This window comes from Ascidiella aspersa, chromosome 4 (genome assembly GCF_963924565.1).
Source record: "Ascidiella aspersa chromosome 4, kaAscAspe10.2, whole genome shotgun sequence".
NCBI lineage: Eukaryota > Metazoa > Chordata > Ascidiacea > Phlebobranchia > Ascidiidae > Ascidiella > Ascidiella aspersa.
The window spans coordinates 4261375-4322322 of NC_139450.1; the positions used below are offsets into that span (position 1 = coordinate 4261375).

Genomic DNA, 60948 nt, shown 5'->3' on the forward strand with positions numbered 1-60948 from the left:
CATTAAAATTTTTTACTATTTTTTCTTTCTATGGCATTATAAGGTTTGTAGAAATGTCTTGATAAAATTTCGTTCACTTGCACTTTAAATTGGGCAAGTGACGGGCGTTTAAAAATTACCGCGATCGCTTATGAATTTTAGGATCGGTTATCGACGATAAAAGCGTATGGCCTCAACTTTTACCGAGTCATGTGTGGCATCGTTGGAAAGGTATTATCAAGCGCTATGCGATTTTGTTGGTCTCTAGTTGCGTAAATTGATTTTTGGGTCTTTTTTGGTCGGATGTTGGTGGGATGAAAAAACTCGATATTACGCATAACAAATGCTAAATTTGAAATATTTTCAACATTGAAATTTTTTACTATTTTTTCTTTCTATGGCATTATAAGGTTTGTAGAAATGTCTTGATAAAATTTCGTTCACTTGCACTTTAAATTGGGCAAGTGACGGGCGTTTAAAAATTACCGCGATCGCTTATGAATTTTAGGATCGGTTATCGACGATAAAAGCGTATGGCCTCAACTTTTACCGAGTCATGTGTGGCATCGTTGGAAAGGTATTATCAAGCGCTATGCGATTTTGTTGGTCTCTAGTTGCGTAAATTGATTTTTGGGTCTTTTTTGGTCGGATGTTGGTGGGATGAAAAAACTCGATATTACGCATAACAAATGCTAAATTTGAAATATTTTCAACATTAAAATTTTTTACTATTTTTTCTTTCTATGGCATTATAAGGTTTGTAGAAATGTCTTGATAAAATTTCGTTCACTTGCACTTTAAATTGGGCAAGTGACGGGCGTTTAAAAATTACCGCGATCGCTTATGAATTTTAGGATCGGTTATCGACGATAAAAGCGTATGGCCTCAACTTTTACCGAGTCATGTGTGGCATCGTTGGAAAGGTATTATCAAGCGCTATGCGATTTTGTTGGTCTCTAGTTGCGTAAATTATTTTTTATTAAAAATTGTTGCGAATATTAATTTTGAATATTAATATTTTTTTTAATTTTTAATTTTTTAATTTTTATTTTGTAAATATAGATCATTCTTATTGTTGTGGTAAAATTTTTTTTCTAAAAAAATGAGGCTAAATATGTTTTTTTTGCCTTTGAAATTTCTTCGTTTAGCTAGTGTGTTGGCTAGCTTTTGGTGAAATCAAGTTGCCTTAACACAGTGGTTATCAAACTGTTTTTCTTTGGAACAAGTCAACGCCTTTGGAATAACAATCTGTTGGATTTGATTGTCACCAACAATGGTCTTTTTGTGCAAACAAAGCCCATTTTACAACAAAGCCCATTTTATTTATTGTTTTTAAAAATTATAATCAACTGCTGCAGATTTTTGGAGCAATAATTTCAAATACAGATATCATGGAATAATAATATCTGCAAGGATTTTATTACCACAATAGAGTTTAAAACGAATTAATTGTGTGACGCCCTGTGTAAGTTCACTGTAGTGAGCCCTTTTTTAGCATTATATCCTGTTTGTCTTGTGCATTGTCTGTACTGAAGTTAACATTAATATTTTAATGTGTCGCAACACGTCAGCACATCAAATTAATTCTTTGTTTTATCGCCTTAATGTTGCGTCATGAAAGTTTTTGTTTAAATTCGATTGCCGATATCTCTTGCTAGAGTTTGCAACGAATGCCTTGTTACACCAATTTTTATGCGTCAGAGCTGTATGTGATGTTACGTATATCCGTTTAATGTGAGCGCTTTGTTTTGAAATTCGCCTTATTGTCAACAATCCATTATTTTTAGATCGAAGCGCTTTTGTTCAAGCCATATTTGGACAAAAATATTATTTCCGTCTATAAGAGTCGAGAGAAAAAGGTTTAGACCACGCCTTGTTATCACGTGATATTTTGTTAAGTATTATAAGAATTAATGACGTAAATCTTTCTTTATCGCAGAAATTTTCTTAACTGATTCTCGTCTATAAATAGCGTGTTCAATCAATATAAACAAGAAGAGAGAGAGGGAGAGAGAGATGAGGTTTTTATAGCTTCTACTCAGACAGCAAACTTGAGTGCTTTTGTGACTGAACCAGAAGAGAGGCTTTTTCAGCTTTGACTGAAGACAGCAAAATTGACTGTTCATGTATCTGAACTAAAAGAAAGAATTGGACCTGTCTGGCCTCACGAAGACAGGCCATCTCAAATCTTGTAGGAGTGTGGTCGATTCATCTTGGCAATTATATAAATGAAGACTCATTAATCTGCCATACCCCCACAAATGTAATTCTTAGAACAGAAATTTAACTCTCTATTATAAGCTCTATGGCCTCTATAATTCCCTTTTGTACCTCTTTGCAATATATATCATGACAGACAACCAGAAGAGATTAATATTGTGACACAAATTTCTCCATACGAGTTACAAAATCCCCCCTCCCCCCTTTATATTTTATATCAGTTTACAGTAAACTTGCTTTATTTCAAACCAAGGCCAGTTTTCAAAAATTGCTTTTGGCTAACTAATATTGGAGATGGAACAAAATGTAATTTCGTAGCTTTATCCCCTCAAATTGAAAAATGGCTCCGGCTCCGGCTCCAGCTCCACATAAAATAATAAAACTGGCTCCGGCTCCGGCTCCAGCTCCACAAAAATAATAAAAATGGCTCCAGCTCCAGCTCCGGCTCCAGAGAAAATGCTTAGCTCCGGGCTCCAGCTCCGGCTCCGGCTCCCCAGCCCTGATTTTAAGGTGTGTTTATATTTATATAAATCCATAATCTTTTGCTTACTTTTTGTAGTGGAATTTGACAAACAAAAAGAAATACCAGAAGATGAAAATAATGGTCAGTAGAAATATAAAATTTAAGTTTTTACAATTTTTTTTAACCATGATAGGTTGACTTTTTTAAGAATTGGGTACCATAAAATAAGATGTATGATAATGAAGGATTGGAACCAATATTCTATGCCAAATCATAGTAGTATTGGTGGTACTTGTCCGATACCAAATTAAAATAGGCATTTAGCGATGCCCCTATGCAGCCATTTAACTTGAATAACTTTGACAGTAAAAAAAACTATTTTTAATTGTGTTGACCATCGGCATTTGCACTCTTATCTTTTATTTTTTCATAACATGGCCAGTGATCATTATTTTTTTTAAGTCTCTACTTGTAAATTTATTTCATAAAAATATGTAAATTTATTTCATAAAAATATGTGGAAACCCCAGAGTAATAATTCAATTTGTAACCAGATCTTAGACCGCTGTACCTTTTATCCAAAATTTATGCATTGGTATGGCATTGAAATAACACGAATACAACAGATCTGTCTGCTAGAAGTGTTTCTATATCCAAAAACTGTGTGCCAATTTGGCCTTTCACTCCTGCATCAATTTTTCCATGTTGGTTTTCTTGATATTTAAATTAGGTTGAATGTTTTTGCACTCTGGATTAAAAATTTTTCATGTTATTTTCTAATGTTAAATTGCTAATTTAGAGTTATTTTAAATCAGAAATGGATGATAGTTGTGCGTCACAACAAAAGGCAACTACTCAAGAGGAAAGACTAAATGGTAAATTTATTGTTTGTATAACACTTTTAAGGAAAATGTAATTTTTTATACAGCTTAGTGCAGTGGTTACAAACCTTTTTCTCCTGTGCACCATTTTAGTCGATATTCAAATATAATTCCCCCTTACAAATTAAGTTTGCTAAAATATTGTTTACATTAATATTTTAATGTAATTCTTACAACAGAAATTAAACTCTTGATTATATCTCTAGATATGATGTCACAAATCATCAAGTGACCTAGACTTGCAAATTAATAATTCGTAAACAAGTGCAAAGCTTTATCTTTTTTCTTTTCTCGAAATTTCTTTGAGTATCCACTTTAAATCAATTATACAAGAACTTTCATTTTTTTAGCTCATATATAGCGAATGCAGCAATAACACATAACACAAATTCCCCCCTAGTGATTCAGTCCATTGTTGCAAATTGCAGTTATATATTAAGCTGTAAGTGCTTAGATACACACCTTAAAATGTAATTCTGTTATTATTTCCTTGACAAAAACATAGAAATTGGGAAGAATTACTAAGCGCGTCCATGCCACCCAACAACTTAAGAAATGGTCTCCTTTTAAATTTCTGTAAACTTATATTCTTTTATGGGATGAACCCTTTTCAAGTTGTCATTCTAGAAAAAAATATACGTTGGGTAACTGTTTTCTCCTTTTACAGTCAAAATTGATCTTCTTCTGGAAATGCAAAAAGAACTGGACAAGCAAGTTAGAAGAGCTTTAGTAAATATTTTCAAAACAGACCAACCTCTAGAATTTGATTTACTTGAAGAGCCGATGGATAGCATGTCACAATTGAATCAATTAGAAGAAAGTATAAAAGAAAACAAAACTCTTCGTCAAAACATGGTGAGCACAGGGTGTTATCAGCAGTTTAAAAATTATGATACTATATAAATTACACCGAAAGATTTTGCAGATTACAGAATTGGTCGATCAATGATGCAAGCAAGGCAGGCTAGAGAAACAACTAGCCGGCAGTGAGGTTCGAACTCACGACCTCCGGCCATACCAGGACCGCTCTAATAGCAACTGAGCTTCACAGGCTTAAAAGGGAGCGAGTTCGAACCTCACGACAGGCTAATTTTTTTCTAGCTTGTTTTGCTTGCATCATTGATCGACAGATTCCGTTAGTCTGCGATGACTTTCGGTGTACTAGTACGTAAGCCGTAATCGTTGGTCAAAGATATCTTTCATAAGGGCTAAATCACAGTAGTTACACACATATATGTGTGTGTAAACCAACTTAAATTGATCCATAGTAAAAGTACGTTTTTATTTTGATGTTTGCAGGTAAGGTTTTTAACAGGAATCGGTGGAGGAACATTAGGCGACACCGTGCGAAGAATAATGAAATCTATTGGCACAGCTGGACTTTGGTCAAATTTTAGCTACAGGGGAAGACAGCACTCTGTCAGTATACATTGTGCAAAGTTATTTTAAGTAGGTTTTTGTTAATACTTTTTACCTACAAAGTTAAAGCTTGTGTGGTAATTTTGGTGATTAAAAAGAACCTTGTTGTTTTAGGAGGCTGTCATGCTCAGAACAAGGCAAATACTGTAATGGCCATTGAAAAGGAAGTGCAAGAATTTTTAAAGCATGCGCCATACAAGCCTGGCGGATCCTGTTACAAGGTTAAAAATTTTAATTTTTGAAGTCCGACTATTAAAATTTAATTTTTTCAAATTTGATACTGTTAGTTGTAATACAGTTTTAAATATACTATTGCTTGATTTTGCAGAAAACTAAGTCTGCTTCGTCATCCAACAGTTCGTTTGAAACGGAAACATATCTCTCATCCTCTTCGGATTAGGGTATGTATAATCGCTGCGTATAATTTGCATTACCTTGAACTATAGTTTTGTTGAATATTGAATACGTGACTTCAAACGGTGCTGCCTATACTGTATAGCAGTGGTTCCCAAACTGTGGTACGCGAGAGGCTTTTAGGTGGTACGCGACTAACTTCAGCATACGTATAAATTTGCGAAAACTTACAACTTTTAAAACTTTAAGATTGGGTAATTTGTAATGTTGCGTTTTGGTTACCTTTAATTTGAGGTTTTACACGTTTATGACGTAACACTTATCTTGTTCAAGATAATAAAACCCTAATTGTTAGCTGGTTTAGTATGCATGAACTGATAGCAGCAGTATAGTATTGTCGCTCGTATGCATTGACCAGCTGTTTAATTTATGGCTTTTATGTCTATCTGGAATGACGTTTGTTAAACTTTAATACAGCTACATGCTCATTTTCTTATCTGTATGCTAAAATAGTTATATTTTGAAATATTCTAGTCGGATGTTACTTAGGTGGTACATGGACACTGTACAAAAGCTCAAAATGGTACGCGAGAAAAAAAGTTTGGGAAACACTGCTGTATAGGATGCCCAAAATAATGTGTTTTGTTTAGCTGTAATGTGCTGTGAAATTAATGGTGCTGCTTTAGTTATATTCAAATAATTTATGTTTTTTCATACAGACCTTCTTCGAAAGTGAAGCAGATTTCATTTTATGATTAATGTGCATTTGTTGATTGAAATAAAAAGAAGTTGGAACAAATCCAAAATTTTGTTTTGTAGTCGCCTTTTTTAACAGCGTCGGCAACTTAACTAGAGACAATTTTGAGACTTCTTGATTCACCCAAGGAAAGTTTATGACGGACTGTAGTAGCAGACACCCGTTTGCTTTTCCAATAGGCAACATAAGAAATCAACGTTCAACGAACCTTCTTTTCAAATGTTACTTCTAAACGTTTATACAACCTATATTCGTTACGTTTGAAACTACGTATTAAAGTCGTAACTGGTTGTTCACAAAATCACGTCCGTACAACCTTTTAGCAAAACGTTAGGTAGCATAAGAAATCAACGTTTATACAACCTAAATTTATAACGTTTGAATCTACGTTTTAAAGTCGTAGCTGGTTGTTCACAAAATCACGTCCGTACAACCTTTTAACAAAACGTTTAGGTAGCATTAGAAATCAACGTTTATACAACCTAAATTTATAACGTTTGAATCTACGTTTTAAAGTCGTAGCTGGTTGTTCACAAAATCACGTCCGTACAACCTTTTAGCAAAACGTTTAGGTAGCATAAGAAATCAACGTTTATACAACCTAAATTTATAACGTTTGAATCTACGTTTTAAAGTCGTAGCTGGTTGTTCACAAAATCACGTCCGCACAACCTTATGTTTAAACGTTTAGGCAACCTAGAAGTCCAACGTTCAACGAACCTACTTTTCAAATGTTACATCTGAACGTTTATACAACGTGTATTTCTAACGTTTTAATCTACGTTTTAAAGTCGTAGCTGGTTGTTCACAAAATCACGTCCGCACAACCTCATCTTTGAACGTTTTTGGTAGTTAGAAAAGTCTTAAAAAAAACGTTTAATAAACGTAATTTTGTTTGCTGGGTAATTGATGCTAAAGTTATCGCGTACGTATTCCACGCAGACACAAACAGTCATTTGTAACATTTTTGCAAACAGGTCATTACTTATATCGATTTAAAACTATTATTTCGATCAAATAGAAACTGCGCAAGAGAACTCTTGGAGGTGATGTAAAGTGATCACACTTAAAGTGTTAAATATTTCACCTAGATACTCATTTCCTTTCGTGGCCGTTCTGGCAAATTCAGCCGACATTTCGACTCTGCTAATCTCCATCGCAGTCGCTCTTGTGCTATATAGTGTCACGCTGCTGTTGGATAAAACACTACAGTCAACAGATGCATGCATTACTTGCGATACGTGTTTTTACTGCGCTGTAAGCTCTTTTATTGAAAGCGAACTATGCTGAATTATGTTACTTAAGGGTGTCGTTAGGTGTTAGGTAAAATGTCGCATTTGTAGCAACAAATAAATAAACAGTAAACAGTAAGAAATACGGCATCGTAAAGCCTCAAAAAGCAAAAAATCCCTTGGTAAGTTGTTGTGCGCAAAATTTTCACGTATTTCCACCGTCCGCTGTTGGGTTAAACCAATTGGTTAAACAGGCGTGGTTGCCTGACACTGACTTGTAGAAACCGGCTGGGCAGGCTGAAATGAAAGAAAGTAGAGTTAGATACTCTGGTTAGACACGGAAAAGTTTATTTTTTTGTTCTTAGAGTTCGGTAAGACCAAAAAAAATAAAAAATTAAAACTAAAATAAATTAAAAAAAATCGTTTTTTTTTTGCCAACAAGATGTAAGATTTGGATTTTTAGCATTTTTAACTTCAGCAACATACAAAATTTATGTTTAACTGTTTTTAAGGCTATGCCATTGCATAGACAAAATGTAGACTTAGGTTTTTCGTTTGGGCGTAAAAAAATAAAAAAAAAAAGATTTATTTTTTGTTGTCTAATTATACTGAACGGATACAGATCAGATCCATTAGGACAGGTTTCCTCTTAAACTAAAGTATTTTTAAATCTCGAGGTGTCGCCGCAAACTGCTTGTATCTACGGGCGAGGCGATTTGACTAGCCCGGGATGTAACCACAAGTAGCTCGTTTCACATCCCTAATCCACTTCTGGCGGTTTCGACATATGCCATTTCGTCGAAAACAGCATAAGTTACAAAACGTAGACATATTTAGCCTGTTATGAATGAATACAACTTCCAGACACTCTTAAATCGGCCGGTGTTGGTTTTTAAAGGTTTAGGGCAAACAACGGGAAAGTTAGATCCTGTTCAGGTCGTCCAATCCCATTCCACATGGCTTACAGTTGTCGGTACACCCGCTAAGCCTTTCTGGTTTAAGTTGGAATTTCAAAGGCGCTGTCGTTTTCGCCTTGCTTTACATACGGTTTATTAGGAAGGATGTAATAACAGTAAAACACGTAGATTTAATTCGTTAAAAATACACATAGTAAAAACCCAGTCTCAGCAAGGGTATATGACGTCACAATGACCGTTGTTGTGATTAGGTTCTAGAGTTGCGAAACAATCAGCAGGCATTTTGCAAACTTGTACCAATTTGTAAGCCACACGGCGTAAAAAAACATAGCAACGTATACCATAGCAGTGTACGACTGTACTGTACGCCTACGCACATAACCTTTTAGTAACTGTTTGGAAATGCGCAGGTTGTTTTATTGCGGCCACCCAACAAGTTAAGAGAACGGCTCCAGGTTAAAATCCCAAACGTAGACGTGACTTGACTGGCAACAATCGAACAGCCGGTCACGTTTTCTTTCTTAAACGGAGCCGGAAGACTTTTAGGGATGGTGCTAAATTAAACTAAATTAAAGAGTAGATCCCTGGCGAAATGGCTTTGTGTGTGTTTCAATGGCCGCGAGATATATTGGTGACAATTTGAGCTTTCTTATGTTGAAGGTGATGACAAATCTGACGAGTCGAATTATTGCGAAATACTAGTCTATGAAGTCAGCACGTTGGCATGTTTAACGCAATAGTTATGGCTTATGACATTGCTAAAATCACGATCATTGCAAAGAAAAGCATATCCTGTTAAACCTTAAATCAAGTAAAAAGAGTAAAAAAAAGAAAATAATTCAATTGAAAAAGGGCCATCTACGCACAAAATTAAGGGGCAAATTAAGGGTAAAAATCAAGTCGAAAATCCGCAAATTAATTTAAAAATCGCCCAATCAGACTGAAAATTGCCAAATCCTTCTAAAAAACTGCCAAAAATAGCCAAATCGGGCAAAAACAGGCCTCCAAATCTAGCTGGCGCCACAAAACCACGCAAGAGCCACTCCAATAGTACGAGGCGACGAATCTAATCAAATCCCGTTTACTTTCCCCAAGGGAACTGCGCTATTGCGGCTACTCGAAAACCGAGCGGGCAATTTGAGGAACTACAACCCCCTTTGAAGCCCCCGACCCTAGAAACAGCCCCAAGGGCCATTGGCGCGATCTCAAAACGCGACAGCGGCATTTTAGCGATGGCGCAATCGCGATTTTCGAGTCGTAACGCGATTCGAGTCTTGTCGCGTCATTTTTGAAGGGCGCTTGAAATTCCGAAAGGCGCCTTCCTTATGACACTGTTTCACATTTACTTCGGGAGAACCGCTGGCACTTCAGAGTTGCGCTAATGGCAAAATTGATTTGATTGAGCGGTTATAAATAGAGTAACTTGTAAATTAAAAATCATAAGTTGGAGAGGACACATTCACAATTTTTGTTTAATGTTTTTGCGAATCTTTGCTAAAAATGAACCGTTTACGACCGTGAGATTATTTACAGTAAAATTAATGGAATTAATCCGCAATCAACGGATTTAAATAAAAAAATGCTCTAACTTTAACCTGTTTCTCGGTTTGCGCTAATACGGCAAATTAACAATTATTACGAATGTATTAGGTTAATATTAAACATAGTTTTGGTCTATTTAAAACATTTAGGTTTAAACCACCTTCTGCCTTTTTCAAGTAACATGACAGGAATGTTACTTTCAAAGTATCAAGTTTGCAACATCGATTTTAAGAGGAAACGAGAGCGGTTTTCTTCGCGGGTTCAAATTTCACCAAACTTCGCGCGTTTTGCTACTTCAAGGACCACTAACACCTGCGTGCTGGGTACCGCATGTAACACCGTGTGCTTTTCAAAGTCATACAAACACGTAGAAAGATGCAAAACTGTTGCAGCCAGTTGTTGGTTTCACGCATGGCGCGAAATACCGGTTTAAACCGGATTTAAGCAGCGGAAAGCGGTTTGGTGTCGAAACAAGTTTCATCCTGTCACGACCCAATGAAATACCACTTGTGTGTTCGCATGTAGATTGCAAGGCAGTCGAACATTAGATATCGTTTACAAGGGAGCTAAGAAACGCTGATATTTTATTGAAATGGCTTTGTCTGAGGTGTTTGCCTGCCCTGAACCGGCTAAGGTAAATAAAATAACGTGAGTTTTGGCATTTTGGTGGTTTGGTATGACATTCAACAAAGGTGTTAACGCCACTAGTATGTTTTTCATAACTTTGGCAAATTTTTGCCGAAACTGCCTAGATTCGTTCCAATCACCGGTTTAGGGATATCCAAAAACAAAAACATCTAAAAATTGGATATCTAAAGAAATATTTCGTCTTTATCTTACAGTTTGAAGTTTACTTTCTTTCTTTTTAATAACCTAGGCGAATTGTGCCACAATTAACTATCTAGCATGACGTTTACCTATAAATTTAATCAGGCGTTTTTTTCAAGGCTGTGTGGTAAAATTCTGTCGCAAGTTCGACTCGATTTACAGCGAAATCAAATTGCAGCTTTTCACGCGACGTAATGAGCGCTCCAAACCGGTCATTTTCACACCGTTTCGCAAGTAAACGCCAGTTTACCAGAAAACTTGCCCGAAATTCGCGACAAACCTCGCCGCGGGCTGTCATTAGTTGTTAATCTGAAAGCGAAGCGACGAAAAGCCGTAAATTTCCCACAACTATATAGGGCTATACTGAATCACACACAAAACGATTGGGCAGAGATTTTTCACGAACTGTCAAAGTTTTATACGCGTTCCTTAGTTATTACCATTTAAATCGTGACAAAAAATCGCGCTGTTTTAACATATAAAACTTTTTTAAACCAATATTTTGCAGCCTTGTCATAAATTGCATCACAAATTTAGATGGTAATTAAAAAGCCGTGATTGCATTTAAAATGGTTTATTTTCCCGAATTAACGAAGTTTCGATCAAATTTATAAAACATTTATAAAAAAATGTGTTGGTATCCATTTGATTTAGTTTAAAAAATCACATTTTATCGATTCGTTATAACCAGGATAGGAATATTTTCGCCTGACACATAAATCGCTTTAGTGGTGTGGTCGATTTTTTTTGCGCCGTCATAGAAAAGCCGTGAAACGTATTTAAGGGCGCAGCATAATAATCGATTTTCACCGGCGATGAAGCGAGATTGGAAAGGCATATGCGCATTGGTCAGTTTGCATAGCGATATAAGCCCCCCATGACGCACATATTGGATCGATAAGACAATTAAAACGCTTGTGGCAAAATCACGCCTTCTGCTCATATAGAACGAAAGGCTTAAGGCGTGAATGATTTTCTGGTGCGCTTTTCATTTAAAACCGTCTCCCGTGTTTTTTAATAAAGCTGGCGGTGGTTTGAAAATAGCCGATTTTTGATATGGCTAATTATTAGAAGCATGATTGAATACCTAATGCAACTTCAAGTCAAAAATGATTTGAATTTCATAAAATACTGGTCTTGTAATTTGTTTTTTTATGGATGCCGATTAGAAGAGCGTAGTAAGGTTGGAAAAAACAAATTTTGGCCGTTAATTCGCAATTATATAGGAGCGTGATTCTATTTCTAGCACTCTTTCAAATCAAAAACGTCCAGCGTAAATTCTAACAAGGTGGTGGTTATAAAATTGTCTTTTTTGGCCGTTAAGGCTATTTATAGTTTTCAAATTTGTCCAACGTGAATTCTGAACGCAATGTCGATTTAAAAATTTTTTGGGCCTTTTTTCGCGGTGGCCAATTAACCGGCAGGTGGTCGTCCACACAACACCGTCTTGTTAAGACCGCATTTAAATACGTGGATTACACAACAAACGTGTGGGGGGAGGTTCTTTGTGCGCTTTAAGGGGATTTCACAATTACGCGTTTGGTTTGGTTCCTTTGGGGACGATGTTTGAAGGGGCGAAATATTTTGGGCGATTAGAAAATTGGCTGCGACGGATTCTTTTTAAACACGTGTTTTTTTTTGCCAAATTGGTGACAATTTTTATTAACATTTTTTTATCCAAAAGCAAATAAGGTTTCGAATATCAAGATCGCTTATACCTAATGAGGTTCTAAACAAAAAGTTAATTAAAATGGCGCCTTTTTAAAATATATAAAAAGCAAATCTATTTTCTTTTTATCTGTTGTCTCTTACTTTACTCAGCTGTGAAGCAAAAGAGAACCCTAAAATTTGCACGCTATTTTTACCAAACCAAAAATGCAGCAGTATCTCGTTCTGAACGAAATTAACACAGGCTACCTTGCCTTATATTGCAATGCGATTTAACTATATAGCAAGGCAGAAAGAAACCAGCAATTTGGCAAATTCCTCAGATAACTGTTTGCCGTCCTCATAAAACGCACTGCGCGCGTTCGGTTTTATGAGAAAGTCAAACAGTTATCTGAGCAATTAGGAGCATTAAATTATGCGCACAATAAGCAACGTTAAGGCGCAAAAGTTATTTTCGGCTCAAAGTGTGTGTAATGGACTCCCAGCAATGCCTAGAAAGTGCCAATCAACGTGCTTGCCAGATGTGGCGAGATTGATTCGCAAAAATTCGACCGGTTTTGGCTGAAATGCAATTAAATCCGGTTTCAAGTCGCACAACGTGCAAAAAGAGACCAAAATCGGTTTCTAAATTAGCCGAGAAAGACAAAACGGTGCCTTCGGGCGCCAAAATGTCAATTTTGCCATCTTAGTGAAAGTCTGAGCATGTATTAAGCAGCATTTGGCTCAAAATCGCAAGTCAATTCGGTTTAAGGTCACACAAAGTGCAGAGCAATTTAATCCGCTCGTAGCTAAATCAACACAGCGGCCAAATCGTCACGTTTCGACAAAAAAATCCGAGGTTTCCCAAACCGGATGAAAGCGGTTTAAGGTCAAATTAGACAGGTTTTTATACGAGGCAATCTTTAAACTATTTGTGACCCCATCACTAAAACAAAGCGAGAAAATTTGAGTTCAGATGAAAAAAAGACAAATTAACATTGTTTGTGGTAGGTTTTTGGTAAAATTGAATGCATTATTATCAGATTTTATACTTTATATAGGCAGTAAAAAGTATTTTTTAAACTGGGTGTTTTAAAAAAAGCAAAACAGTGCTTTAAAATTTGCGTTCAGCAAAATATAAGAAGATTTCTAGAAGGCTGCAAAGCACTAACATCACTTTAAACGCATAATTTTTTAACTCTTGGCTCGAATAACTTGACAGAAATAAAAACTTAACGCAAATCACGGTTATCGCAGCCCAAACAATAACACAGGGCCCTAATCTTCGCACTTAACCTTTACAAAAAGGGCGGCCAAGTTGCCTGAGGTCTACGGTTATATCAGGACAGAGCTCACATGCAGAGTGCGATAATTAACACCAGCAATAATCCGCTCCTGTTTACTTCGCATCCCGAGCGTCCTACATCACTGTCAGAGGCCCGAGCTCTGTTATTTAATGTCACTCGTTCTACCGTCATTGCGCGGGCCAATTAGCCGCCCTTCTTAAGCTTGGCAGGCGGCTTGCGTTACGTCACAATGCCTTCGTTGGGGCACCTCAATGTGACGTCACAGCGGAATTCGCGCCGCGAAAAGAGCTCCCCTTAAAAGCGTGTTTTTTGTGTCCAAGAATTTGTGGCTTGTATTTTTAATGGCTTAAAAAAACATATGGACTGTCCTTATGATAGCAAACCCTATAGGGAATGAACATGAGCAACTGCAATTTGAATTTTGAAATTAAAGATCTGTAGTGGAATTTTTTTAATTGTAAAAGTATCTGTATTGGGCATTTTCAAACTAAAGAAAATCATCCCAGTTTGGCCTTTTTTTAAGTAAATTGAGCAGTTGCAATTTGAATTAGTCAAAACAAATAAAGAGCTACTGGATTTGGTATTTTCGACGCTTACTGAAAACGCTGACAGTTGCAAGTTTCAGAATCTAATCCGTTCGACATTTACAGCCAAGGTTTCCTGCAACTTTATCCTGGCGACACAATAAACAACTACCGTTTGACGCAAATCAATCAAGGCTTATACAATTGACCGGGTCGCCTGCAAACCGCAAAAAGACACAGAAAGCAGTGATTTAACTACAGACTGAACATATGTGAGACAAGGAAACTAGAAGGTTTCCAAGAAAAACGATAAAAAGGTGTTAAAACTTAAAATCTTGTTGTAAGTAAAAGGACACAGTAAGAATATCAAAGCCCAAATAGAAGTATGTAGCATTTTGAAAGTTTCATATATCTTTTTATTTATTTTCAATATCATTTTGAACGTCGTTCACAAAATACTACCTAATACAAGCAAAGAGAAGATTTATAACCCGAATCATGATTTTCTAAATAGTCCCAGTTGAAAAAAACAGCACCGTAAAATATATCGCCATGAAAAGTACCCCTTTGAAAAACTTCCCACACTATAAATCCGACCCCGTTAAACTCTCGTCGTCATATTTTGCGATAAAATCTCTATTTGCCCATGCGTACAATGAAATTCTTGCGTCGAACGACAAAGCAGGATATAAAACGAGCTTACGCACACCTAAGCGTGTCTAAAACGTCCATCAAAACTGGTGAGGCAAATATGAATCTGGGACAACCAAATTTGCCAAGCTGGGATAGCCCAGTCAAAAAGGGTACAATAGGATGCTATAACCTATGAGTGTTATGTAATGGCAAAGTTTGCTTCAGTGGACAGTGTCTAAATATTAAAATTAAATTCAAAACTGGCTTTTTTTATTGTTAGTATTTTTATTATTAGCAAGTTATAACCGAATACTGGTTAGATATCCTAAATAACGTTTAATACAGTAAAAATTAAATTACAGCACAACAAAGCTGTATTCTAAAACCATTGTTTCGTTCCACAATTAATACAATGATTTTCATTTGTTTGTATAATAAAGAAAAACACATTTAAACCCTGATAGCTGTCCTTATTTGATACTCAAAAAAATGTCGCAATATGTATAAGACTGTGGGCAAGCCTATACGTTCGCTACACCCTGTATGCGAAGACGGCGTTATTGGCGCATTTCGAACGTCAATATTTGCCCTTGGCTATCGTAATTGCAAATTGGAAAGCAATATGTGGGCCGCCAAAGCCACTAATCGGCTAGATTGCAAAGCCAGTTTGAAAGCGCAAGCCTCCATTTTATCAAAGCCTTTACCACCAGGTTTTGATGGCAGATTAAATGTAGACAACTTTTTCAGTAAATTTTTGAAACTCTGTGATACCCGGTTATTAACCTTTGTACGCTTTATAAGTTTATCCAGATCGAATGGCTGCCTTAAAAGCAGATCCTTTTTAACCTTGTTTACATTCCACATTTTTGAGCGATACCAAATGAAAAACACGATCCCCAAAACACAAGTCGGATTCTACAAAGTGGCCATGTAAATTGACCAACTGAGCGGATAAAAGAGCGATTTAAAAGGCTTATTTTGGGAAAGTAATGAGCCTTATCTAATTGCGTGTGAAGCAGCTCAGAGCAATAACCACCGTTGTTTGCTGAAGATAACGTTAGTAGGAACCGACAGTGACTAGCACCGCCTATGTGTGTACTGTACACCTGTCCTACACCTTTATGACAAGGGTGTGTAATGTACAAATGGTTCCCATCTCGCGCCCTGTATTGAAAACTATTTTTACCCTGTATTTGAAAACTATTTTCGAACCCTGCGGCGTGACCTTGCGCTTTTGTGCTGAAATTTAATTGCATTTGAGAGTTCTTCCGATTTCACATTGTGTAAAATGTAAGCTGTAAATCTTCTGCCAAAAATGTATTTTATGGGACCTAACAGCTCAATAACTTTGAAATCGGCAAATATGAAATTTATTAAGTCAAGAAATCGGCTACTACTGTAAAGGTTCATTTTAAGTCGGGCCCAAAGTGAACAAAAACGCTCTTGTTAATCGAATTTCGAGATTTTCTTAAGGTTTTTTGATCCTCCGGCCAAAAAGCAGTCAGTTCAAATTCGGATTAATGACAAAAGCAAAAAAGGTCAAACCACAGCCCAAAACTCAAAATTGCCCTCAAAACATACCCTTGGTCGAAAAACAACCCCATAAAACAAAAAGCAAGCAAAAAAACGCCCGAAATCAAATTACCTTGGCATGCATGCTGTTGCTTCTCTGTTTGGTTGGTAGCCTGCCCTGCATTGGCACGATCCGGTGGGCACGGTCCACTCGCCGTTACTGTTGCAGCGGTACATGGGTACTGTGGGTGAAATTGGGGTTAATTTATGTTTCAGCATGAATGCCTTGCCTCGTTTTTTGTGGTTGTGAGAAATGGATTTCTCGTACAGGAATTTTGGTAGTTTTAGCCATACGGTTTCAATTAACATTCTATTTATCAAGAGTTCTAACACAGATACATAAATTCATACTTTTGTAAAGTCAGTTTGGCTAACTTTCATCAAGCCACAATTTAATTGGCTTTATCCAACAAATTGCAAAATGGGAAAATCTAAATGATGAAAATTTAGACGGAATTTAATACTTTTTGCAAAGGTATTAGGAAGTTTGTTTGCAAATAATTTTTTTTAGCGAGTGTAAAAACACATCTAACTGTATACACAGTTATACACAGCGTTTTGTACAACTTAATAGTTTAAACCAGAATCAATTGAAAAAAAGTTGCGGATCATATACCAATTAACAAACTGTTTTGTTCAAAATTAAACACTCACCTATATTGTTGACGTAGACCGCATTGGACACACACTTTCCATCGACGGGAACAAGTGACGCCACTTCACCACCGGCCACGGTTTTGGGGAAATATGCCAGATTGTGGGTTGTTTCGGGGCAGTAGTGGAAATACAGTTTCATGCTCATTATCGACATACAGGCGCCTTGGTCTTGGATAGCCATGTAGAAACCGCGCCTATTGAAAGATATTAATTCTGAGGATTATAATTTTAATCGCACATATAGGCTACCAGTACCACTGACGGAGTTTTTCTTTCATTACTAACATATTGTTGGCAGGCGTGTCGTCAAGTCCCTTAAGGCTCACAGGAAAAATCGGTAATCAGCAGCTATTTTTAGAAGTGACGTTATTCGACAAACCACCACCACCTTGTGTAGAATGCATTTTATAAAGCAACATATTGCAATCACAACTTTACACTGCCCAAAAGCTTACACTGACATTATACACTAAAACAAGGTAAACTGACAATAAAATATCACAATTTTTCGCTTTTTAAATGCAAAAAATATCAATAAGAAAACTCTTAAACGTATTTTCTAGAGACCCTTATTTATTTACCCAGAAACCAGGCCCCACACGCACCTCTTTAGGGGTCCAATCTCCAGGGTCTTCTTGTTAACCCCTCCAGGTCCGCTATTAGAGTCATCAAACCGTTCGCCAGCGGCCACAGTATCCACCTTAATGTACGGTTTTTCCATCCAAGGGGGGAAAGTGGAGGAGGCCACATTAGAATCCGAAGGGTAATAGTAGATGCTGAAGGTCTCGCGGCATTCGCTGCACTTCATCACTGAGAACTCGATGTCTATGTAAACTCGCTGCGCCGATCTGAACGAATTGATTAGGTCAAGTTGTGAGGGCTTTAAGGTGTTTTAGTTACAGCTAAAAAAAAGTAGCAAAGGATCTACTAAAACTGGTGTTATTGTTTTAGTGTTCCGATAAAACCCTCTTTGTAGACGTCACTATAGCTAGTTATTTTGAGTAGAACATGGAAACCATTTAACAGTCGCTTTATTTGAAATAAGCGCCATTGTTTTAAAGTTCCAAAAAAATAAACGTTATCAAAGTCCGTACACAAGTTGTCACCATTCTTTTTAAAGTTCCACAGAAAACAGTGGTCATTAATGACGTCATAAACGTAAGTTAAAGCTAAAGTTGGACGTAATATCAAAGTCCAAATAACAGTATGCCACACTGTTTCAAATTATCAAAACAACAAGATTAATTGTCGGTTGCGCTTTAATCGTAAAAGAGCTTAGTAGACTTGCTATTCATCACAACGTGATCTGGTAAAGTCGACCAAACCTCGATTTTACACGTTGGTCAATGTTATGCTCTAGAAATATGGTCTGGGAACAATAGCTGTGTAAATACAAGCCTTATGCGCATTTAGTCGGCATTTTAAGCATACAAAGGGTTAGGAGCATAATAATTGCATTTGAACAAAGGAAAACGCAAAACCAACGGAGCACGGCTATATTCAGGGGCACGAGAACAATCTCTTATAGGATAATATACATGGGTTTGCATTGACAAATGTTGCTTTGTTGGAAATCCTACAAAATATGGAGCGTAGATCACATTTCATAGAAATATGAATAATAGTTTTCTTAAATGTTGGATTTGAAAATATTCAATATAAGTTACACACACATATGTAGTTAACAACTGTGATGTGTTTCTGGCCTGTCTTGCTCACATCATTGATCGACTGATTCAGTTAGTCTGCGCTTGCTTTCGGTGTACTTTGAAAGTAGGGACAACTTTTAGAGGCTGTATGGCAGCCTTGGCTATAGAATTGACCTGTAATAACCCCGCAGAAACGCAACGTCATAAAAGAGGTCAAAAATATCGCCGGATTCTAAATTCTTCCCCGAGCATGTGTTTGTAGAATTAATTTGGAGGCTAAAACTTAATCGTTTTGTGTGGATGCATTGCTAAAATAAAGTGCGAAATTGTCGAAAACTAAACTGTACGTAGGCCGGAAATGACTGGACACCGTAGGGCGGTTAACAGTGTCTAGTTTTTGCGTGACTATCGATCGTTGAAGTGACGCGGTCTCGTCTTTGTAGACCGATAAAGCGGCTACTCATCACAGATCGAGTCCAATTGAGAGAGAGTCAACCCTTCAGTTTTCGTGCCTATTATGGCTGGAGGTTGTAGGTGGGCGTAAGAACATATCAAAGCCCATACAGAAGTATAGGTAGCGTTTTGTGAAGGTTTCGAAAAAATCTTGAGATAATGGATGGAGGTTGTAGTTAGACGTTGAATAAATAAAAAACGTATTTGAAAACGTTTACAAAATGGTTTCCAATTCTGCACAGGCTTGATATTTATTTTACGTCTAACTAGAACCTCCAAACTATTATCTTAAAAATGATAAAAACAATTTTTAGGACAAAAAACACACCTGCTTTCAAAACAGGGAACCAAGGCTTAAAAAATAGGTCATGTCTTTTTTCTTGTCGTTTCACAACCACGTAAAAAAATTAAAAAAAGTTGGTTAAAAAAAATCTAACCATGTAAATTGAAAAAAAAAGCTGAAAATCAAGCAAAAACACGGCTGAAAACGGATCATGTTACTTCTTAAATCGGGCTTATCGAGAGTAACTTGGTGCCGTTACGCCCAGTCACTTAAGTCGCGCGTGACTCACAAGGTTTCCGACGCCTCGTTAGCTGTCCTACTCATGCGCGGCCGAAAAACGACTGTAATTTGCCCAAAATTTCCGCCCGAACTCATCACGTAGAAAGCCACGGTTATGCCACAAACTAGGAGCGGTAAAGCCAAGACACAAACAAGTTACGGCGACCAAGCGTCAAAAAACACATGCCCACGCCTGTTTTTACATTGTGTGGGAGGTTAAGGTTAAATTCACCTAAAAATTTAAGAAACTGACGATTTTTAGACTATTCTGAGACTTAGAATCACTAATTTATTTGCCAAGAATTGAATAACAAAATCGCACAGGGCGGTAACTTAAACCGCCAGAGGCTTAAAAATTTACAAAACCCTAAATAAGGTATAAGGTAGCAAACTTACTTTGCGTCAATGAAGGGTGATCTCGCCCAGTTATCCTGGTTTGGCATATCCGTGTTGCAAACCTGATAGAATCGGATTGTGCTTCCATTCGGATACAGACCGCTCGATTCTTCCCACTGAAAAAACATCGAAAATATTTGTTATTTTTCACTTATCAACCTGAATACAATTCTTGGTAGTTTTTTCAAATAAATTTAATAATACCGTTTTTCATAATTTTTTTAGGATAAGTAGAGTTTTGTTTTAAATGGCAATCGATAAAGTATCACTTTGTTTAAATCTTGCTCTAATAATAAAAATCGTCGTTTTTGAGCAGTTTATTATTAAGTTCATACGAAAAAGCGAATTTGTGGAAAATATGACGAAGTTATATTATCTGATGTTTGTATACCCTTACACTACTCAACCTAGATAACTTTGACCAAATAAATGTGTAGGGTAGGAATTCCATCGGCGCAAGTCAGATGCCCAATCAGCGCTCACTCACGCTTTCGCATAAAAACGCCAAGTTTTCTTATTTAAAGTGCGCAGAAAACCCGGCGGTCCTTTGAACCGACTGGCGTTGCGACCGCAGGAATCTTAACCTCCCGAATGCTGACGCAATACAAACTTGACACGATAATCCTCGATCGCATCTCGAAGCATAAGGTGAAGATTTGATCGCGAATCCGTGCCTAATTAACCCGCGCGACTTGCTTTTAACGATGCAAAAAGATGTCGCCCTGATCGTTTCGGAGCGAATTTCGCCGAGTCTCTTTCGCAAAAGATCTAGCGTCGTTAATCAACTTGCCTTCTCTGTTCGGTTTGTTTACGTGTAGGGCGCCTATATACAGTTGGGTAGAGCGAAATGCCACTGATCCATGAGAAGCAAAAATTCATAAATCAAAAGCCAACAGAAAATATTTTTTCAGTTGTGGCAATACCGACTTTGAAAGTTTAAATAATCAAGAAGTGATCTTCTTTCGGGGCATTTAAAAAAAAATGATTTTTTTTTCAGTTTAAATGATCTAAATGAATTTAACATCTTACGCGTTTTAAAAAATTAAAAAAAAAGACAAATTCGCCTTGTTTATGTTTTTTCAAGAAAAAAACGACTTTTCAAGTTGAAAAAAGCTAATTAGGTAATGTTTAGGCATATTTTTTAATTAGTATTGAATTTTGAGTTCAAAGTAACCTAATCTATGTACCTTTTTCGGGCGTTTTTGACATGACGAGTCACATTTTGTGACAAATCGGTGATGAGACGCAACAGAAGCCGGAAAATACACGCCCTTAACAGCTCAACGTTATGAGTAATGTCAACATTACGAAATAAGTGAGAAGAAACGGATTTTTATCACTTTCGCCGATCGACCAATTATTGCCCGATCACTGCTAGCCAGTAGGCAAATACACCACGGTACCTCTTCCCACAAAATGAGCCACGGCGATTACCAAAGCTACCTGTAGTGCCGTGGAAGGCTGTGTAAGGCCCCAACTACATGGGAAGGCATGTGACCGAAATAGCAGCAAGCTTCCTTCGGAAGGATTAGGCTTGACCTGAACATGCGAGTTACATGGATACGGAGCGGCTTAACTTACACCAGGCATTACAATGGCTGGATAACGAGGCTAATCTAGAAACTCAAGCTTTATTTCACCAAACTAGTTTCTAACAATTAATTTTTTTTAACTTTTTTTACGTTGTAAATGATTGAAACGGTTTTGTAGGTTTATTGTGCTAGTATAAAATGGTTATTTATAGGCCAACCTTACAATGACTAAAAAATGTGACTAAAAATTCAAAGGGTACGTTTCGCAAAATTAATTTCAAACAATGGAATGAATATCAAAGCCCAAACAGAAGTAGGTAAAAATTTTGAACATTTTGATTAAATCTTAATTCAAAACGTTCAGAAATTGCTACCTACTTCTCTATGGGCTTTGGTATTCATTAGAAGTCTAACTACAACCTTCAGCCATTGTGCTCCGAAATTCCAAGCAGTTCTATTTAAGTCCTGTACAAAAAATGACCAATTGTGATAAAAAAGCGCGAAAAAAAACAGGTTAAAAAACGGTGCCTGTGCCGTTTAAAAGCGGTCCAGGTAAGGTATCCAATCTCTAGTATCGCGCTTCATACAAACAACTTCGAGGTAAAGCGAACGGTCGGCTGGCAACTAGACGGCAACCAAACAAACAAAGATGAAACGGAATGCGCGGAATCCAGCAGCGCCGGTCGGACAACATTGAGCTTATAAATAACACACAGCAACCTTATGAGTACAGAGGTACCAGTCGCTGCCTCTGAATGTAGCTTTTTGGTGGCAAAATCTTGCCGGATTTTTGCATTTGTTTGTATACATACGGCGTGTGGCACTTTCCCGTTACGCAGACTGCTCTAAGCGTTTTAGCGTAAACGCAGCGGTTTAATTAAGGTTGGCTCGAAAAGATTACGTCATTTTGTACGACGATTACGTAATAAAAACGACAACAAGTTGAAATTGAAATAAATGATTTATCAGAGCCATCAGTGTTTACTACAAACCAAGACAGATTAAGCGACCAAAGTAGGCATAAAGTCATTTCAAGGCTATGATAATTAAAAAGAGGGAAGAATGTATATCCAAACTTCTATTAAATTTATCAGCAAGTTTATAAAAGTGTTTAGACAAATTTGACAAAATATTAATGACATGGTTAACTTATTAAGTTACAATATGGGTATCAATATTGTTAAATATAACAGTTTTTAAGGTTACGCACTTTTCTGGGTTTAAGTGGGCGAGAAATTTGCTTTCTTCAAAGCGTTTCCCGTCGATATTTCAAGCAGGTGTCGATTCACTTGTTTAAAGGCAACACATGACGCAATATAGGCGTCAAAACTACGGGTTATATCTCGACCTTCATGCCACAATGCTTATGGTTGAGTTGGAATGGGCTGTTTGCTACAGTTAGATACCCATCCCATCCTATTTACAACGCTTTTGGCGTGATTACGTATCTGTATTTTAGTGACCCTAAAAAATCCAGCCGCCATGTTAGCTTTAAATAATTGCCTAATTATATATTACCACGATTATAAAGGCCTATATAAAGTAAAGGCCTCATAACCGTAAAATACACATTTTTTAACAAGCATAACTTGGAGTTAATATTGATATTTAGTATACCACCGTTGGCTATTTTTTTTTATATCGTACCGATATTTTTGTGCCACTTCGATACCAAAATAATCAAGCGTTTTTGCCATGACCATTTTCTAGCTGCTAACGTACGTTTGTCGAATAGTTTTCGTCAAAAATATTCAAATCAACACGGTGGTAATGGTATTGAGGCAGAAAACGCCACAAAACAAAGTTTCGCATGGGCGCGTGCTTAAATTGCACGCTTGGTAAAAAGGCGGTAAAAACAGTTTTTGTGCGGCTAGTGGGAAATGAACGATATCGCGTGCGAATTGGCTTCAGAAAAACAAGGCCCAGCCTACCAAAAAACACACAGAAATCCGGGACAAGTTTTGTCAATCGGTTTTAGCGAGAAACCGCAAGAAAAGAACATATAACTGGTAACCGCGGTATAATACACCACATACGGTGTACCACCAGAAAAAGCGTTCGTTTTCGTTCTTTTGAAAGGCGCCAGCCAACCTTAGGAGCATTGACGAAATTCTCCTGCGTTTGTGCGCCGCGCGACGCTGTTTGTTCGCCCCATTGTGTGGTCATAACGCCCCTTTTCAATTGCGCAATTCGTCGCTTTATGAAGACCGCCGTAGTAAATCATTTAATAGTTCCGTGTTTGCCAACCTTAGCTGCTACGCGATTCAAAACCCAAGGTAAATTTTTTTCTTAAAGACGCACGCGTCGGCTGTTTAATATTCTCGAGCCGTAAATCGCAAAAAGGTGTGGTTTTTGTAAAGGTTTAATACCCCGGTGAAATATTATGACTGAAATCACTGGATCAAACAGTTTTCGAAACGCTGGTTTCCAACGTCAAAGCACAAAAAAAAACTTCTTAAACCGTTAACAAGGGTATATTTTGACAATGACACGATGTTCCGTATTTAAGCGTTAAATAACAAGTGTTTCAAATTTAAAAGATTAATTAAAAGCAGCTTGTAATTTTGATAATTCTGATGTTGTTCTTTTGGCAATGGACTGCATACTGTTAGAATTAAAAAGGGTGTAACTGAGTTTAATTAGGGACTTGTTAAAGTTATGGTACCAAAAATGGTAAGAACCACTAACCTTTGACCAACCAGGTAGGAATAGTGTCTGTCATAAAAGTCCTAGCTTTTGTCGACGGACGAGAATTTAATGAAGTACGCTCGCCAGAGACCGCTTGAATGACGTAACCGCTTTAATGTCGATATCGACTTTAAAGGTCACCGGATAGATGCAACTTTGTTGGAGCTAGGGTGTGTAAAGGGCCGTAACTCAATTTCCCTTACCTATCTAGCCATGGCGATATTGGATTTAAAAGGGGATCTTGGGCAGACAACTTTAGAATGCTGTAGGAAATCGCTGCCGTTAAATTTTTGAGTTTTTTTTAGCATATTTGGCCTAAAAGCATTGGGTCGATTTAACGGCAAATTAAAACAAAAACAGTTTTTTTTCATTTATTTCGCGGTTTGAATTCATGTTTATGACCAAGTGAAGACCGATGAGTATCAAGAACTATGACCAAGTGCTAGTAAGCATTGAGGAATACCAGTATCTATGACCAAGTGCCAGTAAGATTGAGGAATACCAGTATCTATGACCAAGTGCCAGTAGGCATTGAGGAATATCGATATCATGACCAAGTGTTGTCGAGCGCTTCAACGTGTAAAAATGTTTTCTTCGACTTTGGCCAAGATATCAAACAAACCGCCGCGGGTTAAATTCATTCTTTCGCGTTTTTGAGAGCGATTTTCGGCTGAATTACTCCAAACAGCCTGGTAATCTCATGACTGGCTTTGACGTCGTTTACCACGCAAGTATAACTACGTACTCCCTCTTCAAACTGCGCAAATCCACCGTCCGATGTGCACCTGTTCGCGTCTTAAACGCATTCCAAGCTTTGGAAGTCGACACGAAGCCAAATTGAGCGCCTACCTAACCTACCTACCTACGTCGTTTCGGTAGCAATTTGTCGAAAGTTAATATCGCGAATGGCGCGTACGCCAAACAGACCCCCGGTCGTAAAAAGCTAGCGTTCCGTTTGATCTTGGCCCAAATCGATTAAGTGGTCGAAAAATCCTGGCGTATCGCGTCTCGGGCACACAGCACACCGTTCGGTTTGTTTGTCTCAAAAGGCCACCTTAGGGCTTTCGCTTCTTGCTGTAATTTAACACCGCGAGAAAAGTGGACGAGATTAAGGCGACGGGTCAGGGTTTAAATGACCACCGATCCCCTCTCTTTTTAAAGCTTTTAAAACAGTGTTTCTCAACCTATGGGTCGCGACCCAAAATTGGATGGCCGTTTGATTTGGTTGGGTCGCCGACTGCAGTAGTTTTGTATGGTTGGATTTATTTGAGATTGGTTCTGAGCAAGATTTCAACAAAATTTGAGAAAATTGCGGGAGCAATACGCAGGAATGGCTCATGTCAATTAAATTCCAAACAAGTGGGGAAAAACACTCTGAGCACAAAAGTAGGGAAAACAGGAAGCATAGTCATCTATATCGGTAAAGTATATTGATTATGCAGAGCACCGTGCCTTAATATAATTAAAAAAAAAATTCTTTTTAAAATTATGAAAAAGGTAACAATCGTAAATTAATTAAAACGACGTAAAAGTAGGCAATACTCCTCAACTCATAAAACCGAAAAAAAAATGTTTCAAATCGAACCAGACGAATGTCGGCACCTCTCTATTAGCGAGTCATGCGAAATTGCTTCGCGTCTTGTCGGTAGCAAGTATGCACTTAAAACCGCCGGAATTAATCGTCAGTTTATTGCACATCAGGAGCCGAAGCTACCCTTCTAATTACAAGAGGCTGTCTCCTGCTCGAGTTTGCGCAGAGTTCAGTAAAATAACTGAAGAGTTTATTCTAATGACCACTGAGTCACATACTAAAATAATTCGAGTGTCTCAGTCAACCCGACTGATTTTGTTTAGATTTCGGCCATTTTTTGGCCCTTTACACCTACAGATCAGTTTGAATGACGCCTTTATCTCCTACTAGCTCCGTTTTTTATACATTTCTAAAAAGGTCGTATATTGCAAAAGGCAGAATCAACTGTCATTTTGGTCAATTAAGGTAATTGTCGTTATGGTATTATCCTGAAGTAATTTTGGATTTACGCTTTTATAAAATACTTGAATAACTTCAAACTCCCGTTTTGAAATCATTTTAGAATATATAATATGACATTTCCATTTCAGACAAAATTTTAAACAATTTTACGTTTTCGTTTTAATAATAAATAAAGCAAACCTTCAATAAGTATTTGTTATATTTCAATCATAAAATAAATCACTTACGGCTCCGTATGCGGGGTGCAGGGCCCATTCTAAGTCGCTAGTGGCTGCCTTGGTGTTGTAGAGAACATCTGGAAAAACACAAAGTTAAAAATTCACTCCCTGTTATACTGTGCAAGTGTCGACACACTGACTGTGTGTTCTAAGCTCAATTAGGCATGAACTTTGGACATGGATTAAAATCGACTGAGTTTAGGTTTAACGCCCAAAACGCAGGTGCGTTATGAAGATAATCCTGACTAGCACTAAACAAACTGGGCTCCTGAATTGGTTTCAAGCCTTCAACTTTTATAAGTCCGTTAAAATTGCCATTTTGATTGACGTTTGGCTTAGTTTATAAAGACTGGTGTGGATTAGAATGAATTTCAAAGCCCATACGGAAGTGATTGATTATATCTTCGTCTCACTACAACCTCCGCCATTAACTTAAGATTTATTCGAAATGTTCATAAAGTGTGGTTACCTACTTCTGTATAAGCTCTGATATTCATTCTAAGTTTAACCACAACCTCCAACCATTATTCTACAAAGTTCGGTATAGATTAGGTTAATAATTAAAAATTTTAAGGCAAAAAGTTTTAACGATTTAAAACTCTTATCATAGGCTAACCTATTTTATAAGGCATCCCTTTTTTAGTTAATTTCATAAATTTTGCGTTGTTTTAAAAAGCACAGAAAAACATCGCGTTCTCGTGTGAAATCAAGTCGCAAAAGTGGGCGCAAGTTTTAATCCAATCAAGACACTATAGGCGACGCTGAATGGCTGCCAGCCACGGCTAAGCGAGAGAGCTAGTTTAGGTCGATTGTCGGCGGCGCGCGCGCCCTTTGTCGCCATTCACGGCAAACAGCGAAAGGGTTTTAATGAAGGGAGCAAAGTGGGTTTGGGAAGGCTGGGATTTTAGGACCACAGAGGCGACTGGTGCTTTGATTTTGCTTCGCATAAAGCGGGCGGTGGCAGGTTCACATTAGGTTAGCACAATGCGCGGCAATTAGAAGCGAAACTTTAAAGGGAAAGAACATGGAAGTAATTTTTTTATTCCACTTTGTCGCGACAGGAGACTTTGGTTCATTTGTTAACAAAAAGCGCTATTTTTTCGTGTTTTTTGGACAATTTTTAAATTGTTTAAGTGGGTTTCGTACACAAAGAATGAGACCAGTACATTACAATACAAATAAGGATTTTAAAAAGTATTTTAAAAATGTTTTTTGGTGAAAAGACAAGACAAAAAGCGGTTTGTTTTAAAATACAGAAAAAACGTATTTCACGCATTTCGCAATAAAACGTAAAAACGTACACACGTTTAAAATTGCGTACGAATATCAAACGAAAGTTGCCAGAAAAAAACTCAATCGCGCCAACCTTAAAAAAACGCAAAATCGGTCGTGCGCGACACAACATCACGCTGGCAAACCCGAGTACACAGGAATGTTCGCATCGAAAAAAAACGCCTATAGTTGTCTCTTTGCGTAAGGAAAGGCGAAGATAAGAAATCGGAGCGACGTAAAATTCCGCGCGTAAATAACCGAGGCGTCGGTATCAGCGACGAGCGTGCGTCAGTGCCAAGAACGTTTAGCGCTGACTTGTCTTGGAAGGGAGAAATGAATAAGTTACTTAAATGCGTCGATAAACGACGTTGAAACTATGCGGTGTTTGACGCAAACTGGCAGCTGTAGTTCTTAATTCATTCGCTAATGTTTTAAAAACTGATGTTTTATGCCATAGGAAATTAAGCCATTTTGTCTCGAAAAGCCAAATTGATAAAGACTTGGCCATTTTTATTTCATTTTTTTAGCAACGATTTGTATTTTTGTTGTTTTGAGATCAGGTGCTTACGCCATTTTTCCTTCATTTTCACAGTAATTCTCAATTTTCTTTACTAAGTTTAAGTCAACTATAAATTGGATAATATTATAAAACCATTACTTTTCGCCATCAATTTGATATTTAGCATTACTAGTTCTTAAGTTAAAACCATGGGAAAGTATTTAAATCAAATTAGGTGCACTTAGCAAATCGACCGTCTCTTATCTTGAGCCAATTGGCACGTGTTAGACTTTAAGCATCGGAGCCGGGGTTTGCTAGACACGAGCGAGCCGTTCAGGACGATTTTAGCAAAGTTATCGACACTCCCCGCGTACCAGCCACTGCCTGGACCCGAAAACTGCAAGCACACATCGAAATTTCCCTAGATCCGCCGATTTTGATACAAAGTATCGCTTCGCGGGGCACACGTGTTGTTAGAAGACCACAAATCGTTCGGCAATTTTCGACGAAATCACGAGGTTAAACTTGAACGAAATAAAGTGCACTTTTACTGAAAATTCACAGCTGATTTATGCGTGAAAACCGCTGTGATTTTGTCTGATTTTCTTTAACAATTTTAGCCTATAGTTTCACGTTTATTTTGGAAATTGTGATTATACAGCAAGTTGATTTTCCCTATATTTTAGGTAGACAGTTCTAATTTTGTTTAAAAGATCATTAATAGCTAATCAATGAAAAATTTTTCAAAATTTATAACGTAAAAATACGCTAGTGTTTTTAATAAACAGGTGACATCATAAACTTTCTACAAACTTCTGGACTTCTTTCAATTTTTTTACGCGCCAACCAGAGCGTACATACTTTATGACGTAGGCAAACTTCAACTAGGTCTTTATTATTGTCGGCCATTTTTAACTCGGAAAAGTAAATATTGATCAAAAATCTCGCTTCATCCTTGCAATAATTTGTTCCAACGACTAAATAGAGTGACGATGTGCATTATGTAAAATATATATTTTTCTCTTCTTGTTTTTCAAGTGACTGACTTTAATGGTATTTCAGAATAGTCTTACGTATATTTGCTAAGTTAAACTTGTTTGACGTCAAAATCTTATTTTAAACCATAAAGTACTTCAACACAAAACAAATATTTAAAACAAAATTAGTTGACTTTTAACTTTGGTCAAAATCAAACCATTAAGAAACAAAAGTAGTTAAACAACTTACGTGTTTCGCTTGAGACTTCCGTTGATAATAGTAGCAATGCCGCTAATAAAAATAGCGATTTTTCTAGGTTTCCCATTGCCAGTAATGCGGCAAATCAGTCGTTGAAATGGACGCGAGGTCTTTCTTTCGACTTCCTTTTTAATAAAGCGATTTTCCGCAGGGTTTGTAATGCCTTTGTAATCCGCGAACGTACAGATATAAGTGTTATGTGCAGTGGTGCTGCTATTGTTTGCTGTCCTACTGTGTTGTCGCGTCTGTAACACAAAAACAAGGGATGCCGTTTAATCCGTGAAGGCCGTAGTCTGCTGTAAGGCGTGTTATCCTGGGATTTCGCCAGCTATATCTGCTGCTGTCGCATTGCGCAGAAATCTGATCACAGCCTTTAAAAGCTTTAAAACAAACAGTATTTTTTAGATTTAATTTACACCTACAAGTTTTCAGTTTTTTTACGATTCGCATAAAATTTTTAACCGATGTATTTTTAGCTATTTTGCGATTCGACAAACAATGAACACTTACAATTGTTATTGTTTTTTTCCAAGTCTACACCTACACCATTTTAGTAAAATTTCCAAAATACTGCAAATGTACACCTTGACATTCAAATCTATTTTTACTGATTTTTCACGGTTGGTGTCAAAACGATCTTTAAAAACTGAACTTTACCGTAAACACTAAAGATCGAAAAATAACTCTTTTTCTCGTTTATTGACAGTAAAATATTACAGGTCGAAAAACAAACTTGTAAATTTTTCGATTTCTAAAGCCAACGTTCTTCTTTAAATCTGTAAGTGTAAAACCTCTTGGTGCCAGTTAACAGTAAACTTCGCCAGGCTGTTTGGACAACCTGTATTTGACTGCTTTAAGCAAACAAAAGCCATGGGCCTGTCTAGCTATGCCGAATAAGTAAGGTCTTCAAAGACAGTCGCGTCAAAACTAATCTGTTTTCCTAATGATTTGTACCTAAACAACTAATCCTATTAAATTGAAACACAAACGATACTGTTTTGCCTTTTATAAACGACAAAATATTCCACTTTTGGCACAATTCAGCCACTGCCAAGTTCGAAATACACTCGCATAAAAACTAGTATTTTCGAATGACTAGTATTAGAGCAACTACTATTTAAGTACTACACTAAAAACGAAAGCTACCGTTTATGTCATTTTAAAACTAAAACAGATTTTGCCGTAAACACTGACCAGCTAAAACCGCCAACGACAAGTTATAAAAACAGTGGCATTAAAATTCAACTGTTTCTAAAAACTCGCATCCAATTATTTTGTTTAAAACTGGTATGTAAACAAAACTCAAACGATACTGTTGCTAGCATTTATACAAAAACAACCATTTTCCTTTGATTTCAACTGTCTAACAGTTCCAAATAGTCCAGTCTGTTATCTAAACATAGACAACAGCACCTTGACAGCAAATCCAGCCAGACACTGCGGGCTGAAACATGGTTGGCGCAAATCCGGCAGCGACTGACAGATAAGTGCGCCCAAGGCTCGAAGCAAAAGCGTGTCGGCGTTTTTTCTTCGTTTCTCTCCCGCGAAATCCTTTCTCCTGCTTTTTTCGCCGGCCGCCGACTGCCGCGCCAAGTTGTTCTGTAATGGTAAATTAAGAATTTCTGCACGTCTGATAATGGCGAATTTACTGTCAATAAGTAAACTGTTTTTCTTTGTCATACAAGCAAAAAAATATAACTTAACTTGGGATGAATACCAATTTTACGTCTAACTACAACATCTTGCCATTATCTTAAGATTTATTCGAAACATTTACGAAATGCTGCCTAATTCTGTATGGGCTTTGATATTCATTGACGTTCTACAGCTAACTACAACCTTCGGCCATTACTGTATCTTACAATTTATTCAATATCGAAAAGTTCAGTAAATGCTCGCGACTTATCTATGCACTTTCATATTTATTTACGTCGAAACTGCAACCTCGAGCTATTATGTTAAGGTTTATTCGAAAAATTCACAAAATGCTACCTATACTTCTATATGGACTTTCGTATTCATTTTATGTCTATTTCTAACTTCAGCCATTATGCTCCGATCTAACAAAACTGCAAGCGTAAAAATTCTCAGTAGCTTAGAAGCAATAATTTGACCAACACTTCTATTGGATTAATCCTGTACTTTCTCCAATTCCAAATTACATTAGTCACAAATGCGAAAGCAAAAATGGTTATGGCCAATTTATCAGTCTATTCTTGTTAAAGCTATGGAAGCGACAAAGCGTTTTTCTTTTTTTTTTTTTTTTTTTTTCCTTTTTTGTGGAATTTTGTAAGAAAATCACGCCCAGCCTTTTATCTCGTGCGTCGGGGCAAAGCTTAGGTGATGTAACCGTCGAAAAATTCGCTCAAAATTGTTTATTTTAGGGCGTCTTGTTCGTTCTTCAGTTGCGTGCATCACATGCTCTATTACGCAATGGTAAACGTGGTATGTTAAGTGAAAGCCTAATCTGTTTTAAATTGTCCTTGATTAAAATTGAAATTACCGTTGCACGACGAAGTTTGCATTTAATGACAACACAAACTTTCCCTTAGCTGTCGTGTAGAAATTTAAATAAATACAGTAAAATTTGATGGAGTAGCTTTAGCTAATATCTTGGGCAGGACTTTTTTCAAATAAATAAAATCAGTCCTAATTATACAATACCAAAAACAATAAATCTTAAAAATCTTTATAATTGTTCCTAATTATTTATAAAAAAAAATAAAGGCATTTTCATCAATTTGCCTTATAGTATATAGCTAATAAAAGTTTAGGCATCATATGCCAGTTTAATTTTGTTCCTTCATAAACTTTTTAGGTTATTGACGACATAACCTCTTACAATCGACCGGAATTATATCGGCGAAGTATTGGTCGATATACTGATCGAGCAGGAGTAGAGTTTGTGATTTTTTCACGGCGGTTAGTAATCTTGAAAAGTAACAGAGATAATTTTATGAGAAACCGAAATCTTTAAAAGTTTGACCACAAGAAACTAAATAAAAAATGTGTGATGAAGATACTGGTTAAAGTTAAATAACTTTACATATTTTTAATTCGAAGAAAAAAAAAATAAGATCAAGACAAACTAAACTTGAACAACAGCCTATTGAAATTAAATGACCGCCAAAAGCAGTCAAAGTTTGCACAATATTAAAAAAAACTAAAAAATATATTTTTAAAGACTACAGTCAGGTTTAAAGTGCATGAGAAACCCAGGGTCTTTGGCGCAGCTTATACAAATTAAGTCAGACTTTGCCTTTCGGAACCAACTGTACGCCAAAAACGCAGTCTTCAAGGTCGCCATCGATCATAATTAAGCGCGCACGCTTTCGCGGCAGCTAGTCAAATACAGCCCTGGTTTTCGCCCTTTCGTGTGATCAAAGCTATGTTACATTTGCAGAGTGACGGGCGCAAGCAAAACTAGCGGTCACTCGACGGTCAAGGCCCCTGGAAAGTTTGCTCAGTTGGTCACCCGCTGGTATCTTGATAAGAAGCCAAACACCTTGCTCTCAATTCACCACCAGCCGTGCTTTTTCACACAAATACTGTACGAAAGTGTACAGTCGCAGCTGTGCGGGTTTAATGTGGTTGCTGTACAGTAGAAATAGCCTTGGCTCAATGCTTTTTCTAGCAGCGAAAACTTAGCAAGGTATTTTATACAGGAGTGTACATGAAAAATACATTTCTATTAACCACCAACTGCATGTGATACATGATGACCTTAACTGTATTCTATTTCAAACAGCAAAAAATAAAACAGTTTGCACGGCCATTTTAAAGGTATTGAACACGTTGTTATTTTAACTACCAACGGTGTAAGCAGACTATAAATCAGAGGCGGCCTTAGGTGGATTTTACTTCAAGCTGCGAAGAATAAACCACTTTTTACGACATTTTTACAGGGAGTAAATTTTAACCCTATGACAGCATTGAATACCTTGTCCTATTTTACAGCGAAAAACTCTATAAATGCACCGAATTGAACACCTTGTTCTAATAAAGCAGACCCAGTGTGAGTAAAACACAGGTGACCTTGTTGAATTCTGTTACCAGCATCGAAAAATCAAACAACTTTTACGGGGCATTTCTAGCATTGTTCACTAGTATAAAGCATTCACCTTGTATTTTAGTTGCCAACTGTGAGTGGTACAGAGGTGACCAGCATTTTATTTCCAGCTGCGAAGAAACAAACATTTTTCACGGCTTTTTCAATTGAGTGTTGCTTACAAAAGTATTGAACATCTTGTTCAAACTGTGTGTTCAAACAATGGCGCTCTTGTTTGTTACATTGTTAAAAACTCGTCACCGCACGACACTTCAAACATTGTTGCTTTTAGGTTGGTTTGATCAGGTGAACGATCATTTTAGTTAACTGAACATGAGAAACAAATTGACTTCAATTTTAGACTGGATTTGGAAATGAATAGCTATCGAGTTATAAGCTCAAATTCTAATATAAGTGTTTTACAAGTGTTAAAAAGCTTTTGTTATTTTTTTCCAAAGGCGTTTTAAAGTCTAACGTGACTGTGTAACATTGTGTTATAGCGACATCGCATGGTTAAAATTATTGCAACATGATGGCGACTGAAATGCTGCACAAAACATTTTTTTGTCAAGTGATCGAAAAATCTTAGATAAAAACACTTATTTTACTACATTTAATTTTATAATATGCTAAAAAGTTCGTTGGAAATCGTTTACTGTTCAAGATTAGTCAAATAGCTAGTTTTATTATATGTTTAAATTATGGAGAATATTCTCCATTTAAATTGGCTGTGTATTTAAGTTTTTTCAAACTCAAACAGTTAGAAATTCATACTGTATTTAGAAATGTTAAGGTTGTTTGTCATAAAGTATATGACTCACTGCCTAACCCTTATCTAAATACCAATTGACATTACTTTTACGACCTGCCCCATTAAACGAACACGTAACTGCATTTGTTAAATATTTGTGTGACAGTGTTTGTTGGCGAAACAATTCAGGCATTGTTAACATTCGAAAATAATTATAAGAACTATTATGAGATAATGAAGTATTAAATTAAGAGATAATGAAGTATTAAACCGCTTGTTGTTATCGCAATATTATACTGTTCGTCTGATTCTGTGTAAACATCAGTATAACCTGTATGTGTGAATTTAAAATTAAATATCCCTGTATCTTTTTTGCCTTATGTGGTAATCTTTTTACACAAAACTTTGTCGTTATTTGGTAATTAAATAATTGTAGGAAATCATATTGTTGTAGATATATAAAAAATAGCGCAAATCAATAATAACCGATTTCAACTGATGTATTTTAAAACAAAGGCGAAAGTAAAAACTACTTCGTTTTATAAAATGGTATTTTTATATAAGTAGCTAAAAAATAAGGACAAAACTTCGAAATAATGATGGTATTTCGGCTAATCGCATTAACCGTTCTATGTGTCATGGCCACAAAATCATCGCTTTCCTAATTTCGTCCGTTGGCGTGAAATTCGTAGATGACTTTCCTTTTGTGTTTTGTGGGCAATTAGTCAAGTCTGCCGCCTTAGCGCAAAGGGATACAATGAAAACATACACAAACAACTTTTATTATACGGCGAGATTACGGACCGACACATACAGTTGCTAATTTTCGCTCTTTCGCTTCTGGCTATAAGTCTGTACACACCGAAACGCGCAACACAATACGCGGTTTATTTTTGTTTCACGAAAAACCCGCCGAAATGAATCATGTTTCCAGAAAAGCGAGAAAAAATGAGATTAAATTTAGCTCCGAATTCCAAGCGGGCGCCTCTCAATAAATATATTGAAAAATTGAAGCAAACAAGTAAATGATACTTTTATTGGATTTCGAGGGTACCCAAAGACTCTTTAAATCCTAAAACACGAGTACCACTATGTACGCTTATCCTAAAAATACACCAAAATGACATTTTGTGAGTCTAATGTTAAAAAAAACTTCCAGGCGAAATTAAGGCTAAAAATAAAAAAAAATCATTGAAAGATAATAATTGAAACACACTTGTATATCTTGCAGTTAACAAAATCTGATATACTCTTCCAAATAGAAACAGCGGACGAACGAAAAGGTTCCATAATTTGCTGGCACAATTTTTATATTTTATTCAGTGCGGTACAGCTTTCAATAACTAGTAACTTTCCAAAGATGTCTCCAGCACATTTGGGTATTTGGTGTTTTATTTTTTTTTACCCCCCTTTAATTATAAGGATTATTATTAAATCGCTATTTATGTACTTTATCAATATAAAAAAAAATTGAGTTAAGAAAAAAAAAATTGAGCACCAAAAAAAAAAATATCTACCAAGGATGTCCGATAATTGCTGAAAAATAATATTCTAATGACGTCAAACAATATCGGACCTATGTAAAGAGTTGGTGACGTCATTTGTCCGATACCACGGGATCGACACCGATCGTGAAATTAAGTAAGAAATCAAACCCTTTTTTCGCAAAATAAATTTCGACAAAAAAAAACAGGATTAACTAAAAATCAAAGATTCAAGCGATAACTTTTCCAGCTTGAGTTTCGTTCGAGGCAGATTCGATTTGCTATTTGTTTTGCCTTCGATCTGTAAGGCTTACTGTATTGTCATGTGATAGTCGGTATATTCGTAAATCTGTTGACGTAGGTTGGTCGTTGGGCGAAAGAAATCATCAAAACAACTCGATGTCGTAAAGAATTTTTTGTTTGGTTTCGTACGAAAAGGCAAGTCATTTTTAATGACTTCAGTCCCAGTCAAGTCATAATTAGAGCAAGTTAATTTCAAGTCAAGTGCTTGTCGAATTAAACGTTAAACTATCAAAATTAGTAAACCTATTCATGTGCAATAACTCAATAAAAAAAACGCAACACCTAGCAAATAAATTGTTCAGTGTGCAAAAATTCAAACAAATAGCCCAATTTTATCAAACAAAATTACCAATTAAACCAATTTACTTCAAGCCAATTCATTTCTCCAAAAGATTTAATTTAAATCAAATAGTTTTGCCCAAATTATTTGAAAACAGTAAATTAAGTGCTTAAGTCCTTACAACACTTCAATCGTGCATTGACAGTTGTATAAAGGCTTACTCATAGAACAAAACTCAAAATGGCTAAGGCATACAAATACCCCTCGGCACCTTTGAGCGTTAAAAATAGCATCCCAGGTTGTCACGACATTCTGGTTTGGAACCACTGGATAAAACGAACAAATGGCATATGCCGGAAAATTCAAACGACCATTAACTTTTTAAGATTATTTATTTTATGGACGGTTTGATAGGTTTTACTGACACCCTGTCACCGATTTACTGACACCCTGTCACCGATTTACTGACACCCTGTCACCGATTTACTGACACCCTGTCACCGATTTACTGACATCCTGTCATTGATTTACTGACACCTTGTCACCGATTTACTGACACCCTGTCATTGATTGACTGACACCATGTCACAGATTTACTGACACCCTTACACCGAACACTAATACACTGTCACTGATTAACTGACACCCTTTCACCGATTTACCGACACCATGTCACCGATTTACTGACACGCTGTCACCGATTTACTGACACCCTGTCATTGATTGACTGACACCATGTCACAGATTTACTGACACCCTTACACCGAACACTAATACCCTGTCACTGATTAACAGACACCCTGTCAAAGATTTACTGACAACCTGTCATTGATTTACCGACACCATGTCACCGATTTACTGACACGCTGTCACCGATTTACTGACACCCTGTCACAGATTTACTGACACCCTTACACCGAACACTAATACCCTGTCACTGATTAACTGACACCATGTCACCGATTTACTGACACCCTGTCATTGATTGACTGACACCATGTCACAGATTTACTGACACCCTTACATCGAACACTAATACCCTGTCACTGATTAACAGACACCCTGTCAAAGATTTACTGACAACCTGTCATTGATTTACCGACACCATGTCACCGATTTACTGACACGCTGTCACCGATTTACTGACACCCTGTCACTGATTAACTGACACCATGTCACCGATTTACTGACACCCTGTCACCGATTTACTGACATCCTATCATTGATTACTGACACCCTTACATCGAACACTAAACCCTGTCACTGATTAACTGACACCTTGTCAACGATTTACTGACACCCTGTCACCGATTTACTGACACCCTGTCAACTATTTACTGACACCCTGTCACCGATTTACTGACACCCTGTCAACGATTTACTGACACCCTGTCAACAATTTACTGACACCCTGTTACCGATTTACTGACACCCGGTCAACTATTTACTGACACCCTGTCACCGATTTACTGACACCCTGTCAACGATTTACTGACACCCTGTCAACAATTTACTGACACCCTGTTACCGATTTACTGACACCCTGTCAACTATTTACTGACACCCTGTCACCGATTTACTGACACCCTGTCAACGATTTACTGACACCCTGTCAACAATTTACTGACACCCTGTTACCGATTTACTGACACCCGGTCAACTATTTACTGACACCCTGTCACCGATTCACTGACACCCTGTCAACGATTTACTGACATCCTGTCAACAATTTACTGACTTCGTGTCATCGATTAACTAACACCCTGTCACCGATTAACTGACACCTTATCACCGATTTTACTGACGAGTGACATCGATTTACTGACGAGTCATGGACATAAAAACCTAATAAAGCCTAACTTAACTCATTCCTTACGGATACAAGAAGTAAAGAATATATGCTGGACTTGATGTTTAACATTTATACTGTAGTATCATTACCATTCTCGGTTATTAGAGATATGTAAACGTTCTCGAATGGACAATATGTTTTAAAACGTTTGGTACAGCAGACGAAATACAGTATACCTTGTCGGATATATGCTTAGATTACCAGCAAAATGATATGCCCAGAAAAATGAGAGCTTTAACTTTTAAGAATATTTTTTCCTTAGTTGTCGCTACGCTGGGTAAGGTAATTTTGCATTTAATTTAATTGCGTTTTAGATGAAAAAAGTACCCGCTTATATCTTTACGACAAGCATAATCAAGGCTATATAATACTTTCCAGATGAAATGTCTTATATTTGTTGCTGCGGTATTTGACGAAAACTATCATGCGACATTTATGATTTATCAGGTTTTAAAAACTATACCTTCTGACTATAGCAGGGGTTCTTAAATTTTTTTACCGCGGACCCCTAAAATTTTCTTTCATCTCGCGTGGACCACTGTAGGCAAAAAAAATTAAAAAATGACGTCATAAAGTGACGTCACAGTATAAATAACGACTTCATAAATTTGCTGATTTTGGTCCAAAATTGTGAAAGTGAAATGGAGTCTAAATACATTCAGTGCAAAACCGTTTTATTTTTAATTAAATTGATTTTCTTTAATAAATCTTCATGGACCCCCTACAACTAGTTCACGGACCCCCAAGGAGTCAAAGACCCCAGTTTAAGAACCCCTGGACTATAGGGATGCCAGATGCTTCCTTTTTTTATTCCGATTTCGATTAGCGATATACTGGACAAAAAGTTACGCGATCCGATCGAATACTGTGACAAGCAAAATGGGAAAAACTGAAATGTTCAATGGCATTTTTTCCAGGTTATTAAACAAAAAATTGCTTTAACGATAAGAACTTTAGTTACCTCAAGTTGCTAACTTAACATTTTTTTGTTAAATTTGTTTTCAACATTGAATCGCTGTGTTGGAACGAAAATCATGGCTTGAATTCCTATAATAATTTGATATCGGAACGGCTCCGATATCACCATTAGTATCGGACGAGTACCGATACTACCACTTGGCATCGGATATCGGTCCTATATTTTCGGGCATCCCTACTGCTGAAAGGGGTCACGGTTGCCTTATCAACCGGAATAAGCCTACTAGTTTTTTTATTTTGACAGTGCTTTCCACTTAGTCGAAAATTTAAGAGACTTAAAGTTGCGAAAATCACAGCAAACGCATAATAGCCTGTAGAAAAGAAGAAGGTTCAGTTATAACTTGAAACGCGATAATACGATTTCTGCAGGTAATTAGTTTTGCACTAGTGGCGTTGTGTCGGTACTTGGCAAAACATCCTGTTCCGCACTCAGTCTTTTGTTTTCTGGCGAAATAAAACACGTTACGAAGGTACAAGCTACCAACAGCGCACTCTGAAACACCAGCACACCAACTCCGCCATACTTGGTGAAAATCATTCTACCGAAAACGCAAAGTAACATTGATATAACATACGTTATTCCAGTCGCCCAAGCATTGACAAGTGTTTCATCGACGGGATAGGTTAATTGCGTTATCAGCTCCATCGATATAACGTACGTAAAGCCATTGAAAAACCCGAAGAGACAATTGGTCAGCAATATAGCGATTGGAGTTGATGTATAGATGCTTAACGTTAAAGCAACCGTTGCAAAAAGGTCGAGTAAAAGGCTTGCTATCATCAAGGACTTGTAGCACTTGCAGTAGTCGACCAGCTTCCCGCAAATTGTAAGTCCGAGTACATTGCTTGTGAACCACAGAGACATTACGATGCCACTGACGACATCTGGGAGCGGTCGGAGGCCTATCGGTGATGAAAATGTAAAACAACAAGCCCAGAAATGCTGGAATAATTGAAGCCACCCCGTACATCCATTGTAGAGCTCGCTGGCCGTTTTGCAAGGTCACTTGGCTTAAATTATACGAATAAGCATTGGTATCATTGCCTGTGAAGTACAGTAGACTCGGCGTCAAGACAGTAGCTACAATTTCCCCACAGCTCATGCCGATAAAATTTAAGGCTATTGCAGTGCCAACTTGGCATTCAGGAAACCATAGAATTGCAAACGACGATGGCAAACAAATCGAGATTATTTTGCCCAATCCCAAGAAAGCCTGCCCGACAAATATGAGAGCCATAAGGTTAGGATGTGTAAGAGCAGCTGTTACCAGTAGCATACCAAAAGTACTTGTGGCCGCCATCATAAGCACCATCAATCTAAGTCGTACTTTGCCTTTAAATATCAACCAGGCCAAGGGGATTGTAAAGAAAATCGAACTGATGTTTCGTCCGTTCATGAACCAATCCACTACAGAGTAATCAACTTCGAAAAATTGCGAGTAAAAGTTGCTGATCTGTCCGAAACTGGCAAAAGACAGGCCCACGCTTAACTGGAAAAGGGCAATTCCGATCAGAAAGAACCACCTTCTTGTATAAAGCTTCCTGCCTTTTTTCTCCATTCTTGTATTGGCTTATATTTCTTAAAATTGTCCCAAATCTTGAAATTGCCAGACTAAATCGAATGTATTCTTTTCTTTATTAGATAATATACAACCGTTTATTTGTCGCAAGTTGTTTTTCCACTTGTAGCTTACAGTTAATTTCCAACAAGTTGTTTTCTATAAACCAGTGACCGACTTTTCAATATAACTCCCTCGCGTAGTTTTTGCAGTTCAGTTCCAAAAACATAGCCGCTTTCTGTCATAAAACAACAAAAATCAGTTGGTCAGTGATAATCAAACCTGTTGGTTGCACTGAACGTGTGTGATGCTGGAAATCGCCTTGACCCAATTGTAAGATAAATGTCGACCTCAATTCCTGAACAGTAACAGCAGAGTAGTATAGCAAAGCTAGCAATTCAGGTCAGACACTTTTCTAAGCCTAAATATATATCTGTTAACATTTAGGCTTAGAAAAAGTATATATACAAATTATATATAGTAATATTTCGAATGAATTCATACTGACGATGCCTTTGTCGTCTATATCTTTTAACATCAATCAAAAGTGTCTGGCCTAAATTTCTAGCATTGCCAGACTATTCTGCCGAATCAAACACATATAATGAAACCCAAATAGATAAATGTAGGCGAACTGTATAGTGTTTTTGCCGACTAACAACAAATCGCTACGACTTGCACATTACAGACGAGATGTGTAGCCGATAACGTTTTGTCACAGTAAAATTTCCTGCTGCCAAGCGTTGTTTTGCATTTTAGCTTGATCAATCAAAACTTTCTCAGCTTGCCGCGCACTTAGCACTCCGTGCCACAATTTCTATAAAAACAAAAGTTGAACTGAAAGCCACAGATTAAATTTGGATACAAGAGCCGACAAAAGTATACGAGATAGCATTTTAAGAGCAGCTACATCGATTCACTTTCACCGGTTATATTTTGGGCTTCAGCAGCAATTTAAACAGGCTGCTATTTAAGCCAACCCAGGCAATAAAAATCATTCGACATTTGGCCAGTAAAGTAACACATGGACTGTAAATAAGGCCAATTTATATTAAAAAAAAGATAAATCATAATAATGTACACATTTTCGGCTTTGTATTCCGTAAAAAACTTTCATAAGAAACTTTTTAGGATAAAAAACAAGAAAATAGCCCACACAGTTGGTAAAAGTCAAAAGTTGTAAATGTTATAATGCTAAGTTAGTGTTTCTCAATATTTTATGGCTAGCGAAACCCCTCAGAAATAACAAATAGATTGCGCACTCCTAAAATATTTTTCCGTAGGTAATTCACTAAAATAACAAACCATAATCGGAACTGGAACAGCACACATCAACTCTACACAACGCAGGAAGTTAAAATTGGATTTATTCCACTCTAATCTTTATAAATAAGTTATAGAGTTGAGCAAAAAATCAGATTCCTAAAGATTCCCAAATAAGTCGCGGCACCCTTGAGCATTAGAAAAGAATCCGAAAATGCTGCGGCACCCCGGTTGAGAACCACTATGTTTTATGGGACACACAATAGGCTATGTTCCCGTCCTTGCAAACCGTATTCAAGCAGCAGGTATATCAGTCTTAAAGGTAGAAACAGCGCACATCAAACACAATTTTACAACACAAAATACAATACACTTAAAACACGGCAAGGCAATAGGTCAACCATAATATTAATTATATCAGTGTTACACCGAAAGCCATCGCAGACTCACCGAGTCTGTTCATCTATGATGCAAGCAGAGCAGACTAGAAAAACAACTAGCCTGCAGTGAGGTTCGAACTCACGACCTCCGGTCAAGTCGGGACCGTCGCTCTACCAACTGAGCTATGCAGGCTCAGAAGGGAGCGAGTCGAGAAACAACCATACGCCAATGCTTGCTCAATCTGTTAGTACAAGCAACCTCATTGAAGGGGATCTCAGTGTTCTCATGAATAGGGTGCAATTAATGTAGGGGTGTCCAACTCAAACATGCCGGCGTGCCAATTTTTATCGTATAACTTCTTCCCGTTCCAAAGTTTCGTAATTATAATTTTTTTTAATCTTAAAGCGCTTTTTTACAAAAAATAAAAACGTTTATTTACACAGGATAAAACATTTGTTTATTTAATCAAGCAAACCATTCATAATTCACCAAACTGCTTCTTTACAAACTTTTGTTTTCAACCAAACTCTGAAGATAGATTGGCCTTAAGCTGCGTAGTAGAAATGCGCATTACTGCATTTAAGTGTCTGTCGGTGAACTGACTTTTGCTTCTTCACACCAAGCTATATAATTATGTGAATGCTAGCCTCTACTACAGTATAATGTTATAATTTCGGAAGTAATTGTTAGTTGTCGTGATTGTTTTAAATTGTGTTTTATATTGTAAACCAGGGATGTCCAACATTTTATTATAGTGGGCCGCATTAACACTTCAAATAATTTAATGGGCCGCAGAACCTATTACGTTTCAAGATTAAGTATTGGCCTTTAGAGTTATAACGGGTCTTTAGAGCTATATATATATATATTTACCCATACTATACTATTAGTGCGCCCCTAAAAGCTGACTGGTACATTTAATTAGGCTAATATTGAACGTTTAAAATATGACTTGGGAGTGAAAATGGCTAGCGGGCCGCACAAAAATTTCAGACGGGCCACAATGTGGCCCGCGGGCCGCAGGTTGGACATCCCTGTTGTAAACAATGGCAACTGGCTGTTGAACAAATGTAGTTTTTTCTGACAATTGACTGAATAACAAATTTAGCATCTTTTGACAATAGGCTAAATAACAAATTTAGTATTTTTGGGGGACTTGCGCGCCATTTTTTAAAAGTCGCGTCCCGCGTGTTGGACACCCCTTTAATTACAAAAAAAAACACTTTGGCGCCTTTTCCTTAATTGTGTTTAGACTCCAATTCAGTTTCACATTTATTGGACTGAAAACAGCATTTCCTGGAGTCAGTTTCTTTTTTGATGTCAAAATTTTTTTGTTTTTTGTTTTAGTTTTTTTCAAAGTAATATTTTTAGGGTAAAGCTTTGTGTACCACGGGTTAAGAATTCACTGCTCATGTTAAATTTAGGTTGAACTTTTTTTTTGTTTCTTGCATACATAATCTTCATGTTCAAAAATATTTTTAGTTGCTAGGTTTTGTAGGGCTGTGCATTATTTGTCGAAAATGTCCAAACCAAAAAAACACGAGCGTTTAGAAGGGCGCAAATATTTATTTAACCAAAAATTGTGACTCGCAAAAAACAAAAAAAAAGCGTGAAAATAAATAGTTTCTGTTTCGCGAAGACGTCGACAAAAGCTTTAAACAAAGAAGAAAAGAAAAGAAAAACAATCCTCCAGGGAAGAAAAAAATTCGGCGAAAAGCTGCAAAGTGATGACGTAATATTTCCAAAATAGATGCTGGGGGTGTGTTTGCTGCTCAAAAAACGTCATCTAAGCTCGAAAAAAACGCGAATCGAAAACGTACAGGAAAAAGGAATAAAGCAATGTCGTCAACAAAAAAGGGGAAAAGTCTTTTAACGTAACAAAAAAGGAGCGAAAATGAACATAAAGACGCTTTTTATGACACCCGGAAAGAAAAGCTAAAATCCTTCTTTTGTTTAGAAAAAAAGTTTTTTTTTTCAACAACTTTATATTTCAGCAATAAAATTTTACGCGGAATAATTAGTACGCACGGAATAGGAGGATGACAGCACCCGATCCGTCAGAAATCAGTGCAGTTCTAAGCAAAAAGGTCTACGACAATCAGTGCATTCAAAGGATAAAAAGTCCGACTTTTAGACTTTGAGGTCTTGGACAATGCACTAATTTGCATTAACAAATGTGCATAAGAAGATTAAGTTTAACAATACTTGACCCAATCAAACCCAAACGCTAACCAGCGCCCTAACCCAAATATAACGCTTCAGGCCCCAATACCTCAATTTGTGACGTAATAATCTTAAATACAATGGACGAGAAACCATCCGAGTTTGGGCTTTTTTCCCCAGCATTTAAAGAATTATTAAAATAACGCACATTATTTGGGTTAGGATTCGGGTTAGCGTTAGGGTTTAGGTGGGTCAAGTGTTATTAATCCTATCTCACATTTTTTGTTATCATTTCTGAACTTTTAATGAATATTTTTAATTTATCTTCGCCGGGAGTTTACCTAAAGGTCCAAATCAGTGCATTGCCAGGACCTCAAAGTCTAAAAGTCTAGACTTTTCTGCCATTGGATGCCCTGATTGTCGTAGACCTTTTTGCTTAGAAATGCACTGATTTCTAACGGATCGGGTGATGACAGATACAACTTTGTCCCATGTGTGATTTTCCAATAAACGACCTGCAGGGTTGACGTAGTAATGCTTGTGTATAAAACACGATTTGCAAATAATGAAAAAAAAACAACGTCGATGTATAAAATTCGGTCGTGATTAACAGTGTGTTGAACGATAAATGAAAAGGTGTAATTGTTCATCTATCATGTGCAGTAGGGATGTCCGATGCTTGACATTTTATTCCGATAACGATACCCGATAATTGGACCAAAAGTATCGCGATCTGATTCGATACTAAATGACGTCATTACTCTGCTCGAGCAAGCAAAATACGCGAAATTGGAACGTTCAAAAGTATTCGTTCAAAGTAGGTTGTTAGCCCAAAGTTTGCTTTGCGATAAGAAGTTCAGTTACTTCTGGTTGTTATCCGAATAATTTTGGTAAATTTTACTTTCTGGGTAGAATCGCTTCGTTGAATCAAACATCATGCGGGAAATATATCAATTTTGTTATCGAATCAGCAGCGATACCACCCTAGTATCGGACGAGTAACGATATCAACACTTGGCATCGGGTATCGGCCCCGATCCGATATTATTGGACATCCCTATCACTGTAGTGCTGTAGTGTATAATAATTCTCGCGAGCGAACAGTAAACTATGTTTGGGACTTCAAATCATTATTCGGCCTAAATTTTAAGATTTCTGCATTTATTGAAGTTAACATTTCATCATGTATCTATAATACGGATTTTGTTTTTTACATAATAGGGATTTTTTTGGCTTTTTTAAACCCTTATTTCAATATCTATAGTTTAATAATTTCGTGCTCTCAAAAAAGAATGCTTTAATATAAACTTTGCAAATAAAATCACACAAAAGTTAAAAAAAACTATTTTTTTTATTTTTTGTGGATACTTTATTATTTATATACCTATAATAGCTATTTTACGAGTATTTTAAAGCCTTATGTCTTTATCTGACGTAAATCAATAAATTGCAAAAGCACTGACTTAAATTTGAAGTTGAGAAATAAAATCACCAACAAATATATCTGTGTAACATGAGTTGAGTATTCGCACAGGTATCTGTTAAAGCGTCCATTGAGAGTTTTTGTTTTAAGTCTTAAAATGCCAGTATCTTACTTCGATAACTGACTGAACAAACACTTGACTTAAATTTGAGGTTTGTTACATAATTGGAGTGAAAATATGTGTTTTCATCGATTATCTACTTGCTGTCCATTTTCGGGTAACTAAAAAAGTGTCAGTATTTCCCCCTGTTCTTTAGATTGCAACTAATTACAACGATCAACGTTTTAAAAGCTACAAAAACGCGGTCAACGAAAAAAAACGTTTGCAACAAAAACAAAGAAAAGCGTTCGTCGGAAGACAGGCTTTACCCGGGTCGGGGGGTGTCCCGAAATTTGAACTTTGGTTTGGCCGGCGGGAAACCACCTCAGGCGAAACCACGTGATTTTCGTCTTTATTTTTTGTGCTGATATTTTTTCCGTGAAGCAAAACAACAACAGCAACTAAACCTTTTTGTTTCACGCTACGCGGGAATGCTGATTGGCCTGCGCAAAAAGGAAAGCTTGTAAGAACAAATGAATACCACTTTTTAAGGTAACAATCGTAATAAGAATATCAACGCCCATACAGAAGCATCACGTTTTTCAACATTAAACCTCAACCATTATGCTCCAGAGCAGCGGTTCCCAAACTGGGGTCCGCGGACCAAATGGGGTCACAGCAGTTCCAGAGGGTCCGCAAGGAGAATTAGTCTTTTAAGTTTTTAAACATTAGTCTGTCATCTTTATTGTCTTTAGTTATGCTTTATTATTCGATCTTATAGCGTGTTTTATGATGTCTATTGTGACTTCATAATGCATCTATTATGCTGTACTACACCTCAACCATTATGCTACAGACCAGAGTTAAAATTCGATCAAGCTCTTCATACTACCATGGTATTAAGACCAATGACCTAACAAAACCAAGCACGCAGCAATATCCAGTACAGCATAAGATCAAAATCGTCTAAATCAGACTAAACCTGTCGAAACAAGTCCTAAATTTATCGTAATAAGGCCTAGGAATATCGTCGTATAAGACGATGTGTATAAGACGATAGGGCAGGGGTTCTTAAACTGGGGTCCATGTACCCCTTGGGGGTCCGTGAACTAGTTTTAGGGGGTCCATGAAGGCCTAATAGAAATATTAGTGTATATTTAAGAAGTAATCAATTTATTAAAGAAAACAGTTTAATTAAAAATAAAACGGTTTTGCACTAATTGTATTTAGACTCCATTTCAATTTCTCATTTTTGAACCAAAATCAGCAAATGATGTCTATTTGTATTGTGACGTAAATTTATGACTGCTTAAAAAAAATTGCCTACAGTGGCCCGCGCGAGATGAACGAAAATTTTAGGGGTCCGCGGTAAAAAAATTTTAAGAACCCCTGCGATAGGGGGACACCTGTCGGAAAAAAAGTTTGGTGCCCCCAGCTTTAGATAATCCAATCATAGGACAAGAATTATATCTAATAATCCGGTATGAAAAAAAATTCATTACAAAACAACTGGATCTACTTACATTGGGTTTTCTGAAGTGGGGGTGTTTGGGGTGGTCGGGGTCGTTGGGGCCTCCAGGTTCCGCTCCGACAAACTAGAGGGGTCGTCTAAGAGCGCCTCCAGGCGGCGGAATATGTTGGTCATGCTTGGGCGGTTTCGGGCCTCGAAAGCCCAACATTCGACCATGAGCTTGTGCAGAAAGACAGGACAATTCTGCGCAAAAAACAAATTTTTGGGGTTATTTTTTAGCAGATGTTTTTAAAAATTCGACTTATTGTCTCAAATCTCTGCGTAAAAGGTAAAAAATGTCGGTTTACAAGATATTTGTTATACGAAAACGAATTCTTAAACACTTTTTAAAAACTCTTGCAAACATTCGTTTAAATATTAAAATATATGTTTAGGTCAAACCATGAGTGGCAAATCTTATTAAATAGCCTGATGAAGATCTAGTTTGTTCGAGGGTGAGCAGAGGTTATTTTTCAGCAGATGTTTTTAAATTCTACTGAATGTCTTGAATCATTATATTTTTGTATAAAAGATACAGCCCTAGGTCCATACAGTCCGATAAAGTTCAATGAAAATAATGTTGCATTACAGTATTTGTCGGATGAAGAAATTTATAATTGATACAACGCCTGGCAGCGACATTGTATTCAAATGTTTTGAAAATAGGGTAAGTTTCCAGAGTTAGGGTTTTTGCGTTTTTTAACCCCACTCAAATAGTTTTTTCAAAGAAAGACAAGACTTTCTATTACTGACGCAATACTACTAACAACTGCGTAACATTACCTAACAACTGCGTAACATTACCTAAACCATAACAAACTAAAACACGTTTTTTCTGTCAGCAGTTTAATAATTCGTGCTGTTTTTTTATGGGTGGCAAGTTGCTAGGTCGAAGGCCCGAATAACTGAAAAATTAACGTGTCGGCAATATCTCATGCCACCATAAGTGAAGATTAAAGCGATAAAATCTAGCTTTTACGTTCTTATGATAATGCTTTAAAGATACTATTTCACTGCAAAATTGTAAGATTGCAATCTTGGAATTAGACAAATCCGAAAAGAACCATGATCAATAAATCAATGCCTATATATGAAAACAAGTAAGCTAACACATAACACTTGAAAACAGTGTTACTTTTATAAGAGGTTTTACATTTGTAGGTTTAAGACGTATATAATACACAACATTTTCGCAACATGAAATGCAAAACAACAGATTGGTGTGAAATTGATCGACAATCTTCGTATGACAATATGCGACAAACATGTTTATTTCGGGCAAACTGTTGGAATCCATTTACCGTCACCTAATAACAGTCAGAACTAACATTCAGTTGGGTGTAAATATGTTTTGCGCGTCTCTTAAGCGTTTTAAGCCGATTAAACTCAGGTAAAAGACGAAAAACAGAATTAAAATCCTAACCAGGTGTCAACGAAAGAGAAACTTAAGCTTTCAGGTTTGAAGCTGAAAAGATTAAAGTTGTTTTGGTCAACACGATAATAAAGAGAGATGGAACTTTGTAAGACGCTAATTAACCGTTTGGAAAAATCGATTTTCCACGGCCTTAATAAATGGTAAAAGCGTTATAATTTTATTTTTAGATCGAACATTATTTATAAGCACATCGGTTGTTGGAATATTTTCAATGGATTTCTTTTTTTGTTGAGTAGGGACAAATAGTCCCTGAATTATTTCCGGACTCAACCGCCATGAAACGGTTTTGAGATGAAGGTGTACTGATTTTTTTATTAAAATATATACAGATTTGATTTATCAAAATGTTGGTTGAATAATTTATTTTTTATTCGATGTTGTCATTTTTAAGGGCGATTGTTTAACTGGTTTTGTAGAAAATGCAATGTTATGTTTTTCGTGGCTTGTGTTCTATACGTTACAATTTTAAACCGTTTGTTTAGGCAAATTTTATTTGATTTTGGTAAAATTGATTCGAGATTTTTTTTACAGATTTTGCTATTTTTTATAACGTTTAAATATTTGTAATTTTTTGAAATGTTTTTAAAAGAAAGAGTTATGCCCATAGAGAAATAAGTAGCATTTTGTGAACGTTCCGAATAAATCTTAACATAATAATATGGATGGATATGGTAGTTTGACATAGGATGAATATCAACGCCCATAAACAAGTAGGTATCATTTTAAACGTTTTGAACATCTCTCTATTCTTTTTTAACATCTTAAATAAACACCGAGTCAATACAATACTAACGTAAGGAGCTGGCAGGCGATATCCCTCGTCGATTGACTCTATCACTTCTTGGTTACTCATGTCCCAGTAGGGCTTCTCCCCGTATGACATCACTTCCCACATGACGATGCCGTAGCTCCATACGTCACTACAGGAAGTGAACTTTCGCAGGCGGATGCACTCTGGTGCCGTCCAACGGATCGCAATCTTGCCGCCCTGTGAGTGGAAAACAAAATAACTTTGTTTTGCCATAGAAAAGTATAATACTGCTGGATGAGCAACACTTGGTTTTATATTATGCCTGGCAGCAATAGCTTATTTCTAGAAATGAATTTTGTTGTTCGTGAATCAATAAAATCGGTATCTGATATCTCAAAGGTTAAAATAGGTCTTTAGAGAATAAAGCCTCGGCAAATATTGAAGGATGCATAGTTGCATACGTGTACACAACAACTGTAATCTAGTTATTCTTAAGTCGTTTTTTGACAAACGAAAACGTCTTACGTATCATAGTACTACAGTTCTCCTTCAATATGAAATTAATAAAATACAAGCAATAGTGATATGGTTGTTTCTACACTAGTTAGCTTGTGTAGCTCAGTTGGTAGAGCGACGGTCTATGGCCGGAGGTCAAGAGTTGAAACCTTGCTTTTGCCTAGTTGTTTTTCCTAGACAGCCTTGCAGAAAAATTCCTAATTGATGACTGTTGCGGTTAGCAATTATGTAAGATATTTACCTCAACACACCTAGGTGGTATAATAGGCGATACTGTTCAAAATTGTCACCCCAAATTTAAAACCGCATACTTGAGGAAAAAAATTGAAATTAATTCGCTTTTTAACGCACCTGTGTGGTATATAGCCTAAGGTGAGGTTCGAACCCCAGACCTCAGCCAAATCGAAACTGGGTAAAAAACAACCTATTTTAGTGTTAAAAATCGCACCTGTGTTGTGTAGGTGGCGTGCGGGTCGTTCTCGAGCGTGCGGGAAAGTCCGAAGTCGGAAACCTTGCAGACGAGCTCGGAGTTGACGAGGATGTTCCTGGCGGCCAAGTCGCGGTGCACGTACTTCATGGAGGAGAGGTAGCGCATCCCGGAAGCGATCCCCTTCAGCATCTCGACCAGCTGGAGGATCGAAAGATCTCCGGAACGCTCCTGCAAGAAAAATGAAGAGTTTAGGGATTATTTTGAGGAATAGCTAAAATACAAATTTAAAACGAGTCATTTTGGATTTAGAATGAAGTTATAAACAAGTGAACTTAATTGGTTTCGCGTTTGTCGGACAAAAACGGCTGGTAATTTTACACACAAAAAACAGTTTTGCCAATATATAATGTTTCTACAAAAGTAAGCTTGTTATCAAAAAAAAGAAGACACTAAGATAACAAAGTCAATTTTGCAATATACCAAAGCATTTTTTACTACTTTTTTTTTTTTTTTTACTAAGCCGTTACTATATTTCCACGTAGACATTTTTTACTTACGATGAATAATTCTTCATTTTTACTCGAAAGAAAATACACACAGTTAAAACACTAACAATCAAAATATCAAACACATCTAGATGACCAATGGGTTAGCAATGGGTCACAATGTACTTTAAAGCTAAAATTGAAACCGCCATGAAGCAAAAAGATCAGTACTAAAAAGTATCCAAACACTGCAACGCGAACAGAGCTCGGTAAGATTTATTCAAAATCTTTAGTGTTAAAAAATCAACACTTCCATCGGCAAAAATTTCTATTTTAAAACAGCGAATTGCACAGAAATTCAATTTTACGACAAAAAGTTACAAAAAACTAAAAAAAAACGGCCAAATGTCAAAATAAGTCCTAAAAGGTCAGTCCATTCTCAAACATTTCGGAATTTTACATTATTTTTAGCAAATCAGAATCGTAACTGACCTTTAGGAAGAGGTCAAGCGAACCGTTCTCCATAAACTCTGTCACGATCATCGGTGGAAGAGCTGCAAGACAAAAACAACACGAGCCGTTTAATCCAAGGCGGAAACAAGTACAACAACAAAAACAATCGAGCGGGTTCAAGTCAGGACGGAACTTTTTCCAGGAAGCGATAATACGATAATCGTGCGAAATAACACGGTTGAGCGAATACCGTTGAATCATCGCAGTTTTGACGTTTTTGGGTGTTTATTATGGCAAAATAAATTTTCAATATAAAAATTGATTTGTGAAAAATCAAAAGCGAATGTCGAATATATTACGTTGAATAACCGGAGTTGAAAATTAAGGTTTTCGTGTGGTAATGTAGAAATTAATTATCTGGGGAAAAAAGTCAAATTTTAAAGATATTTAAATAAGTTTGGAAAATAAACATTTCATCTGGACTTTAAATAACATTAAGCACTGTTTTCATTGTATAACACTAATTGATCTACAAAAGTTATGTGAAAAAAAAAACACTAGAAAATTTGCGAATTATGAAACAATCAACGTGAAGTTTCATTGAAATGTTAATAAAAGTAACATTTTTCTATAAAAGGTTTAAAAAAAATAAACTTTACAAATAACAAATAGCCGACAATGCTTAGCAATCGATAAAAACACAATACACTGTATAACCAACACTAAACAATTGAAGATTACAAGGCGACAACTTTAAAACTTTTCATCAAGCTATTGCATTTTATCGCAACGCAGATCGCAAGCTACTACCACAACACAGGATTAGCGTGAGTTCTGCCAAACACCGCACAGATCCGGGCGTGCCCGTGTTACGTCACTGATGACGTCAAACGCGTCACGTGGTTTGTTGGCGAGATTACGGCCGAAATAGTCTCAACGCGCGCAAAGCTAAGAAGACGCAAGTCGAAAAGCGGAATGACAATGGAGAAAAGCGATCGCGACGCGATAAACGATTGTTACGTCAATAATAGAAAATCCCGCCACAAAACGCGCGATGCTTCGAGGAAAACACAAAGCTTTCGTAACTGTTTCTGTAAGAAGGCGTATTTAGTGCTTCGGTGTAATTTCGCTTTCTATATGGTGTTATTTCTATCGATGATAGGAGTTTCTGCTGTCGTGTCATTTATAATACCACGACTAAATAAATCTAGTAATTAGTTTTTATTGTAGCCTTTAAAACAATCAATGGATAAAAGTAGGGATTTTTTATATTTGGTGCACCAGTGCGATACCAATACACGATATTTTGATCAACAGATTCGGTTAGTCTGCAATGGCTTGCGGTGTACTAATGATACGTAAGCCGTTATCGTTGTCAAAAAGAGGCTTTAGAAGGGCCAGATCACAGTTGTTAAACACATGTGGTACTGTAGATTCCCTTTAATGTTAAGTTTCTTGTACTAACATAATGTAGCAAGCATTGGCGTATGGTTGCTTATAATATAGCCCGTCTAAGCCTATGTAGCTCAGTTGGAAGAGCGACGGTCCCTGTATGGGGTCGTGAGGATAATCAAGGCCGTGAGTTCGAACCTCACCTGCCCTGCTGGCATCATTGATCGACTGATTCAGTTAATCTATTAAAGGCCCCTGGTGTGAGTATTTTTCTACTTACATTTGGTGACGACTCCTTTCAGTTGAACAACGTTGGGATGCGAGAATTGAGCCATGGTGGACGCCTCCTTGAGGAAGTTAAGTTGATCCTTTGCGTCTGCTCCCTGTTTGAGTCTCTTCACGGCAACATCCTGCTCCGCTCCGAGTCCGGAGTTCTGGAGGAGCCGACCACGACACACTTCACCGAATTCGCCTGGAGGAAGAAAAAGGATTTATCTTTTTTGAGAGCTCTTATTTATGATTTGGCTACACTATGCACGGATCTGTAATGTTGATTATGAATTTGCAGAGTCAAAAAAGAGGAGATCGACATAATCTTGATGAAGGCGTTTCGGCACGAGTTGGAAACATCTTCAGTTAATTTTTTACATGTTTTCATCATCTGATACTAAATGACGTCATTAATTTTTGCATCTTTTCCTAAATATTTAGAATTGATTGAGTTTAAAATACACAAATACTGTTTTTTAGGTTATTTAAAGATCCAATAGGTTTTGAAGGAAAAATTTGATTGTAAATTGTAAAACCCAGAATTTCGGTATTGATAAATGTATGTATATATAATATATATTGCACAGATCAGAGTGCAAATGGGTCTAATTTTTTTCAAGTAGGCCATTTTCAACATATCAAGCATTTGAAAGATAAATAAACAACCCAGTGGTGGGAATGTTTCGTTTACCTTGTCCAATCGTTTCTTCAATGCGTAAAAAGTCGGCCTCGATTTCACAAGAAAATTCACGCACAGCTCTCCGTGGATCAGGATACTCCACGTAGATGCGCTGGTCATCGGAAGGAAGACGAACTAAGTGGACAAGACATGATTAAATTATGTTCCAGTAAAAAGTGCTCTGTTTTCGCTGGAGTCGGTGTTAATTTTTTTAAACAATTTTTGTGACGAATTTGGCTAAAATTTTTGTCCCTTTTCATTTTTTGGCAATAAACCGTTGTTTTACAAAGTTGCAATTTTTCTAGACATTTTTTTGTTAAACACAAATCTCAACAAAGTGTTTGCAAGGATTTCAAGTCACCATGTTAGCCAAAACCATAAGAAAATCGATAATCGATAAAATACAAAAATATTGGCGCTAGTGTTTGTCAACTAAAAATTGCTTAACAACCTTTTAACGGAAACATAGGTCACTGAAATCTTAAGGCACCAAAACCGTTAACTTAATATTGCATTGGTCGTAATCTTGCACAGTTTAGAGCTTTTTTAAACAGTAAGATACCAAACAGAAACGTACCGAAAACAAATACAATTCATGGAAAATCGATGAAAATCTAAAGGCGCAAATTATGCTATTATATTGCAGACGAGCCAAAGTCCAATTTTGCAAGTGCAGGAAAACCTGTTCAAATACGAAATGCCGTCGGGTATTTTCGAAACCTGGCAAGCGAAAAACCCGGAAAGCTGCTTACCGATTAGACTTTCAGTTTGCGGATGGCCGAAGGGAATTTTCTCGACCGAACTTGATTCTTCATTAATTCGCTCACGACTCACAAGCTTTTGTCTGTAAAACATAAAAGTACAGAAGTTTTGGACTAAGACACATTTAAAAGAATGTAAAATGGTTGTAGGTGATAGAACCAAAAACTCAAGTGCCACACAATATAGGAACGACATTTATGATTACTCTTGCGAAGGTTTAACTTTTGCTTTGGTTAGTCAAGATTTTTATGAACGAATGCGTTTTACAGTGTTGTAAACCAAGTATTTCTTAAACCCCAGTTAAGTCATTTTTGAAATAACTTAAGTGGAAGTCAAGTCTTTTCAAATAATAATAAGTCAAGGCCAAATCCAAGTCATCAGTTAGCCAAGTCAAGCCCAAGTCAAGTCATTATCAGAGCAAGTCAACTCCAAGTCAAGTCACTGATATCAAAATTAAACTATAAACCGTTTGTTAACTAAAAGCACTGAACTTCAACCTCAATTTTTGTTACTTAATGACTTAAGTCCAAGTCAAGTCATTCACCAAAACGACTTAAGTCCAAGTCAAGTCATTCACCAAAACGACTTAAGGCGAGTCAAGTCATTGAAAAAAAGTTACTTAAGTAAGTCAAAGTCAAGTCATTTAACCAAATTTTGTCATTGACTTAAGTCATTACAACACTGACATTTTTATCGGGAAATTCACTTTTGCGAATGTTTTCCACAAATACCAAATAAACACCCACTTTTAACGAACCTGAATCTCAAGTAAGCGAAGATGGACACTATTGCTGAAAGAATACAAACTCCAGCACCAATACCAATGATGTAAGGGAGTGGAGACGATTTCTGACTTTCATCTAAAAAACACATCGGAAATATAGAATAAAAATTCTTTCCATTACAACATTTTAACTATGGAATCCATGGTATTACACAAATGTTTTTCCTAGTTGTTCGAAGTTTTCAGAAAGAGGCAGAATATATAAACAAGCGTTTAACTTTACACCTGAAAACGTACTATGAAAGATTACATCAAACACTTTTTAACTTACTCCATTTTGATAAGATCTCACATCATAATAATCCATTAAATAAGTTTCTAGATATTTCTTCACAAAGCGCAATAAAGGCCTCTACAAAGTTCCCTTTAACGACCAAAAGCTATTTTCCAATTTTTTTTTAAAGGTTTAAAAATAAAAAATTAAACAAAACAAAAAAAACGTCACTGTGTAATTTAAGCAATTCAAATAACCATAACGCTCGTATTTTGGTACAAATAGAAGTGAACCAGTGACAAATCACCTTTAAGGACGCCAAAACAATATTCAACTTTAAAACAAATCAAACAGATCCACAAAGTTTCCTATGACAACCTATTAAAATCTGTTTTACACTAAAGCTCTGTTTAACCATCTTTCGGGACGCTTAAAATAAGAAATAAATTAAAAAAACGAAAAAATGTTCTTAAGGAATATTTATAACGACCTTATTTCAATACCAATACAAGCGAATCTAAAAATGAAATAAAATAAAAAAAACGAAAAAACGTTCGTAAGACCCTCATATATTCTTAACGATTTTAATACAAACACGAGAAAAGCCAAGACAAATACCCACTTTTTAGGGGTGTCTTCATTACAAGGGGAGAACTGAAGGGTCCAAATCCGGCAGATGTCGCTGCGCGCACGCGGACCGAGAAAAGTCGGCCGGGGTCAAGTGAGGTCAAGTTCATGGTCCGGTTGGTTGTCTGCACGCAAAACAACAACAGTGTAGTTAGACGTGGTAAAAATATCAAAGCCCATACATAAGTAGGTAATATTTTGTACGTTTCGAATAAATCTTCATTCATTTTCAACATTTTGATTCCTAGAACGTCTAACTCTAACTAAACCTCAAAACATTGTGATTCTAACAAAAGTATATTATTTTTTGTTAGGCGCTAAATCATTAGGTAGGAAATCTTTGGCCGTGATATGGTCTAAGTGCTGGCTGATTAACTAGGAAAATTAGTGTGCTTTTAATTTCTAAGTGCGTTTTGTATAAGAGGCTTACTTTTTTTAACGCTTAGATCGGAGAAAAAAATACCAAAAACTTCCTCCTAAAAATGTTAAATAAAAAATGTTCAACCAAAGGGCAGATTTTTTTTTTTAAATTAGCCTTAATGTTGCTGTTTTTAAACAAAATAAAATATACTAATTTTTAACACTTGGGTTGATATCCCGGTTATTATGTAAACATTGCCTCAAAATCGTTAAATTTACCGCTTTATGAAAATTGGCAAAAAGCAAGCCTCTTGCCAAATGTAAAAACTAGGTTTGTAACTTTTCAGAAAAACCAGAGCAAATTTAATTTTGATTAGTAGTTACAAAAAATAGTGTTCACTAAATATAACCAACATAAAACGCACAAGTTTCTACCTCGAAAGTTCGCGGAATCTTCGACGGTGATTTTATGTTGGCCACCGTCTTATCTTTGGGTGATGTGACGTCACGACACAAGATCTGGTAGTGGGTGATCACCCCGTTGGGATGAAGGGGCCGCCCCCAAATCAGGGTGAAGTTGTTGGGCAAGAGATGCAGCTTGGGTACAGCGGAAGGTTCTGTAAAAAAATAGGTTTGAAACTTACAAAAAAGCATATTTTCTTAATTGTGCTGAATTACGATCATAAACGTATCATAAAAATAGTTTATTAACGGAATTTTTGTTGGGTTTAATTTAAGCCAAATTTTAAAACAATTTTCCATAATCATTGATAAGGTTCACTATACATGTCTTAAACCTTTTATGTATATTTTTCAACGTTCGACTCTATGACGAAGTTGGTATAATTAGACACTAAATTTTATACCCAGTGGCCTAAATCTAAACCTGGATGATTTTAACTTTTAAAACTGTTTATAAATGATCGAGTTTATAAGTATTTTGGTTGAATACAGCTTATTTCGAGGTTTGACTGTTAATCTGCAAACGATTAACGTTTATTTGCATCGTGCGAAGCAGTTTCTATTAATAAGCATCGAGTCTGGTATGATTAGGCAAAACAGTAGCTGCAATGCGGGTTAAGACCTGGTAATATCTTATATAACAGATAACTTTACTTAAATAGATTAAAATCACGGAAACCGTCGATTTCCAACAACAAAATAACTAATAAACCATACAAGCAGTTGCTTCCAAAAAGCAAGAACAAAATTTGGAAAACAGTATAACATATGTACCTTTGCAATTTATTATTATCAAGCTACATTACAGATCCGTGCATAGTGTACCTAAGTATAACTTAAGAATAACCGAAAACAAAATTTATTTAAGAAACGTGATAACATCACAGTTTCTAAAACCTAATCAATCAAAGAACCTGACACGCTTTTCGGAAATAGACAATTTATCAAACAGCAGGTCTAGAATTTACTGCTTCAAGAGACGAAGATAGGATTTAATCAGACAACAGTCCAGGGGTGGTCCAAACTCTTATGTAAAGATAATGGCCTGAGGTTGTAGTTCGACGTCGACGTAGAACGACTATCAAAGCCCATAGAAAAGTAGGAAGCATTTTGCGAACGTTTTAAATCAATTTTAAGGTAATTGCTGTAGGTTGTAGTAAGAAGTAGTAAGAATGCCGAAGCCCATACAGAAGTAGGAAGCATTTTGTGAACGTTTGGAATATCTCTATATTCATTTGAAATGAATCTTATTTTATTTTGAATTAGGGTTTATTCAAAACGTTAAAAACATTCCACCAATACTTTTGTATTGGATTTGAAGCAGATTACTTCATTTTTTGTGCATTGTAAAAACATAAGACTTCACAAAGTAGTAAATAGCACAGCTACAGAGAAAAGACCTTTCTGTCATTTCGCCACACATAGAGGCACCGTACATCTACAAAGTGAAAACCGGTAATCCGGAAAAAATGCGTTACGATGATGCAAGGGCAGGTTTATAGCACAATTACGTCGGGTGAGATTATAACGCGCGATTGTGCGAAGGTCGCTGAGTTTAACTGGATGCAAGAAAAAGCCCAAATCCGGCGAACGTGAATCATAGCGTGAAGACTTGCACCGCACAACGTCAATTACGTTTAAGCCGGTGTTTCTCAATCGTTGTTCGCGGCGAAACCGAATACTAAGCGTAAATGTGTAACAGCAAAGCTTTGGCGACCCGAAATTTTCACTGGGTGGGCAAAACATTAGACTTCAGCATTTACAAGTAACAATTTTTGTATACATGTCTTCATATTGCTTTGAACCGTCACTTTCGTAAATTTGGGTGAAATCTTGCTTGGAACCAATCTAAAAAAATGTCAACCATGTAAACTACAGCAAACTGCGACCCAACCAAATCAACGCCGACATAATTTAGAGTCGCGGCCCGTTGGTTGAAAAACAGTGGATTAATCCTCGGCAGTTGTTTACAAAGATTTCGCATAGGTTGGTCGGTTGTACCGTTAGTAATTGCATTTTATGGGTTATGCAATATATGCCCTTATGAGCATGGGCGGATCTGGGATCCATGAAAATTTCTAGATATGACGTCACAATTTTACGTCATACCGTGACGCAAAACACACAAACACTGCGTGAAACAAAAATACTTTCTAAAAGCAAATTGTATTGTTTATCTAGTTTAGGTTCTAAAATCGTTATTAAAAAAAAAATACTAGACATTCGCACTAAGCGCTAAAATACAGTTTGTCCTAAAATATTCCCCAAAACGAGCCAAATAGGCAAAGATAGTTTAGGGGGCATGGCTTCGTGACCCCCTGGATACGCCCTTGCTAAAGTGTACCATGTTACATTTCAAAGTAATTTCGAGAACGATGGTTTAAAAATTAGTACTGCAGTACTTAAAACTGTTTTCTTTAGTTTCAAAATTTAAATGGCTAGATAATGTAAAATTGCAGAGTTTAAAACATATATAACGGTGTAAAAAAAGCAAGAAGAAAGCTTTAGAACAGAAATTTCATTTAAGGGCGATTTGCGCTGCAAGAAAAAACACTACCAGACTCTCAAAACCGTAGTCCCGTACCCAGCACTACTACGTATCGCATTCTTTACAGGTAAACAACAACTCAAGCCTAGAAAAACATTTAAAATCGCGCAAAAAGTGATTGGCATGTTAGACCTACGCCAAAAACCGGTTCAGGGTCGCATTTTTTCAGCAACCTTGCTTCTCCTTGGATGACAGGCGTTCACTCGTACCGACGACACGCTCTGTAGCGACCCGCACCAACCGTTGTGAGCGCGCGGGGACGTGAACTAGCTTTGCACCTTGACAGAATCAGGCTTAGCCGGAAAACAGCAACAAACAGAGAGAAGCGGATAAGAGGAGAAAGAGAAAAAGTGAGAGAGAGAGTGAGAGGAGCTTGGAGAAGTTTGTCAGCTTATTAAATCCAAGAGGGGAATTAAAAAGGTCGCTGGCGAATTTTTAGCCTCGGCGTTTCGGCCGAAATCGGATTTCAAGTAATTTCTTGAGAGTTGTGCGTCGAATTATTATTAGCGGTGACCTTACCGGAAAAATACACGCGTGTTGTGTTGGTGCAAAGGGGATTACGACTTATACCAGACAAATCCGTGTAAAAAAACAAACCTGAGAAAAACGTTGGAAATAACATCTCCGGTAAAATACAAGTAACCCAAAAAATGACATTTTGAGTAAATAACGAACTAAGACGTAGTGAGAATATCAAAGCTCATATAAAAGTAAGTAACATTTTGAACGTTCGAATAAATCTTTATTCATTTGCATATACATTTTCAACATGTTGAAAACGAAAAAGATTTATTTGAAAAGTTCACAAAATGCAAGCCCCTCGTCTATGGACTTTAAAATTCCTACTACGTTTAACTAAAACCTGCAACCATTATGCTCCAACTAGCTAAGCAAAAATGAACCTTCGTTTGAAAGACAAAATGTTTAAAGCAAATTCAAATTTCAATAATATTGGCAAAAATAATTTCATTTTTTTGATTTATTGATTGTATGGACTTAATAAGGACACTCAGTACAACACAAAATAGACATAAAGTATAGTAATGTGGGTAAGGAACAAATTAAAGTTTGTTGTGAATACTTTAAAGAAATCAGGCGTTTAATTAGGACGTCATGATTAGGGAGTTAAAGTGAAATAAAAAAAAATTTGAGCAGTAAAAATCAAACTACGCAAAAAAGCTGAAACACTTTAGTATATAAGGAATCTTTTTTGGGAGACAAAAATGTAAAAGAAAGATCCTTGCTTTCGAATCAG

The 60948-nt window shown here is 36.7% G+C and overlaps 3 protein-coding genes and 1 non-coding gene across 4 annotated transcripts in view; 1 reads left to right on the forward strand and 3 right to left on the reverse strand.

The window, feature by feature from the left end:
* Positions 1–3775, forward strand: part of LOC146146733 (uncharacterized) — a 15216-nt gene extending 11441 nt beyond the window's left edge. Inside the window, exons 4-5 of the mRNA XM_083387008.1 lie at positions 3478–3537; positions 3750–3775. Of these exons, the coding sequence (XP_083243134.1) occupies positions 3478–3537; positions 3750–3775 (86 nt within the window). The remainder of the gene's footprint in view (positions 1–3477; positions 3538–3749) is intronic.
* A 12569-nt stretch (positions 3776–16344) lies between these two features.
* LOC146146735 (uncharacterized) lies at positions 16345–40685 on the reverse strand. Its single transcript, XM_083387012.1, has 7 exons — positions 40172–40685; positions 39601–40029; positions 26433–26500; positions 19993–20108; positions 17538–17780; positions 16930–17126; positions 16345–16457 (listed from the first exon to the last, which is right to left on the reverse strand). The coding sequence occupies exons 1-7, from the start codon at positions 40683–40685 to the stop codon at positions 16345–16347; spliced, it is 1680 nt and encodes a 559-aa protein (XP_083243138.1).
* Positions 40686–42446: 1761 nt separating this feature from the next.
* Trnav-gac (transfer RNA valine (anticodon GAC)) lies at positions 42447–42521 on the reverse strand. Its single transcript has one exon. It is a non-coding gene; the product is annotated as a tRNA-Val (tRNA).
* A 3923-nt stretch (positions 42522–46444) lies between these two features.
* LOC146146737 (ephrin type-A receptor 4-A-like) lies at positions 46445–60565 on the reverse strand. The gene is made up of 12 exons (XM_083387018.1): positions 60556–60565; positions 57119–57300; positions 56319–56448; positions 55456–55558; positions 54689–54780; positions 53949–54071; positions 53268–53459; positions 51635–51696; positions 50676–50885; positions 49754–49948; positions 47539–47729; positions 46445–46518 (listed from the first exon to the last, which is right to left on the reverse strand). Exons 1-12 carry the CDS (start codon positions 60563–60565, stop codon positions 46497–46499), a joined length of 1512 nt encoding a protein of 503 aa, XP_083243144.1. The 3' UTR covers positions 46445–46496.
* Positions 60566–60948: the final 383 nt, after the last annotated feature.

What these genes read in the sequence shown, in the direction of transcription:
- LOC146146735 (XM_083387012.1), bottom strand. Translation starts at nt 40,685, where the DNA reads ATGGAGAAAAAAGGCAGGAAGCTTTATACAAGAAGGTGGTTCTTTCTG. An exon ending in GAGTGCGCTGTTGGTAGCTT is followed by an intron (nt 26,501 to 39,600) that starts GTACCTTCGTAA and finishes GTGTTTTTCCAG; the next exon opens with ATGTTCTCTACAACACCAAG. An exon ending in TGCACCCCGCATACGGAGCC is followed by an intron (nt 20,109 to 26,432) that starts GTAAGTGATTTA and finishes ATGTTTTTTCAG; the next exon opens with TGGGAAGAATCGAGCGGTCT.
- LOC146146737 (XM_083387018.1), bottom strand. An exon ending in ACGCCACCTACACAACACAG is followed by an intron (nt 49,949 to 50,675) that starts GTGCGATTTTTA and finishes TTCCACTCACAG; the next exon opens with GGCGGCAAGATTGCGATCCG. An exon ending in CCCACTTCAGAAAACCCAAT is followed by an intron (nt 46,519 to 47,538) that starts GTAAGTAGATCC and finishes CTTTTTGCGCAG; the next exon opens with GCCAATCAGCATTCCCGCGT.